General features: G+C 41.5%; 1 protein-coding gene across 1 annotated transcript; it reads left to right on the forward strand.

The window, feature by feature from the left end:
- Window positions 1-464: 464 nt before the first annotated feature.
- Window positions 465-34,608, forward strand: C17H8orf89 (chromosome 17 C8orf89 homolog). The gene is given in 6 exon segments (XM_089899035.1): window positions 465-645; window positions 2,227-2,380; window positions 4,624-4,720; window positions 6,069-6,117; window positions 14,588-14,626; window positions 16,219-34,608. Coding segments are annotated over 6 exon segments (615 nt in total). The 5' UTR covers window positions 465-518; the 3' UTR covers window positions 16,368-34,608.
- Window positions 34,609-72,089: the final 37,481 nt, after the last annotated feature.

Here is a 72,089-nt window from a genome sequence, read left to right on the forward strand (position 1 = left end):
TGTGTTGAATTTTATCAAAAGCTTTTTCTGCATCTATTGAGATGAGCATGTGATTTTTTAATCTTTCATTCTGTAATGTGGTATATCATATTAACTAATTTTTGTATGTTGAACCATCCTTGCATCCCAGCGATAAATCTCACTTGGTCATGGTGCATAATGGTAATATTTTTGAGAGAATCCTAAGCATTACATTGTCATGCACATGATAATTTGCTGTTGAACCTTAGATGTTTTTATATTGCCAAATATCTGTAACCTCAAATTTGAAAGAATTCATTAAAATATAGAATATTTAAAAGAGAAAAGTCTTACAACTTATTTTAGCTATGTTCTTGAAGGCCTCTTGCTTTAAAATCCCAAGAATATGTATTTACATGTTATAAGTAAACTTTTCATTTAAATCTATGTTAGTATTTAATTTGTATGATGGAAAACAATTTGTTTTTCTGTATTTTGTATCCTGAATCTGGTGTAGCATCTTACTTTCATCAGCACTGTTGAAAAAAGAAGAAAAAATGCCAATGCTGCCTCCTGAAATCAAATTTGAACCTTCTAATGTCACCAGAAGTTCCCTTGACAGTTGTTTTCTTTTTGAGAGGAGTTGGAGGAAAGCAGTTTTAGAAACACAAAAGATGAAGAAAGGTAACTTCATTTTATTCTTATTTTACTTACAAAAATATAGAAGTAGTACCTTGAATTTACATGTACTTTTTTAATCAGTCAAGAGACATTAAATAATTTTTTTAACATTTAGGTAAGAAGGATAATACCGTAGGCTTATGGAAAAGAAAAATGGAAGCAGATTAGGAATAATTTACTTAAGGTAATTCTATAACTCGTGATAAAAAACAAATTCTAAAGAACTACTCTTGATATCAGTGTAGTGCTACCTCTGTTGGATCATACTTCTTTTTGTAAGTCATGTTTGTTTTAAAATACCTCAAGTTGGTATTTATATTTTAAGAAACCCAAATCTTTAACAGCACCTTTTTGTATTAATAATTCTAACCCAAACTTTGTTTTTTGAGTGAGCTATGTGGAAAGTATCTTATATCTTATAGTTGCTCAATAAAGACTAATTTCAGAACTTTTGACTTGTATACGAGTGTAATAACTTTCCCCCTTAATTTCAAATTATAATTGTATTTCTTGTTTATACTGAATTTTGCCTTTGGCTTTATTAATGGAGATAGAATTCTTGAAAACAGCAAAATTCAAACTCCCCAGCCATTTAATCACTCCTGGTTTTGAGTGTGTTACTGTATTTTTTCGACATTTTTACTAGATTCCTATTAAAAATACACCAGTTTATCTGTTCTCCTACCTCCAAATCTAATTACTGAAAAGAAACTCTACATGATTTTGATCAAGAGAAACTATTTTTTCCGAAAAAGAATAATCAAAGGTTGAAAAATAGCATTTTGAGCATTTAATATTACTCTAGTCCCATTAAATACTATTTCTATTGCTATGCTAGATTTACTTAGTAGAGAAAGCTTCGAAAACAATTCTCTATGTTTAAAAATCATCCAAACCTTTAATCACTTAATCTTCTTTTTCCATTTACTGTCTTCATTTTGAAGTTTTTTTTTAAAAAAAGAATAATTTGAACATCTTATACCAGTGATACCTGAGGTCAGTAGAAGAAGCCCTCCTGATGCTTCAGATGTTGCTGTTTATAGATTTGATGTGGGATTTTGCAGAGTGAAAGTTAAAATCAATGCCTGAAATGGAATTCTTTTCTCTCTCACTGCTAGCTCCGATAATCATGTATTTTCACCTCTTGATTTCTACACAAAAGCAGGAAGGTGAGAAAGGATTTAAAGTAGCAGATATTACAAGATTCTTGAAAGTGCTTTTAATCTGTCTTTCAATGTGAATGTATCTAATGTTCTGGGAATTCCGATTAAATAAAATAATGAAGAACAGTGATGACGATGGGAGATCTGTGAAGCTGCCCTCCTTCCTTCTTCTAATAGTTCTTAGCCCCTTAATCAGCTCTTGCTGATTAAGTCCCTATCCTCGGAATTGAAAGGTATTCTCTTGGGAAAGATGCGAGCTCAATTACAGTAGCTTAATTTTATTTTCTTAATGACTGATTTGGTATATTTATTATACCAAATTTATTTGGTATATTTATTATACATTTTAGTGTATAGTAAAAAAATTATATACATTTAATTAAGAAGTAATACAGATGGTTATTATACTATCTTTAATTAGAATACACCACAGCATTTGGTCTAGAAGAATTCAAAGAATGTGTCAAAATGCCACATTTACCAGGATTGCAAAATTGCCAAAAAAGTGTAAGTTCCACTCCACTAGAGGTTCATAAAAGACTCCTGCATGCTGATACCGAGATGCCTCCTGTCAGGTAGGTCATTTCTTTTCGATTCTCTTTTGTTGAATATTTATTTATAGTAACACTGCTGAATGTAGAGGTTTTTCTGGCTAGTGAATCTAATTCTTTCTTGCCTACTATTTTTTGCATAAAGGATTTAATTTAAAAATATCTCAATTAGCGATTTTATTCAGTTTGACCAGTAGGTACTTTTTTCTGTTTTCAAGTGACATTGCCAGAAGGAATTTAAGGACTTACCTAAAAAAATCTTTATTGCTTTAGCATAGATTGCTCATGAGAATATTGGAATTTTTAGCAATATAAATAAATGAACTCTTTGCAATATTAACAGGTTTCTGTACCCTGAATAGAGAACCTTGTGTTTCATTTCTAGTTTGACTGAAGTGGTGTGAGGGGAGATCCTGAATGAGATGTCAGCCTAATGAAGACCTTGCATTGCTATCAGATGAAATGAATTTGTCAGCCAGAAAAGTCCCACTGACTTTGAATACTGGCATTTAAACACATTATGATAAAACACCTTTCCTACTATAAATCAGATTGCCTGACATAGCATTAAAAGAAAACTTCTTTCTCCAAAGGGACCTGTATGTTAGTAAGACAGTCTCATATCCTATTTGGTTTCTGCTTTGATTTATTTATTTATTCATCAATTATTTATTGAATGCCTAGTACTAATTCATTTTGCCAGCCTAAAAAAAGATGAAGCATTTACAGCAGTCTGAGTTGTAGCTCTCTTTAGGGGAGGATATATATTTTCATATTATCTCCTGCCATAGTGTGCTTTGAAGTCATCTAGTTATACATAGCACACACATATTGGAATTTCAGAATATATTTCTTGAGTTTTCCACTAGTATTATTGGTCTTGTTAATTACTCTGGAAACAAATTTTGGTAATATAAATAAAGAATTAGAATATACTGAAAATGAAAAGTTGTGGATAGTTTATATCTAAATTATGAAAATAAATAAGAACTTTGTAGAAAATTTGGGGAAAAAATAAAAATAATTATTTGATAATTTATCCATCCTAACATATCCATTTTTATTGTTGGAGGTTCTCTTCTACCCTCCTTCATTTTGGATTTTTATTGGAGTTGTGATTTTAGTGTACTTACAATTTTTTATTCTGCCCTTTTTTACTTAATATTACACGCATGCATTTTTTTCATGTTATGACATAATCTTCAAACAGTCTTTACTGGCCACATTATATTTCATTGTTAGAGCCATAGTTTATTTAATTTCCCTATTGTTGGACTTTCAAGTTGCTTTGACATTTTTTTGATTTTGCAGATAACACCATAATGAACAATAACATACATAAAACTTTTCCCATCTTTTTTTTTTTTTGGCAGTACGGGGGCCTCTCACTGTTGTGGTCTCTCCCGTTGCGGAGCACAGGCTCTGGACGCGCAGGCCCAGCGGCCATGGCTCACAGGCCCAGCCGCTCCGCGGCATGTGTGATCTTCCCGGACCTGGGCACGAACCCGTGTCCCCTGCATCAGCAGGCGGACTCTCAACCACTGCGCCACCAGGGAAGCCCCCCCTCATCATTTTTAATATCATTCGAGGACAGATTGTCAAGCTATAAAAATATAAAAAGCAAAATTACTCTTTCTGAAGTGAGGTTATGGTGAAATAAGGCAGAATCAGAGATGGTAGAAGAGAGATTGTGAGTTGCTAGTGGAGTAGATGGTAGCAGTTAAAGAGGAGGGATGGCAGGGATGTAGAAAGAAGAGACACCATTGGAAACATGAATATGAAACCTACTTAAGGGCAGTGAGTTTCCACTGTTACCAAGACACCTGTATCCCTGACACTCAGCTCACTCTTGACCTCTGGGCAAACGTATGTAGGGCTGCCTATGGCCATGGACTTGTCTCAGTACAGACCAGTCTTTCAATGCATATGATCATCTTAAAGAAACTGGAAACCCAGAAAGCACCAACAATTAACCCATTGGGCTTCTAGATTTTAAGTCTTCAATTTGCTTCCTTTTTCATCCGATTTCAGTTCATTATTTTTTTCGTTTGCAATTTGGCTGTTTGTGAAATGATCCCTTAACATTTTATATTGACTTGAGTGTGAATTTACTTAATTTAATGAAGAATAATGTGACTATATTATATTCGTGTTATGACAAGTGTTCTTCAGACACAAAGTGGGAGAGTGGTGGCTAAGTGTCACACTGCTTATGAACTGCTTGGCGAACGTAAATGTTGGTTCTTTTCCCTGTGTCTTTATTTTAGCCATTCTACTGAGAACATGTCGGGTTGCCTACAAGTATTTTATTCTCTGCATATTGAACAACGCCTTGTGAAAGAACAGTCTTGGCAAAGCAGGGAAGTACTAATTTTTGTCTATCTTGTATATAACCCCATATCCTTTTTTAAAAAAATCTCCATATGTGGATATTTGATTTAAAAACTCTGATAAAAGTTTAATGTGTTTTTAAATTTCTTAAATGATAAAATTTTTCAGTGAATCTCAAGGCATACTTTGGTAATATAACTGAAAATAGTCTTAGAGGTGAAGTGCATTTAAAAATTACAGCTATCCTGCGGTATGACAAACTGCCTCTAGCTGGCAGGCTAGCAGACCTGAAACGATGATTTATGAGTTTAATTCCCTTAAATTAATATTATGAAACTGAAGCAATATGACCTCTCAACTCACCAGTGTTATCTTTAAAAGTTCCATGCAGCCAATACACAAAGATATTTTTTCTGATATTGGACACTGTTTTAAAAAAATGGATGTTCTATGTTTTTTGAAGGACATAAAGCCCTTCACGCTAAGGAGATGAATCATAGAATTTCAGTTATCAGTCAGTAGGTGGAAGAGAATCTGAGGAGTGTCCGTAGGGACCACTAAAACCTTATCACATAACAATCATTAAGGCTGGTCTTGAGTTCCAAACCTCAGTGTGAATACTAGGTGGGCTCATCTTGACTGTACCCATATTTGACAACTAGGAAGTGTGATGTTGCCATGGTAATAAGTTGCTAGGATACCTCCAGGCAGCCATGTAAGCTGACTTCATTAAACTGTATCACATGGATTGAGAACTAATATATGTTTTGATTGAATAGAGAACAAAAAAAAAAAGTTATAGCTGACTTCTAAAGTTTAATGAAGTTATAAGAAATTTGGAATTCTTATGGGTTATCTCGCCCACAGCAGATTCAATCGTGACATATTTCCTCTAATAACCTACTCATTATCTAGATCTATTCCAATAGGAACAAAAGTTAATTATGACAAAACTCAGATTGTGGTAATTAATAGGTAAAAAGAGCACAAATAACTGATAATTGGTATCTGGCATATCTAGATACCCTGTTCATCTAATCTTGAGTCCCTTCCTCTAGCATTTCCTGAATCATGATTAGTGATAAGATAAAGGTGGGAAAAGTCAGACCTAACACTCATCCACTGGTAAAATTTATTAACAAAAATCGAGATACTGAGTTGGTTCATATCTGCTTCTGATTGGATTATTTGTGATAGAAGGAGTTTCCTTGATAGAAGGAGTTTCCTTTCTTTAACGTTTATTTAATTTTCATATGATGTCCTTCAACAAGTGAATTTCACTGAAAGCAAGCTTCTTATCTCTTACTGTATTTTAAAAAATTAATGTACCCTGGATTTATGTAAGAGTGAATTTATGATAATATATAATTTTAGGTTAAAGAAGACTAAGCCAACATGTACTGTGGCACCACTTCAGGAGAAATCAAAAGGTAGGCTGGATCATCTTTTTCTCCTACCACATGTCTTATTAACTCTTCCATACTTATCTTTTTTAAACTTCCTTTCTTTCCATTGACTTAATTGTCTTTGTTTTGTTAATGTTTCTTTTAAGCTTTGTTTATAAACTTAGTGGATGTTGTGTTCAATATATACATACCATTATTATCTCATGTGGGAGGATGGAGGGAACAAAAAGTGCCTACCGAACTGAGAAGGCATCTTGAGACCAAAAACCGAGGCAGGCAGCTCCATACAATCAATGGATCAGCTTATTATATGGTAACTTACTCACAGGATGGGATTGAGCGGACAGCCATCTGGAAACATGTGTAGTCACACTCCACACTGCCGAGGGGCCGTTGGGACAACTTTGTAGTTAACCTAGGGCATGGGGAGTGTGTGCTTGAAAACAGGAAGTGTGTTCCTAAGTCAAGATTTATGAATGGGTAACTACTCTCATGGACGCCAGGAATATGTCAGGGAGGTCTTCAGCATTGTTTGGAGGCTAACAGGGCATAGAGGTCACCTGGTCCTAATGATTATTAAGCAATATCTATTAACTACAAAGCCCTTAACAACAGAGAAGTGATTGCACAGTACAGCCCCGGGTAAGGTCAGTGGGAGGACAGGAGAAACTGTGTGGACCCAAGATGGCATCAGTTATGCTAACAGGCATACCTCTCAGGACCCTGGGATAGGCCCTCATCATCTCTCATGTGGACCGTTGCATAACCTGCAAAATGGTCTTGCTTTAGAGTTTCTGACCTTGGAAGTCCTTTAACACTACAACAAAAGCCTAAAACTTGGCCTCTAATCACATCACTCCCTTCTTCAAAAACAACTTGTTGGGCTTCCCTGGTGGCGCAGTGGTTGAGGGTCCGCCTGCCGATGCAGGGGATACGGGTTCGTGCCCCGGTCCGGGAAGATCCCACATGCCACAGAGCGGCTGGGCCCGTGAGCCATGGCCGCTGAGCCTGTGCGTCTGGAGCCTGTGCTCCGTGACGGGAGAGGCCACAATAGTGAGAGGCCCGCGTACCGCAAAAAACAGAAACAAAAACAAAAAAAACACAACTTGTTACCTACAGACTAAAGTATGAACTCCTTAGCTTGGCCTTGAACTCTTTACTGTCTTCCCCTAACTTTCCTTTCTAGCCTTATCTTCTAATTAATTTTTTCATGAACCTGTGTACCTATAACATCCAACTACAAAAACCTATCTATATGCCAACAGTTTAGGTTACATAAAACTACTCCATGGTGACTAAGAGACTTTACAGCACCAAGGAGCATTTCCACCTATTTGGAGTATGAGTTTGTCCTTTGAAGCTTTAAAATCAGACATTCTCACTTCCACCTTTCTGATACATTTAATCAGAATTGTGTTTTTCAAAAACAGACACTGTTGAGTCAGTTAGTTACACTTTTAATGATGCCTACAAGATTTTGGAGAATTTCCTGGCAGCTCTGGTATCTACACTTACTGCCTCATTCCTTGCTTCACGTGTTACAGATTCATGGGGCAACATACTAAAGGAACCATTTATGGCATATGACACAGTGCATATGTCTAGCATTTATGTTCTCCAATATATTCTTAGCCATTTCCTGAAGTGATTTTACCCAAAGTCAGTGGTGAAGATTCTTGAGCTGTACAGTCAAACATTTTTCATTTTGTCATTATATTTTCTTGCCTTCTGTTGATTATTATCTAAATAGGATTTTTCAACAGTGACAGTATTAACATTTTGGACTGGATAATTCTGCTGTGGGGGTCTGTCCTGTGCATTGTAGGATGTTTAACAGCATCCATGACCTTTACTCACTAGATGCCACTAGGACCTCCCAAGGTGTGGTAACCAAAAATGTCTCCAGGTGTTGCCCAATGTCTTTGGGGTGGCAAAATCACCCTCAACTGAGAACCACTGTTTTAAGCATTACACCTTTAACATTACATGTTACCTGTTACTTGTCCTTCAGACTATCAGGTGTTTCATTCTTCACCTGTGCACAACAGTTATTTCCTTACCAGCATAACATGTTTTAAACCTTACTTATTTTTAATTTTTGTCATAATCATAGTTGTCTTCTTATAGTGCATTCATCACTTCCATGGTTTTGCACTTATGGAGTAATGGAGTTAATAGAGCACCTCCAAACAAACAACAAAAATGAAAATTACTAAGCAAGACTTATATTGAGATTGTCAGTGGCAGTCAGATTGATCTGTTAGCAGCTTTGTAAGTTTAGCCCGTGGAAGTTCATAAACTTCTTGGATATTTCCCTTATCTGAATTTCCATCAGCTATAAACAACTTCTGTAATCAACAGGTAACATGAAATAAAAATATAAATGTTAATTAGAACAAAAGACGTTTGTTTTGCATCTTGGCCCAAATGAATATTTGCCTGCCTATTTTCCAGTAGGCCAACTTTATGGTTCTTCTGGGCTGGGTACTATGTCTTATTCACTTTTGTATCTCTGTGGTGCCTGTACCAATCCTACAACATATGGAGTCTTCAGTAAATATCAATACTTGTTGCTTTTCCTTCAGAGTCATATAAGAAGGCAGTTCATTCATTCATTCACCAAACATGAATTTAGCATCTACTCTGTGCCATTCATTGTTCTAGTTCTTAGGCTTAGAGTACGTCTCTCAACAAAACAAAGATCCCTGCCCTTGTGGAGCTTACATTCTAGTGAGAGAATACAGCCAACAAACATTAAATATAATAAACAAATCCATCACACAGTATATTAAAATACATACTATTTTTTTAAACTTATTTTTAAATTTTTTATTTTATTTTATTTTTATTATTTCTGGTTGTGTTGGGTCTTCGTTCCTGTGCGCAGGCTTTCTCCACTTGCGATGAGTGGGGAGCTACTCTTCGTTGCAGTGCATGGGCTTCTCATTGCAGTGGCTTCTCTTGTTGAGGAGCACGGGCTCTAGGTGCATGGGCTTCAGTAGTTGCAGCATGCAGGCTCAGTAGTTGTGGCTCGCGGGCTCTAGAGCGCAGGCTCAGTAATTGTGGCACATGGGCTTAGTTGCTCCACGGCATGTGGGATCTTCCCGGACCAGGGACCGAACCCATGTCCCCTGCATTGGCAGGCGGATCCTTAAACACTGTGCCACCAGGGAAGGCCCAATACATAGTATTTTAAAAGGTGGAAGTGCAGTAGAAACAACAACAAAAAATAGAACAGGGTAAGGTAGATCAGGAGATCTGGGGAGAGAAGGATGATTTACAATTTTAAATAGGGTGGTTGGCAGTAATATTTGGGCAAAGATTTGAAAGAGGTGAGGGAGTTAAACTCTGGGAAAATGTTATTCTCTTGGGGCCAGCAAAGGTCCCAAGGTGGGATGGTACCTGACCTGTTGGAAAAAAACATCAGGAGTCAAGTATGGCTAATCTCAGAGGGTGGAAGATGAGGTAAGAGAGGTAATGGAGTATCTGACCTTGTGGGGCCCTGAAAGGGACTTTATATTTAACTTTGATTGAAATGAGGAGCCATTACATGATTTTAACAGAAGAATGATTTTAATGTGATCTGATTTAAATTTTGAAAGGATCATGTGGTCACACCTTTCAAAAAAATGGCCCAGAGAACTTCTATCTCTGATTATGATGGAATAACTTATATCAGACCAACTTTACTACCAAGAATTCGCATAAGAGCTAATCATAAAAAATAATTTAGGGCTTCCCTGGTGGTGCAGTGGTTGAGAGTCCGCCTGCCGATGCAGGGGATGCGGGTTCGTGCCCTGGTCCGGGAGGATCCCACATGCCGCGGAGCGGCTGGGCCCACGAGCCATGGCCGCTGAGCCTGTGCGTCCGGAGCCTGTGCTCCGCAGCGGGAGAGGCCACAACAGTGAGAGACCCGCGTACTGCAAAAAATAAATAAATAAATAAAAATAATAATTTAAATATATTTTATGATATATAAAATAAGTATAAAAGTAATATATTACATATATATTAATATACAGTAAAAACATTTTTTAAAAAATATAAAGTAATAAAAGTATTTAAAAAACAATGTTTTAAGTTGTCAAGAGCAATCATTTCCAACTCAAAAGGCTGAGATTCTGAAGGAATAACTGCAGAGAACTGAGCCCGAATATCTGTGAGCAAATTCCCCAACAGGTGTTTGCCTGTTTCTAAGTGACATGTATGCTGGGTAATATTTTAGGACATGAAGCAGAAAATAGCTTCTTGGAGGCTAAAGGACTGAGCAGAGATTTCAGTAACTTAGCATTTGCTGGGGAGACAGAGGTGGGAGTTGAAGGGAGTTTAAGGCTTGCCAAGATGGAAAGCCCTTGGCAAAGACAAGCTTTCAGTTGAAACTGTTGAAGAGCTACACGCTGTAATAACGGCATACAATAGACTAGCTTTTAAAAAAGTCTAAAACCCCATTTTTTTTGACATTTGGCATGCTATTTATTTCATCTTTAGCTCATCCTTTTACACTTTCTATTTATTGTGTTAAAACCCAGTTTTGACTGGATTAAAGTGATATGCCTACCAGAAGAAAATTAAATTTTTTTTGGAAAACTATAAGGTAAACCAGAGCCTTACAGGTTTGTGTACACAGTCTCAAGCATTCAATCGAAACTTACCAGACATTAAAAGAAATATACCTTGGACTTCCCTGGTGGCGTGGGGGTTAAGAATCCATCTGCCAGTGTGGGAGACACGGGTTTGAGCCCTGGTCTGGGAAGATCCCACATGCCGCAAAGCCACTAAGCCCGTGTACCACAAATATTGAGCCTGCATGCCACAATTACTGAAGCCTGCGCACCTAGAGCCTCTGCTCCACAACAGGAGAAGCCACTGAAATGAGAAGGCTACACACCACAACGAAGAGCAGCCACCACTCGCCACAACTAGAGAAAGCCCACATGCAGCAATGAAGACCCAATGCAGCCATAAATAAGTAAATAAATAAATAAATTTTAAAAAGTACAACTTATCAGGCATAAAAGAATGACAAAAACCAAGAGAAGAAACAGACAATATCAGCAGACCTACAAAAGATCCAAATAGACATTATTTGACAGGGATTTAAAAAACTATATTTAATATATTCAAGATAATAGAGAAAATGATGAAAAATTATATCAGAGAATTAGAATCTATAAAAAATAAATAGAAATTATTGAGCTGAAAAATACAATAATAGATTAGATTTAACAGATGATAGGGCATGGGCAACAAAAGCAAAATAAACAAGTTGGGTATATCAAACCTACAGGCTTTTGCACAGCAAAAGGAAACAATTAACAAAATGAAAAGGCAGCATATGGAATGGGAGAAAATATTTGCAAACCATATATTTTATAAGGAGTTAGTATCCAAAATATATAAGGAACTCCTACAACTCAATAGCAGAAAAGCAAATAACCCAATTTAAAAGTGGGCAAAGGACCTAAGTAGACATTTTTCCAAAGAAAACATACAAATGGTAGTAGATACAGGAAAAGATGCATAACATCACTTGTCATCAGGGAAATGCAAATTAAAATGTAGAAAATAAAAGGAAGAAATAATAAAGAGCAGAAATCAATGAAGTAGAAAACAAATATTCAGTAGAGAAAATCAACAGAGCCAAAAGTTAGTTTTTTGAAAATGTGAATAAAATTGATAAATGTGTAGCAAGTCTGACGAGAGAGAGACAGAGAGAAAGAGACAGAGAGAGAGAGAAATTACCAATATTATATAAGAAAAGAGAAAACACAACTTAGAATTGACACAGAATTGACACTGGTGAATTCTTCCAACGTTAAAAAAAAAAAAAACTATGTTACGTAAATTATTCCAGAAAATAGGAAAAGAGGGAACACTTAAAGACCCATTTTATGAGGTCTCTAACCTTGATTCTAAAACCTAGCTTTGACATTATAAGAAAGTAAAATTATAGACCAATTTTTCCTATAAAATAGAAGTAAAAATTCTAAACAAGACACTACCAATTCAAATTCAGAGATATATAAGAAGGATAATGCAACACAATCATATCAGATTTACCTAAGACATGCGAGATTGATTTAACGTTAGAAAAGCAATCGGTGTCATTCATCTTATTAATAGAATAAAGGAGAAATCTCATATGTTCACTTTAATAATTGCAAAAGATATTTTAATGAAATTCTATATTCATGATTAAAAATATTTTTAGCAAACTGAGAAGGGAACTTTCCTAATTTGATACAGATTATCTTTTTTTAAACTCCTACAGTAAACAGTATACTCTTAAACAATTAATGGGTTAAAGAAGAAATCACAAGGGAATTTAGAAAATATCTGGGGACAAATGAAAACAGAAATATAACATACCTATAGATTGCAGCAAAAGCAGTGCTAAGAGGGAAATTTATGGTAAACACATAAAAAAAGGAAAAAGATTTTGAATGAACAACATAAACTTATACCTCAAGGAACTAGAAAAGGAAGAATAAACTAAGCCCAAACTTACAAGAAGGAAGGAAATAATAAGATTAGAGAAGAGATAAATGAAATAGAGAACAGAAAACAAATCAACAGAAAGAAGATTTAGTTTTTAGAAAAGATCAGCAAAGTTGACAAATCCTTGGTTAGACTAAGAAAAAAAGCAGAGAAGACTCAAATAGCTAAAATTGGGAATGAAAGAGGAGACATTATAACTGATCACAGAAATAAAAAGGATTATAAGAGGCTACTGTGAACAATTATATGTCAACAAATTGGGTAACCTAGAAAAAAATGGATAAATGTATAGAAATATACAACCTACCAAGATTAAATCATGAACAAATAAAAAACTGAACAGACCTATAACTAATGAGGAGATTGAAGCAGTTATCAAAAACATCCCAACAAAAACAAAAAAGCCCAGAAATCTAGGGTAAGAGGATTATAATTTAAAGATGACCACAAACTTGCACATTTGCTCATATCTTATTGGTTCATACTTATTAACAAAGCTCTACTTAGCTCTGAAGCAAGCTGAGAAATGTAATCTCTACCTGGATGATCTTGCGCTCAGTAAAATCCTGTTTTGGAAGAAGGAGTAAAAAGTTTTGAAAAGATCATTAGTAGTCTGCCATAATTCTTTTTATTTTTGCGGTACTCAGGTCTCTCACTGTTGTGGCCTCTCCCGTTGCGGAGCACAGGCTCCGGATGCGCAGGCTCAGCGGCCATGGCTCACGAGCCCAGCCGCTCCGCGGCATGTGGGATCCTCCCAGACCAGGGCATGAACCCGTGTCCCCTGCATCGGCAGGCGGACTCTCAACCACTGCGCCACCAGGGAAGCCCCATAATTCTTTTATAATTAAAATTTCTAACATTCTATTACAGATATTTGGAAATATAGTTAATTTTTGCAATTTGATCCACATTGCTAAAGTCCCTTATTATTTCTTGATATATATTATACATTTTATACTGTGTATACATACATATTATATATGATACATATAAATTTTTGAGTTCTCTACATAGATTATCATAATCATATGTGAATAATGTCAGTGTTATTCTTTCTTTCCAAATCCTATGCCTTTATTTTCTGATTTTTCTAAGCTGGCTAGAACCACCAATACAATAGTGAAGAGAAATGAAAAGTCGGCATCTTTGACTTGTTTCTGATTTTAAAGGAAATGCTTTTAATGTCTTCTCATAAAGAATGATGTTTGATGTATGTTTTGGGTAGATATCCTTTATCAAGGTAAAGAAGTTCCCTTTGACTTCAATTTGCTAAGAGTTTTGTTTTTTGTTTGTTTTGTTTTGTTTTTTGTTTTTTGTTTTTTTTAAATATAAATGAAAGTTTAATTTTATCAAACATTTTTCTGAATGTGATTTTCTGTTTAATTTTTTAAAATAAATTTCTCATATTTTAAAAAATATTTATTTGGCTGTGCAGGGTCTTAGTTGCAGCATGCAGGATCTTTTTAGTTGTGGCATGCGAACTCTTAGCTGCAGCATGTGGGCTCTAGTTCCCTGACCAGGGATCGAATCCAGTCCCCCTGCATTGGGAGCGCGGAGTCTTAGCCACTGGACCACCAGGAAAGTCCCCTGTTTAATTTTCTAATGTGGACAATAACATTTGTAGATTTTGTAATGTTAAGCCACTCTTACATTCCTTGGATACCCCCATTGAAGGCATGATGTATTATCTTTTTTTGTGTACTGCCATATTTAATATGCTCATATTGTATTGGGTTTTAAAATCTATGTTGATGAGTGAGCTTACCACTAATTTTCCTTTCTGTCCTCTCCTTATCTGGATTCAGTGTCAAGACTGTAATGGCCTCATGGAATGAACTGGGGAGTATTCTGCTTTTTCTATTCTCTGAAGGATATGACCTAAAATTGGAATGATCTCTCCCTTGAAAGTCTGATAGAGTTCATTTGTAAAATCATTTGGATCACTTGTTTTCTTTGGAGGAATCTTTTAATGTTAATTCAGTTATTTTAATTTTAGGACTCTTAAGGCATTCTAATTCTCCTTCCATCAATTTTGGTAAGTTATATCTTCTAGAATATTTTACATTTTGTCTAAGTTTTCAAATTTATTGGCATAAAGTTTAGTCTTTGCTCTACCTATACTTCTCCTCATATTATTTATTTGGGCCTTTTGTCTTTTTTTAAATTAATCTAACTGGAAGTTTTCCTTTATTAATAGTCTTTTCAGTGAAGAACTCTTATCTTTTAAAAAAATCTTTCTAATTGTAAGTTTGTTTTCTACTTCATTGATTTCTCCTCTTTCCTGTATTGTCTTCCATGTTCTTTGGGTTATTCTTTTCCTAACGTATATCTTATACCTAGCTTACTAATTTTCAGTCTTCTTTTCTAACACAGGAATTTTAGGGTATAAACCCCTCTATGTTCAACTTTTGTTGCATCACACAAGTTTTGTAATATTTTCTTTATCATTTAGTTACAAGTATTTTTAATGTTTATTACAATTTCTTTTTTTGATGGATGAATAATTTAGAATGTGTGTATACATTTCTAAATATTTGAGAATTTTAAGACTTATTATTAACAACTTCCAACTTAATTGTATTGGTCTGTATGATACCAATTCTTTAAAGTTTTTTGAGGTTTGCTTAATGCTTAGAATCTAGTTATTTTGTAGCCAGAAAGTCTAAGTGTCAAGTCCATCTTACTGCTAAGAACTGGAATCCTGATCGATTCTTCCCTTCTACTCTCTGCCTGAAATTCCCACTCTCATTACACACCCAAATAAAACAAAACAAACAAAAATACCAACCACATTGGAGAATTGAGGTCAATTTTTATTTTTGGCACTTGAAACTGAAGTTAAACAATAGTATTTTAAAGCAATATGGATCAGTGTATTATTTTCAAAGCCTTGTATGCTTCTAAATAAAAGTATTTACACATATTACATATTTAGGGCAATATTTGTGATTACATGGGAACTCCGAATTGATGCATCTGGGTTTAAATCCTGCCTCTAACAATGTCTAAACTCTTTTTTAAATCTGTGATCCAAGATAGTACTAGTTACCTACTTCATAGTACTGTTGTGTGGTTGTATAGATGAAAAATACTTGAAATAGAGAGATCATTCAATACTTGTTATCTGTTATTATTGTTATTACTATCCTTCAAAATAGAAGCTTGATTAATGCTGTTTCAGTTAGTGAGTGACTTATTTTGCTTTATAATTTTACTCTTTCACCTCAACGTTTATGAGAAATCGTTTTGTTTGGAGACAGTAACTTGATAAGCATGTAAGGTATGAAATGAGTCATTTATGGAGATCATGCCTTTTATTTTGGAATAAATTCCACAGCCATCCCATGTTTTAAGAAGCACATGACAGACTCAGAGTTAGTTTTATATTATTAAATATAAACATTAAGCATTTTTTAGTTAAATATTTTTTGGGATGACTTGCCATCCCAGTCACTTTAGAAAGTTAAGTAGCTTTCATTTCTACTTCAGAGCATGTGTTATATGAAGAGCTAGTGGTGTTTAATGGTGATTTGAGGAACAGATACTTGGTGTATGCTCTTTTAGAGAATATCATTCATGTGTGCTTAATTTAATTGTAATAACAGTTTTGGGTTTTTTTCTTTACAGGTTCTGGCTTCAGCGATCCTCTCACTGGAGCACCATCTCAGTACTTACAGAGACTTTCTAAAATGGCCATTTTGGAGTATGATACCATTCGTCAAGAAACAACCAGAAAATTTAAAAAGAGCAAGAAACAAGAGCTTTGAGACTGCTGATTATCCTTTCGTGTGATGCTTTCTTCACTGGCTTCTAAGGTTTGTCTTTTTCCTTTCTTTTCCTTTTTTCGATATATGATATGATGTGCAATGATTTACATACAATGGAAATGTAAATAGGAAACAAATATTTTCTGTTATATACGGCATATGTTGTATTTTGTTAATCTTACAGACATTTAAGTTATTATTTATACAGTTTATATATGGGGACATAAGCCTAAGAAAAATTATATTCTATGAATTTTATGCACATTAGTTATATCTTTTGATTCAATTTGATAAATGTTTTTTGAGTATCTGCACAATGACGTTTGCTAGGAGCTGCAGAAGATTCAAGAATGAGTCCTCACTGTTAGGGTTAGAAGGCTCCCCATGAGAACCCCTTCTTTTCCCTGCTCGAGCTTGAAAGCAGTTGTGAGATAAGTATTCAAGCAGATGAAAATGAAAATATTAGTTTTGTTTGCTGATAAAACCTGGAAGGGAAATCCTGGCTTAGATGTGTGGCAACAGTGGGTTTCCTAACACTGAACTTCAGAATTGGGCAAATGTACACACTCAGATATTGCTCACCTCAGGCTCACCTGCTGAATTGGGCCTTTACTACCAAGCAGAACAAGGCATCTCTACTGCGTAGACAGGTGGATCCCTGAGGGGAAAGTGGGTGGGAAGAGAGACTCGCTCAGTCTCTAGGGGAGGAGGAAGAAGGCCTAGGTCAAGAGGAAAAACCCCTCCTCAAGAAAGCCTGAGGTGTTGGTCAATGCAAGTCCCTGAAAAACAGGGAGAAATCAAGGATACCAATGGCCGATCCAGCAGAGAATGAGAAATGGGCCATAAGAGAACAACACAGTGTTAACAGAGGAACGAAAATGAGGCAGTAATGTCCAACAGGGAGGTAGAGAAAGCTTCATGGAGGATGCAGTGTTAGAAATGGGCCTTAAAGACATGAAAGATGGAGGGAGAAGGCATTTCTAGAAAGATGGAATAACATAGCAAGGACATACTATGCATTTGGGGATGATATACTTGGCTGGAGCACTAGGTGGTATAGGGCAAACTTCGTCAATTCATGTGCCTACAGACACCAAGCCAGTAGCACATTGAATGATACCAATCAGATGAAGGCTGTGGTGACCTGGGTCATGTTTCTTCATTCATCAACAGGCACTCACTGCCTAGTTTCAGCCCTCTTGTCGTGTGGGAATGTGGACCCAAAGTTGCCAGATATTCTAACTTTTCATGAGAAGCCAGAATCTGGATTTTTGTGAAATCTTCCAATGTGTAAATATTAGCAACTAATTCAAAATAAGCAACTTATAATTAAAAATTTATAAAGCCATTGTGCAAGCCAAAGAAAATTACATGGGCAAGCCAGATCTGGCTTTGTGGGGCTATTTATTTAAATTTGTTTGTTTATTTATTTATTTATTTTGGGCTGTGCTGGGTCTTCACTGCACGTGGGCTTTCTCTAGTTGCAGCAAGTGGGGGCTACTCTTCGTTGCAGTGCACGGGCTTTTCATTGTGGTGGCTTCTCTTGTTGCAGAGCATGGGCTCTAGGCGCGTGGGCTTCAGTAGTTGCGGCACATGGGCTCAGTAGTTGTGGCACATGGGCTTAGTTGCTCCGCGGCATGTGAAATCTTCCCGGACCAGGGCTTGGACCCGTGTCCCCTGCATTGACAGGCAGATTCTTAACCACTGTGCCACCAGGGAAGTCCCTGTGGGGTCATTTATTTATGCATCCTCAGGATCAAAGGACTAGAGGGCGATAGGGCTCAAAGCATAACTTGATCACATCTGGTAGAGAACCTTCAGATGCCAAGCATGAGTCTATATTTCCTCTGTTTCACAATGGAAGATTTTGACAATGAAAGTAAATTATTGCTTTTGTGATTTAGGAAGATTCACCCAGGTTCAATTTGTAGGCTAGATTGTAGTGGGAGGAGACTGGAGATAGGGAAACCAGTCAGGAGGTTTTTATAAAAATTGAGGTAAGAATCTCTCAGTAGAAAGGTAGAAATAGGAATCGGAAGGACAGATTAAGATAATTAGGACATCAAGGCAAAGGACTTAAGATCCTTTGATATAGGCTATCAGGAGAGGAAGGATCAAAACCAGCTTATTTCTGGTCTTAGACATAAGATTCTCAGGAGATGCTAGTTTGGGGGAAAATGAGGATGAATGCAACTTTGGGTATATTCAGTTTAATGTGCCATCAGGACATCCACAGAGAGATGCCAAGCAGGTAGTTGAAAGCAGATGTGTAGTTCCAGAAAAAGATACTGACTGGAGTTAAAACTTTGAGAAACATTTGCATAACCCAGGCTGTGTTTTCCCCAATAAAAGAAGAGAGAGAGAAAAGAACCCAGATTTATAAGGGATGAGAGGAAATAGGTAGAAGACAAATGAAGAAGGAGAAGGAGAAGGAAGAGAAGAAGAAGAAGGAGAAGAAGAAAAATAAACTATCACAGATGTAGGAGGATGAACATATTCTATGTCCTTGCATGCTCTATATTAATGTATAAAATACACTATTAATGTGTGTTTATATGCATTACATGATGCATTAGTTTCTAGGGAAATAACCAAGTAAACTTAAGTGGATGTGTTTTTGCCTACATCTGAATTTTGACTGAGAATGATTTAGATATTACCTGTACCTTTTCTATGTTCTGACCACCTCCTCCAAGTGTGGCCAATGATTTAAGAAATGAGAAGCAGGAGAAAAGGTTTTCTCAAACAAAAATTTGATGAACTTTTAAAAAAATTTATTTTATTAAAGTATAGTTGATTTACAGTGTTGTGTTAATTTCTACTGTACAGCAAAGTGATTTAGTTATGCATATATATACATTCTAAGAACACAGTACAATTTATGTCAGAGAATATTTTGTGGATAGGCACTTCTAAACACCTTTGATTATCAGATGGATTTCATTTATTGAGCTCCTACATGTACTCTAAACATTTAATATTTTTGTAAACCTTATGAAAACCCTAAAAAGTAGGTAGGTGACATTATTCCTAGTTTATAAAATAAGTAGATCGAGGATTGTTTTATACTTTGTCTCCAGCTAGAAATAGGAGAACTAGAATTCTAACCTACTAGGATTTAAAGCCCATATACATAAAATCAGTAGAATAATAATTGTTTTAAAACGTAAACTTAGTTGATACAGCATGGTTTAATTACTTAAAATTTAGAGCAAGATAGTAAATACTTGCACAGAAAAAAATATCTCCTAGTATTGAGTTGAGTTCCTGACTTATGACACTAACACATCTTGGAGCATTTATACCAGTAGAGTAGAAAGACCCCTCCCCCATCTCCCCTATGAAAGAGTTCAACTGAAGCCAATTCAAGAAAGGAGTGGAATGTTTATTTCTTTTTAATAAGTGAGATATGCTAACGATAATTAATCATCTTGGGATTGAATTTAACATGTTTTTCATTAAATCGTAAAAAAAAAACAACACAGGCTCTACTTCCTTACATTGCATTTACTCTTTTTGTTCCTCATGAACTTTTTAGAAAAACCAACATGTATTTGGTACTCAGAAGGCTCAAATCATCCCCAGTTGAGCACACCCAAGATTTAGACATAAGGATAAGATGCCAACTTCTGATATTGTAGCTACCATGGATGTTAATTTTATGCTTGGGATGAAGACAATGTTGCCAGCATGACCCTTTTGCATTTGTGATTTGGAAATTCCTCCAGTGTAAGCAATATCAGTCACAATTTGGGGAAACTAGACCTTACGATAAATATTTAGGATGGGAGAATAGAGTGCTGATTTTAGGATGAGAAAACAGTTCTTTACAAAAAGTGATTACTTCAGTGAAGGACAAACCATTAGTCAATGATAGTTCCGAAGACATTTCCTGAGAAGACATTGTTCATCAAGCAACATTTTAATATGTAATTTAGACTCCTGAGTACATATGGTCACCATGAATCAGATGCCATGTCTTAGATTAAGGAATGGGTATGTTAATTAATATCTTGTGATTCTGATTCACAGTCTCTGTGAGTTTGGTTGATGTGAATTGGTACACAGATCCTGATCATCCTGGGCAAATTAATGAAATGAGGGTTTGTTTTTTTTTTACTAGAAAAATAAATTTAGTATTTTTGGAAAAATAGTATACATTTTTAGGAATGTCAGCAATGTAGAAAAGTACAAATAAAAAGTTTACAAAACACTTCAAATCTCACCCACTCGTAAATAACATCAGGTAAACATCTTTCTCTGCATATATGCAGATAGATACAGAAATACCTGTATTAAAACGGATCATTCTGTGCCTCCTATGTTTAAATAAAGTTAATTTTACTCTTGTAAAAGAAATAAGTGAAACTGAAGTCCTTGCTAAAATCCAAATGTTATTAATTTTAAAATATTTTATAATATAGGTCTAGATCTTCTTTCCTAAAAGAGATTTTTTTTTTTTCCCTAAAATATTCCTCTTCAAGAAACTTCTGGTTCTGGTCGAAAACATTTGTCAACTTAGAAAAACCTACCTAGTCGTCTAAAGATGAGTTTAAAAAGTTTCCAGATACTGCCTTTGTTGCAAGGGAAACTTAAGCATAAGTACTACACAGAGACCTTGGAACTTGAACTGCATTCTCCACTAGGGTTGGTCTCTGTTTCACTTAGTCACTCACACTTATAAAGGGTCTTCTATGGGACAATAAGTCACCGCACCCAAAGATAATTAACCCCTTTGCAGAACCAGCAAATCTTTATAACATTCATAAAGTGAACAAAATGTTGAGAGAGACAGAGAGAGAGAGATTCTTCTGTAAGGTTTTTCAAAGTTAAGCGTGCATCCAGATCTGGAGAGCTTGTTAAAATACAGATTCTTATAGGTCTGGGGTGGGTCTGAGAATTTGCATTTCTAACAAGCTCCCAGGTGATGCTGATGCTCTGATCCACGGATCACACTTTGAGTAGCCTGCCTGAGAATCACCTGCACTTAGAGTTACCTGGTGCATTTTTGAGACACACCATAGTCCAGGCTCTACTCCCAGGGAATCTGATCTAGCTGGTTTGGGGTGGCCACTGAACATGGGTAAGTTTTAAAATCTCCCCAAGGATCCTAATGTGCAGCTAGGTCTGAGGATTACCGTTGAAATGTTAAGAGATTATGAAAAATATCAAGAAATTAAAATAACCTTTTTCCTTCTATTCAGAGCTTTATGGACACTATTACATTGTCTCCCGGTATTAGTTGTTGCTGTGGAGAAATCTGATTCTTCACCATTTTTCAATCCCTTGTAGATTATTTGCCATTTCTGCCTGGATGTCTAAAGATTTTCTTGATTCTTGAAACTGAATCAGAGTATGACTCACTGTGTGTTGTCCTAGATCAAAATTTCCTGGAACATAGTATGTTCTTTCAAAGCTGCATATTCCATTTTTTCTACATTTTTGGGAAATTTTTTCTTTCATTGTATCTTTGAATACTTACTCCTTCTGTCCCATATTTTTGAATTCTCTACTTCAGGAACACCAAACATGCCTGAGATCATCTTTATCTGTTTTCAGTATCTGGCAGGTTGGAAAATAAGATTTGTCAATATTTTTCTATTTTCTTTCTGATTAATCTGTGGAATTTTTTTTTCTCCCCTAGCTGTGTTGGCTGTTGATGATTTTAGTGTTTCTTCTAGGTCAGCTATTCTCCACTGTGCCCAGCAAGGTGAAGGTATTATTTTCCCATTTTATAGACAAAGAAACTGTGATTTAATAACTTACCCAAGTTTCCACAGCTCACAGATTCCAGAGCCCAGGTTTGAACCTGGGTTTACCTGAATCCCAGGTCCCTGCTTTCTCCATCACAGTACAACCCTCTTTGAAAATGTCATCTTGAATGTCCTTCCAATTCAAAAAGTGCTTGTGGGCAGGTCCCTGCCTGCCCTACTCAGACTCACCCATCGACAACATTTAATGGATGGGCCATTTGTGCTGGGTGCTAGATGAGGGCTGTGGGGACATTGTCGACTGTCGTTAATTCCTCCTTCCTCACACCATGTAGGGCATGAAGCTTCAGAGTGACAGTCTAGCTTTCCCACCTCAGAAAATAAATAGAAATATTATAGAACACTAAGGAATAGTTTAAAATTTAAATAATCACTGGCATCTATATAGTGATTTATGGATTACAAAGCCCTTACACTCACACAATTTCATTAGCACCTTGGAAGATGACGTTACACAGGGATGTTACATATGGATGATTTCTTGGATGAGGATAGCAGAGGGTTCCCTTGGTGCCACACGGTTACTGACAGGCAGCTCCACTGTACCTTGCCATCAGAAACACTTTCTAAATCTCCTTTAGGTCCACTGTAGACTCATATAATCAGCCATATAATTTCAAGTGCTTGACATTTATTTGTTTTTTCCATCTGGATTTTTTTCCTTTGAAAATAAGGGTGGACTGTCAATTGAAATTATGAACTGGCTCCTATCGGAATGGGTTTGGGGTGTTGAATAGATGACTGATGTCAGCAGACACCCCGAGTCAGAAGAAAGGTGAACTAAGACCTGCTTTAGAATAAATATTTGTGATTCCTCGAGCAGTTCTTCCCTCTTAATGTATGGCTTTTTCAGAATGCTTACGGTCTGTGTCCTGACTGATGCCTGTGTTTAAAGAAGTATAGAAATTGCCACCAGTGCCTGGTGATTCCATCAAACTATTCAGCTAAACATAGAAAATGTACGAGTTCACAGTTACAGGCATAATTTACCTTCCTCGGAATACAAGTTGATACCTACATAAAATGGACATGTGAGGAGAAGAATGCTTTTGATTCATGGCGTGTTTCTCTTGTGTTAAATTTTTAATCTGAAACTAAAGAGATATCAGTCTGTAATTTTTCTACAACTCCACAAACCTGAGTATAAGCTGAGATAATGTGCTCATGAAGAGAAACCAAAATCCTATCTTCCAAAAAACTGAATCTGGTCAAATAAGGCCGCCAGGGACCTTATCCTAAAATTGATAACTCTGAGGGATATGACAGACTTAAAGTCCATGCTTATGGAGCAGTGTTTTGGCAACAACAAAAAGATGGAAGAAAAGACATCTCTGGCGCATGTCAGGTCAATTTCATTTAATGCAAATGTATTTTAGCAGATTAAATACGTTCACAAATTGAGTTACACTTTAGAAGATTTGGCACATACACTTGAAACAATTATGGACGGCTATCCATCCCCCCACTACAGGTCTTGTTTGGACAGTCTTTCTCTGTGTGTGGTAAAATACACATAACATAAAGTTTACTATCTTAGCCATTTTTTTTTAGCACACATCCTGTCTCAATTTTATTAAGCTTAATATACATTAAATTTTCAATCCCATTCATTAAAACCATGCAGATTCAATGTATGCATTTCTACAACTAAAATTCCCTTTCTAGTGGATGGCAGAAAGAGGAAACACCAACATATTGATGATTCAGTATTTTGGAAGTTTTTTTTCTTTTTTAATATCTTTTTTTTATTAGAGTATAGTTGATTTACAATGTTGCATTAGTTTCTGCTATACAGCGAAGTGTATCAGTTATACATATACATATTTTAAGTGTTCAATTCAGTGGCATTAATACCCTGCCATCGACAATCTTGCATTCTCTTGGTTTTTTGTTTAGGACTGACTTCCTTTCTCCTCTCTTACTTCAATTCTCTCTTCTTGGCTTGACTCTGGCCATCCTAACCCATAGGCAAAAAATTCTGACACTTTGTACAAAAGCAAAAAAAGAATGATCCACATGGCACCCCTGGTAGGATATCTAATCAAAACCCGACCTCAACAATGATGGAAATTGGTCTTAGAGAAAGAGTTGCAGGCTCTCAGGGAAATGCAGGCACTCTGATATGTGTACATAGACTGAACAGGGCTGAAAGCAGAGTCCTGGTCATGCACTGCGGTGGGAACTCAATGCACAGTGGCAAGATGTAGCCTCCGCTTTGGGAATGGAGCCTTCCAAGAGAGGAAGACAGGACACTCCTGTTACAATGTAGTTCAATCCCCTGAATTCCTGTAAAACCTGTTCAAGGAATCTTTTTTTATAATTTGGTAAAATTAGAAGTCTACTCCTATACAACTTGAGCATAAGTTGTAGATGGCCTTGGGTGAGCATTTCCATCTAAGCATAGGGTTTCCGCTTATTAGAGATTATTTAGATCAACTCGACAACCGCGAAGCTGACCACGTGCAAAGCACAGCAGAGGACATTTAAAGGGAAGTAGGATACAGCTCTTGCCTTCAAGGATTTTACACGCTAATGCAGATGGGTGAGCGTGGATAGCTGTGTGATGGGATGGCATAAATGTTGTAAACTTAGGTAAATACACAGCACTGACTTTCTTTGAGACTTCACTTCTGGTATGGAGGGTATATGAAACTAATAAGTGAAATACAGTTATGAGGAAGTCTTCAATAAAAATGACTAATTAATCAATTTACTTCAATATGTATTGATTTCGCATGTATCAGGCCCTAAGTTAGTGACTGGAAATCCAAAGAAAAATGAGCACAGTCCCTGTCCTTGAGAGTCTGACACACAGGAAGGGGAAACTGACAGCCACTGACAACACAGTGTAAGGAGAAGCGTCTGGTCCCCCTGGGTGTCTGCATCCCTTTCTTGGGTGGAACTTCTCAGGATCATTTGGACCCTGGAGCATTCTGATCACTGAAGTTGTTGAAGGAGTAATGGGCCTAATCCTGCAGTGCTTGGGTAGACAGGGGACAGAGGGGAAGGGAGCGGAAGGGGGAAAAAGGCAGTGCCAGAAAGGGCAGAGGAAGGAAGATCATCTGCCAAGAGTCCAGATGTATCGCCACCTGCTGTCTCAGTGATGGCTCTGCTGTGGCTGAAACTGATAGCTGCCTCTTTAAGATGGAATAGTTAAAGCTTCAGTTGCCTGAGAACATTTGTCAACTCTGCAGGTGAACTCACCTACCCCTTTCTACTTCTTGGCAAGCCAAACCGTAGGGTGTGGCTATGGCCTGAAATAACTTCTAGTCCCTCCTGAGATCCCGCCCAAGGTCAGGGAGAGGGCCTCGGGGTCCAGACTGAAGCCCCACATGGCCGGCTGGTTGCTGGGTGCCACATGTGTTGCTGTCAGAACAGCTGGGGAATGTGCAGTATCCTGGACCTTAGACCTCCCAGCAACATGGTGAGTATCTTTGCCCAGCTGGATGGAGTTCTGAGAGTCACGTTAGAATACGGGTTAAGCACGTGGCGTCTGATGTCAGGCTGCCTGGGGTCAAATCCCCACTCTGAAACTTGCTAACTGTTTAGCTGTGGTCAGGTATCTTTGCCTCCCCAAGTGTCACCTGGAAAAGGGAGAAGTAAAAAAAAAAAAAAAAAATCCAGAATAATAACAATACCTACTTCTTGGGGCTATTGGGAGAGTTAAATAATGTATATAAATCTCCGAACCCCATGTCTGCCACTTGGTGTTTAATTATGTTATTTTAATCCTTGGGGATGGTTCCCACCTTGGAGTGTCAGGGGTGGTGTGGAAACAGGCGCCCTGCGTGAATAGCACTGTAACCCGAGAAGGGCTGATCAGACGCTCTCCCCAATTTGGAAGGGGTTGAGTGGGATACAATTACCAATTCCTGATTTTCTTTTCAATCTTGGCAGAAAGGGTATAATTTTTTTTGCGGTACGCGGGCCTCTCACTGTTGTGGCCTCTCCCATTGAGGAGCACAGGCTCCGGACGCGCAGGCTCAGCGGCCATGGCTCACGGGCCCAGCCACTCCGCGGCACGTGGGATCCTCCCGGACCGGGGCACGAACCCGTGTCCCCTGCATCGGCAGGTGGACCCTCAACCACTGCGCCACCAGGGAAGCCCAGAAAGGGTATAATTTTAATAAGATGAAAGGAGGCTTGCAGGTTCCTGACAACAAAGAAAATCACAGGCTACCACTGTGTGTTCACACCTTCTCTGGATCATCTTAAGGAAGCGGATTAAGGAATCCACAGGGAAGGGAGACTCTGGTGCTCCCCACTGAGACGTGGCTTGCCCTCTGGGGCACAGGCAGGGGAGAGGAACCCAACTCGAGTCCTCTTTTGATAACTGCTGATGGTAAGATGGGAGTGGTTGGTGGTACAGGTGTGTTGGGGGAGACTTTTCTGAGCATTCCTGAGCTCTCCCGCCAGGCCTGTGGCTCTGATTTCTTAAATGACCTGTTCACAGTTGTGAACTCAGGGGGAAGTGAGTATGTCCCTAGCTCCGTGTTTGAAAGATAATAAATAAATGCTCATATCAGAGTTTAAATGTTGATACATATTCTCTTAAATGAACTTTTACATTGGCCCCTTCTTCTCGCCTTCACTTGCCAAGTAAAGAACAGCAATATCCAACTCTTGTTACTATTTTGGTTCAAGAAAACAGCAGAGAATCTAGGATTCCTTCCCACACACCCCTTCTGGCAGCCCTCTAGTGGCTTTCTCCTCCTTTCAGTGTTTTCATTTGTTTGTTTTTTCCCTTTATTCACAGCCCTATTGGCCAGTGCTTAGCCCTGATACAAGGAAGACACATATGACCAGTGCACTTGAAATTGCCAGTCACTGAGTGACTTACTATATTCTGCCTCTGTCTTGAGAACAACAACTTTTGCTGTCTCCTCCCTCACCCCCACTCCCCTAGTTGCCAAGGAAGTATTACTAGAAGTCTGAGAACAGCAAACCATAAGAGTTGTTAGATTGCTAAGAAGAAGTGTGACATCTCCTTGGAGACCTGTGAGCTGAGGATGGGTCCAAAGCAGGTGACGTTTAGAAGATGCGCAGATCAGTAACTACTACTGTTGTCTGCCCTGTCGATGTCAGATGCTAAGTATTTAACCAACATTGTTTCATTTATTCCTCACAGCGGCCCAGTGAGCCAGGTATGATTGTTATTATTATTATCCCCATTTTTCAATGAGGCTCAGAGAGATTAGGTAACTTTCTTGAGGTCTCATAGCTGGTTAATGCTAGAACTAGTATTTGAACCCATGTCTGTCTTACACCAAAGCCCATGCTCTTAACCACTCCAGGATGCAGGACCCTTTGTGGGGTTACACTCTACTCAAGCAGCTTATGGTCTAGAATGATCTGGAATGCACGTCATTGTGTCTTAACACATCATCACTATTTGTTTACCAAACAGAACATACGTAGCATCTGATTTTGTCACATGAGGGAAGAGTCGCACTGGTAGACTCAGGTCCCAATGTGATTGAGGCTCACTTTCCCCAAAGGCAGTTGCACGGAGACGTGAACATTTACCCCGTAAGCACAAATGACAGACTCAGCACGGTCCTACCAGATGAGGAAACAGCCTGGGGACAGGGATGGACTGGCCATGCACTTTTACTGCAGAGGGCCTGTGTTCTATCCCTGGCTGGGGAAATAAGATCCCGTAAGCCATGCAGTGCAGCCACAAAAAAAAAAAGATGTGATTTGTGAGCTGTTGCAGACAAATCCCAATATTTTTATCGAATGAAGAGTACTGTTTTCTCCAGGCGTGGCCAAGTTGCAGGCCCATAGCGTGATGGAAGGGTGGGTTCCCCTAATTATTGCAGAGTTACTTCCACAATTCAGCACTAGCTGTGTTATGGGTGGTAACAGGATAGGCACTGTGACAGGAGTTAGGAACGCAGAGATGATTTGTCCCTTTGGCCCTTCGTGGAGGGAAAGCCAGACCCACAAGCAAACAGTTCTAATCCTGAAGTCCAAGTGCAGAAGTAGGAGTGTGCGTAAGGTTCTGTGTGAGCACGGAAGTTAGAAGGGCTAATTTTCTTGGAAGACTTCGAGGAGAGTCTCAACTCTTGGAGGAGGCTTTGCGCATAGAGAAGAGAAGAAGAGGTCGTGTCAAGGGAACAGTATATTCAACGGCTTGGAGGTCTGACCGTGTGGGTCATTACTGCGGAATAGTGAGTAATTTGTGACCAAGGCATGGGATGTGTATGGGGAGGTGAGGAAGTTGGGGACCCCCCCTTAAAAAGGGTTTATGACAAAGATATGCAGCAAATCTCTTCATGTTATAGTTTAAACACAACTTCATATCAGTAAAAGTAGGAAAAAAAGCAAGCAGTATAATGTTCATGACCACTCTTTTTAGAAAAAGGTTTATCTTTCCAAATATTCAAGAGCATAATAATTCCTTTGGGTCATGGTCAATTTCTGGACACTGAGCTCCCCATTCAAGCAGAACTCTAGAAAGTAGAGGGATCTTTTTACAATTACATAGAGGCAAGACTGGTGATCATTTATAAGAAGGCTCTCTGGCAAATGGAGGTGGGACTCTTGAATATTTTCTTGATCTTGGGAGGAAAGAAATTTAAAAAAACACTTCAAGATAAAATAGATAGGACAAAGAGTAAATCCACAGAAGTTTTTGTCTCTTTACTCTTATCATTCAAATAACTTCCATGAATTAGTATGTGCATGCAAAGAATCCACTGGAAAATTATTTCTAGCTATTTACAAGGTTGCTCTATTTCATAATTGTAAGCTTTCAAATGGACATTAATAATGAACTCCAAATGCCAAATGAAAAACTTAATGCATGTCATAAGTCATAGGGCTTCCAGTCCATTCCAGTCTTTATATCTGCTACTCAATTAATGATGACACTTAAGCAAATTAGAAACTAGGGCAAAAAAAAGGAAACTTAATTTGAGAATGCGCTTTGGGATAACGCTAGAGTGGTTGAAAAAACGATGGAGGTTCTGGAACCCCTAGGACATCTCCTGAGTGCTTTGGTGCGTCAATTTCAAGTTTGGTTCTCTGAGCCTCTCCCAGAGAATGAGTTCTGTCCAATTCTGGCTCCTGACCCACTCAGAAAGGTCCTCAAAGAAAGAACAAGTTTCTGGAGTAAAAGAAAGACTGTTGGCAATTCAACCTTTCCTCTTTGGCAATCACAGTGAGAGGTAGAACACATACTCATAACAGAATGGCTTAATTTAAATGACAAGAGGAGATAATGAAACATAAATACAAAAACATAATTCCAATTCCAAGGAGAGATGAAAATTAGCATCAATTCCCCAGTTGGGCCCCTTCTGTGTTAACAGAGTCTGTACTGCCCAAGGAATCACAGGGCTGGCCATTATCTTGGAAAAGGAATTTATTATGAGTGTAATGATGTGTGTTCTCAACCATTTTGTGGATTTTAGTTTTCAATGCCCCTCTTTCACGTTTCTTGAGTTTTTCTGGGACAAGATCTCTCCCTCCCACAGGACTACACATGGCCAAATTCATTTTACATTGGATGACAAATTGCATTTGAATTTGTAGGGTTGAAAGGTCAAGGCTGTTCTCTGTTAGTCAGCCAGGCTCCCTCCTGGTGTTTCAGTCATGAGACTGTGTTTGAAGGTCCTCTGAGTTGCTGCCTCCTCCAATCCTCATGAATACCTAATTCTGCCCTGACTTGTATTCCTAATTACTGACTCTACCCGCAGGAGGGGATCATGCCAGGGGACTGACAAAATAAACTGCAGCGGGCCCAGCTCCATGTTATTCATCCTGGGGCAGTCAATAGTCAACCATAACCCAGAATTTTGAAAAAGGTCCATTTTCTGAGTCCGTGTCTTGCCCCAAGCTGTCAACCAGAGAACGCTCCGTGAGAATCAGCCTCTTTGCCAGAGCTCTATACGTCCAAAACATTAATTAGCAGGGAATTCCCTGATGGTCCAGTGGTTAGGACTCTGCGCTTTCACCGTTCAGTCCCTGGTCGGGGAACTAAGATGGTGCAACTGTAAAATGCATGAAGGGTGTCTCTCATCTGAGTAGCCGGTGGGCCCACCAGCCTTTAGCACATAACCTTTACCTAGTGGAGAAGGTTTTGTTGTGTTAAGTTGACATTAATTGGATTAAAAGTGACTGACCCCAAGGTGCGTCAATCTCCTATGAGGACTCTGTCATGTCTCCGCGTGTGCTACGTATGAACATCACGCTGCATACATACAAATGCACATGAAGAGAAAACACACATCACTCAGACCGTGCTCATTTGAAATGTGCCATTCACACAGATACTAGTTAGAATTTAATTTTGTACTCTCTGCAATAAAATGAGTTTTCATAGACCCTTAGTAGTATAACAGAGATTATAAGTAAAATACTCAGGAAAAATTTTTTTCCAAGTACTTATAAGCTCTAGCAGAAAGACAGACAACTGAAATGCTAATTCAAGTCATTTTTACATGGTCATTTAAGGAGATCCTTTCAAGATGTTTACTAGGTTATATTAAGAGTTGTTTCGGGACTTCCCGGGTGGTCTGGTGGTTAAGACTCTGCGCTTCCACTGCAAGGGGCACAGGTTTGATCCCTGGTTGGGGAACTAAGAGCCTGCGTGCAGTGCAGTGCCTGCCCCCGCGATAAAAAGAGTAAATAAAGTGTCAAGAGGAAAAAACACGAACCTAGAATTCTATACCCCATGAAATTATTCTTCAAAAGTGGAGGGGAGATAAAGACCTTCTTAGACAAACAAAAAATGAGGGAAATTGTTGCCAGTAGATTTGCCTTGTGAGAAATATTAAAAGAAGTTCTTGAGAGAGAAGGAAAACAATATAGATCAGGTACTTGGATCTACGTAAAGAAAGGAAGAACATCAGAGAAAATATGTGAAAGTAAAATTAAAAAGAAAAAACAAACCCTGTTTCTTCAACTAGTTATTCACCCCTTCTTTAGCCTATGGCACAGAGTACCCTAAATTAAACAGGTTTTCAGAAATGTCTGTTGATAATTCTAACATTATGATAGTCATCATGTGTAGTTTAGTTAATAAATGTATATTAAAGTAATAAATATATAATAAAAAATTCCACAAACTTTTCCCTTCAATAAGTACTTAATAATAGCTATCATTTATTAAGCCCATATTTTATTAGGATGCTAAATGCTTTATATCCATCATCTTTTAAAATTTTTCACCAGCCCTGTGATGTAAGTATAAATATGATATTGCAGATGAAATTCAGAGAAATTAAGTAACTTGCCTCAGCTCACACAGCAAGTGAGTGGCAGAGCTGGGATTCAAACATGAGTCTTCCTGATTCCAAACCCAGGACTTTTAATCACTATGATGTACCACATTCAGGGCATGGTTAAACTTGTCCCCCATGTGTCTGAATGGGTAGAATTTTTACTGACGGTATCTATGCCCCACAAGGCCTGGCCTCCGTTCAGTCTTTTAGCAAACACTTGCCCTGCCCTTGTGGACACTTTAGAATGAATGAAGAGCCAAGGTTAAAGTCAAAGCAAAAGGTAATATCTATCATAGGAAAGACTTGGTAGCAAATTTATGAATCAGATTTTGATAATCAAGTGTGAAACAAACCCCCAGATCCTGCTTGCTTTTGTTGGAATATGAAAATATTGACTAAAAGACTTAGCAGTTATTGTTCATACTTTTGTAGAAGGCAGAAGACTTTAATTAAAGTGATAATTAATGTGGAAAGTAGAAGTGCTAACATCTTATTCATTTTTTAAAACGCACACTTTAGTTTTGTTAGAGTGAAAGAACCTAAACCTTTCCTTAAAAGGTTTCAGATTACAGATCCTAATAAATTCTTTTTAATTGATCTGAATCTGTTCTTTAGTCTTTAGATACATTCCATATATAAAAATGTGAGAAATTCACTTCAATTCTTCACGTATTTCTCGACCATCTACCTATACCTTTCTCTGAGATGGATGTTGGAGACACTTTTCTTTAGGGACCCACGGGTAGCAAGTCAGGCAAATGTACATGCAATGAGTCTGGAATTGAAGTTTTTTAAAAAATATATAAATTAATTTTTTTATTTTTGGCTTCACTGGGTCTTCGTTGCTGCGTGCTGGGTTTCTCTAGTTGCAGCAAGCAGGGGCTACTCTTCGTTGCGGTGCACGGGCTTCTCATTGCAGTGGCTTTCTCTTTGTTGCGGAGCACGGGCTCTAGGCGCACAGGCTTCAGTAGTTGTGGCTCATGGGTTCTAGAGCGCAGGCTCAGCAGTTGTGGTGTACGGACTTAGTTGCTCTGTGGCATGTGGAATCTTCCCGGACCAGGGCTCGAGCCCATGTCCCCTGCATTGGCAGGCAGATTCTTAACCACTGTGCCACCAGGGAAGTCCCTGGAATTGAAGTTTTAAATGATGTTTGTGAACATTATGACTCGCGTAAAAACATTGGCCTGAGCACCGTCACACCAATATTTGGCTTCAGCAGTAAGAGAATAATAATGAAATCATGAAGCACTTTCCTTCCTTCTGTTTGCTTGAGTTTGATTTACTTTTCTTTCTCTAGTTTCTTATGTAGTTGAAACTTACATTATTGACTTGAGATCTTTTTATTTTCTAATATAAGCATTTCGTGTTATAAATTTCCCTCTAAGAACTGCTTTAGTTGCGTCCCTCTAATTTTGGTATGTTATGGTTTCTTTTTCACCTTATTAAAAATATTTTCTAATATCTCTTGTGAATTCTTCTTTTAACCAAGGATTATTTAGAAGGATGTTGTTTAATAGGAAGTATTGAGTGATTTTTCTAGCTGTGCTTGTGTTATTGATTTCTAGTTTTAACCTGCTGTGGTCAGAGAACAGACTTTTTGTGTGATTTTAATTTTTAAAAATTATGGAGGATTTTTTTTCCATCTTTTTTTTTTTTTTTTTTTTGCCGTACGCGGGCCTCTCACTGTCATGGCCTCTCCCGTTGCGGAGCACAGGCTCCGGACGCGCAGGCTCAGCGGCCATGGCTCACGGGCCCAGCCGCTGCGCGGCATGTGGGATCTTCCCGGACCGGGGCACGAACCCGTGTCCCCTGCATCGGCAGGCGGACTCTCAACCACTGCGCCACCAGGGAAGCCCATGGAGGCTTTTTGTGTGACTCAGAATGTGGCGAATGTTTCATAGGCATGTCAAGTGAATGTGTACTCAACAGCTGTTGGTTAAAGTGTTCCCTAAATGTCAGTTAGGTCAGTTTGTTTAATAGCGTTGGTTACTATAGCTTATTGCTTTCCTGTCTACTTGTCTATCAGTTGTTGAGAGAGAAGTACCAACATTTCCAATTATAATCGTATATTTATGTATATTTTTTTGTTCAATCAGTTTATGCTTTCCCATATTTCGAAGCTCTGTTAGGTGCATGCACATGGAGGATCATTACATCTTCTGGATGAATTGACAGCTTCATCATTATGCAATGTCTCCCTTTATCATTGGTAATATTCCTTTTTTTCTGAAATCCACGTTGTCTGATATTAATGTACCCATTTATGCTTTATTTTGAGTAGTAATTTCATGGCATATCTTTTCTCTATCTTTTCACTTCGAACCAGTTTTGTGTTTCCCTATTTTTAAAGTGGGGTTCTGATGGACAACATTATACTTGGGTCTTGTTTTGGTTTTTTTTAAATTTATTTATTAGTTATTTATTTATTTTGGGCTGCGTTGGGTCTTCATTGCTGCCCGTGGGCTTTCTCTAGTTGCGACAAGCGGGGGCTACTCTTTGTTGCAGTGTGCAGGCTTCTCATCTCAGTGGCTTCTCTTGTGGAGCATAGGCTCTAGGCGCACGAGCTTCAGAAGTTGTGGCTCGCAGGCTCAGTAGTTGTGGCTCGTGGGCTCTAGAGTGCAGGCTCAATAGTTGTGGCCCACAGGTTTCGTTGCTCTGCGACATGTGACATCTTCCTGGACCAGGGCTCGAACCCGTGTCCCCTGCCTTGGCAGGTGGATTGTTAACCACTGTGCCACCAGGGAAGTCCACTGGGTCTTATTTTTTAATCCAGTCTGAGAATCTTAGCCTTTTACTTGGGCTTTAGCTACGCCTGTACCACTAAGAGGGTCTCTCTCTGGTCTCTTGCTCTTTCTCCAGTCTTTCACATCAGCACTGGCTACAGGCCAGTGGTAAAGAGCTTGCAAGTGCAGAGTTCTCTTGCGTCTGGTGATCCTACCTATTCCAAACTGATCAGCTAGCCCACACTGGCTTTTAAGAATATGTCAAAATGTTAGATAATTTCTTTCTACCCACTTGTATGACAACCACCTCTTCCTTCCTTGCCCAAAACAATATTTGTATCCTTACAGTCGCCTCGTGACCTCAACTCCTTGATGTGTTCAAGAAAATTATGATTTTGTAGATTATCTGCCATTTTCTCATTGCTGGGGAAGCTATGTTCTCTTGCACCCTGAGCAGAAGCAGAAGCTTCCTGGAGGGTTTTAAGCAGCCAAGTGATATTATCTGATTTACATTTTTTTTTTTTTTTTGCAGTACGCGGGCCTCTCACTGTTGTGGCCTCTCCCGTTGCAGAGCACAGGCTCCGGACGTGCAGGCTCAGCGGCCATGGCTCACGGGCCTAGCCGCTCCGCGGCATGTGGGATTTTCCTGGACCGGGGCACGAACCCGTGTCCCCTGCATCGGCAGGCGGACTCTCAACCACTGCGCCACCAGGGAAGCCCGGATTTACATTTTTAAAAGCTCTCTCTGGCTGCTTTGTGGAGAATGCATTTTAGGGTGGGTTGGAGTGGAAGTGGGGAGACCATTGAGGAGCTAAAAAAGCAGTTTAATCACGAGAGAATGGTGGCCTGGGCGAGGCTGGTGCTGGAGGGGAAAGAGGGGTTTGGGACATATTTTAGAAGTAAACTAAGAGGATTTGATGATGGACTGAATGAGGAGGAGGAAGACTCAAGGATGACTCTTAGGCTTAGTTTGAGCAAAGGAATGAATGTTGGGGCCACTTACTGGTAGGAAAACAGATCTGGGGGCAAATCGAGTTCTGTGTTGGAGATGTGAAGTCCTCGATCAAGTAGAGGTATCAAGTCAGAAGTTGGATCCTCAAGTCCAGAGCTCAGAGGAGAGTTCTGGGCTGACAATTTACCTGTGAGAGTTAACAGTGTGGAAATGATATTTAAAGTCCTGGGACTGGACGAGGTTACCCAGGGAAAGGAGATGATAGAAAAGGTCACCCATTTGACATAGGATGGAGGAGGGAGCATAAAGGAGACAGAGAAGCAGTGGCCAAGGACACAGAGGAGAGACTTTAATAATCCCTTGAAGGAAGATTTTAATCTAGACTTGGTAGGAATCCATAAGCCACAAAAACTCTGTATTTCATTCAAGAGAAACTTGAGATAGTACAACTCTATTAACTCTTTTGATTATTAGGTAAATAAAACTGCCAGTTGCTTCTGGAATCTTGGGCCTAAGATCTTTCATTGATCCCAGGCAGGAGTCTGCCACTGCTGGGAGGTATGGGGGCGCTCAATAACAAGGTTTATTGTAGTTCCATGCATGGGTAGCTTACTGAAACTTTATTAAGCTTGGCAGATATGTGCACATATCAGAGGCTTGATCGTCCTCTTTAAATTTTTCCCCCTCCTTTCTCTCCCTCTGAGGCAGATGCTCCTGGCCTGTTGGGTCCTGGCTGCATCACACAGATTCCTTTCTTGGTCTTTGCATGTGTTATTGTGAAATTTAATGCTTCTTCAGAGGAGACATGCTCTATTAAGTAAGAGAAATGTGGCTAAAGGAACATAATAATGAGGCTGATTAGATGTTTTTATTGGTGGTGACCTTTCTACTTAACTCCGAGAATGTGTTGTTTTGGGTTTTAAAATACATCATAGGGACTTCCACTCGAACGAGACGTGTGGGTGAGTTGCAGGCTGAATGTGTTTGATTGGCGTGGAGATAGACTTCAGGACAGCACAACTTCACATTTAATATTAGACATCCTGTTTGAATTAGTCAGGATTCTCCAGAAAAACAGAACCAATAGAATGTGTGTGTGCGTGGGTGTATGTGTGTGTGTGGAGAGAGAGATAGAGATTGATCTATAATCTATAATCTATAATCTGTAATCTGTCTATCTAGAGATTGATTTTAAGGAATTGACTCGTGATTATGGAGACTGGTAAGTCCTAAGTCTGCAGTCTGAGTCTGATGGCTGACAGACTGGAGACCAAAGAAAGAGCAATTCAAGTCCAAAGGCTACCTGCTGGCAGAATTTCCTCTTGTTGGGGTGTGTCGGGGGAGGACATGTCAGTCTTTTGTTCTAGTCAGATCTTCAACTGATTAAATGAGACCCACCCACATTATGGTGGGCAATCTGCCTTCCTTAAAGTCCACTGATTTAAATGTTAATCTATCCAAAACACCATCACAGAGACATCCAGAATAATGTTTGACTACATATTTGGGAACCTCATGGCTCAGCCAAGTTGACACACAAAATTAACGGCCACCCTAGTTTTCAAAACTCTTTTTCTACTGCAAAAAGCTGCTTAATAACCCAGCCTCTCTGCCCGCCCCAAATGCCTGCTAATTTACAGCCCCGTGAAGTTTGGCCACTTCTCTTACTTGGTTGAATCTTCAGTGTCTCATTTTCCATGCCCCAATGGCTTATCAATGTGTTTAGAGTACTGGGGCCAGATGTTAAGATGACCATTTCCCCCACTCTGTTACATCTATAAAACTGCTGTTGATGTAATGGCAATTTAAAAATCTTTCAGGGTGTCCTGTTTTAAAGAAACTGAACAATCACTTGCATTTTTAAAACCTATAATAACTTATAGTATAAAAGGACTTATTGTAAAGAGTATTAAAAAGGAGAATTCCCTTATGCATTTAAAACATGATTGTGTATAAAGTTTGGTTTCACTGCAATCTCTCAGGACACACTGATAACGAAAAACCAGGCACAACTGGGACTTCCCTGGTGGCGCAGGGGTTGAGAGTCCGCCTACCAATGCAGGGGACACAGGTTCGAGCCCTGGTCTGGGAAGATCCCACATGCCGCGGAGCAACTAAGCCCGTGTGCAACAACTACTGAGCCTGCTCTCTAGAGCCTGTGAGCCACAACTACTGAAGCCCGCGCGCCTAGAGTCCATGCTTTGCAACAGGAGAAGCCACTGCAACGAGAAGCCTGTGCACCACAACGAAGAGTAGCCCCTGCTGGCTGCAACTAGAGAAAGCCCGCGTGCAGCAACGAAGACCGAACGCAGCCAAGATAAATAAATTTATTTAAAAACCCCACAAAAAGCAGGCACAACTAAAGTTTGCCTTTTATCAAGCAAGAGTTCATGGTGTGTGTCCAGGAAGCTGGAGTCTCCTCTTGTACTTTGCGTTTGCACTGGGTCAGTTCTGTCTCATGCCCACAGCTAAAAATACCTCACTCCTGGCCAACCCTAGAGTGGCTGGGGGCACTAGCTACTTAGAGGCAGAGATGCTTTTACCTATGATTTTATTTTTAATCATTAGTACTCACATGTACTTATTAAAATGATAACAGCTAATATTTTTGGATACCTGCAGTGGGCCAGGGCCATGCATTAAGCACAGTATATGCTTTGTCTCACTCAATTTTTACAAGTCACTCTTTTAAAAAAATTTTACTTTATTGAAGTATGGTTTATTTACAATGTTGTGTTCATTGCTACTGTACAACAAAGTGACTCGGCAAAGTGTGTATATATATATTATAATAATTATTATTATTACTATTATTTTTTTGCGGTACGTGGGCCTCTCACTGTTGTGGCCTCTTCCATTGCGGAGCACAGGCTCCAGACGCGCAGGCTCAGCGGCCATGGCTCACGGGCCCAGCTGCTCCGCGGCATGTGGGATCTTCCCGGACTGGGGCACAAACCCGTGTCCCCTGCATCGGCAGGCAGACTGTCAACCACTGCACCACCAGGGAAGCCCTATATATTCTTTTTCATATTCTTTTCCATTATGGTTTAGTACAGGATATTGAATATATAGTCCCCTGTGCTATACAGTAGGACCTGTTGTTTATCCATCCTGTATATAATAGTTTGCATCTGCTAATCCCAAACTCCCAATCCTTCCCTCCCTCCCCTCCCCTCCCCCTTGGCAACCACAGGCCTGTTCTCTATGTCTGTGCATCTGTTTCTGTTTCATAGATAAATTCATTTGTGTCATATTTTAGCTTCCACATATGAGTGATATCATGTAATATTTGTCTTTGGCTTACTTCAGTTAGTATGATAATCTCTAGGTCCATTCATGTTGCTGCAAATGGCATTATTTCATTCTTTTTTATGAGTAATGTTCCACTGTACATGTGTACTATATGTTCTTCATCCATTCGTCTGCCAGTGGACATTTAGTTTGTTTCCATGTCTTGGCTATTGTGAATAGAGCTACTCTGAACATTGGGGTGCATGTATCTTTTTGAATTAAAGTTTTGTCTGGATATATGCCCAGGAGTGGGATTGCTGGATCGTATGGCAACTCTATTTTTAGTTTTCTGAAGAACCTCCATACTGTTCTCCATAGTGGCTGTACCAGTTTACATTCCCACCAGCAGTCTAAGAGGGTTCCCTTTTCTCCACACCCTCTCCAGCATTTGTTATTTGGATTTTTACAAATCACTCCTATTAGGTACTTTTATCAGCTTCATTTTACAGATGAGGAAATGGAGATTTGACTACTGTTCCCAAGGTCACACGGCTGTTTGATCCTGAAGCTGGGACGTACATCCAAAAGGATCTGACTCCAAACTTAGCCAACATGCCAGGCCCTCCCTTAGCCAATATGGCAACACTCCCCAAGCTCTCTCTGACCATGTACTGAGTATTCTGCTAGATGTCTCCTCGTTTTGCAGAACTTTAGGGATTCAATCAGATTACCTACTAAACCGCTTCGTAGTATTTTACAATAAAATTAAGAACTCCCTTTTTTCTCCATGCCTTTCCACAAATCAATTTTTAGTGTGTGGGAGGGAGCCCCTGGGTGGGGGGGTAGATTCTTAAGGCTCCAGCCTGCAGAGTCTGTGGAACAAAATTCTGCCTCGTTCATCAACCACATAGCTTGGGGCCAGTGTTGGCGTCAGCCTGGCGCTGTTAATGGCAAAGGCTGAGGAATCATCCTGCAAGGCTGCCACCTGCTCTGATGTCTCAGTGGCTGTTATCTGTCTTGTTCTGAGTGACTTTTAGAAAAGAAGCTTCTTGGACAGTTTCCTGAGAAGTTATCCCAGAACCTTAGAACTATCTAAGTCAGGAAGAAAAGAAAAATGTAAGACAGAACGACAATAAGCACATCTGGAATTTCACACTGGGCAGGACTGGTGATGATATCCATGATATCTATGGAGAGGAGGAAAATGAGAACTGTCACTTGGTGTTTCTCTTGTCACCCCTGCAGTAAGGGGCACACAGCGAGTCAGCCACAATGCCACCAAGCTCCTCCTGAGCTCTTGGGAGACTGAGAGGAGGTGTCTGTTTAATGCGTTGCACAGAAAGTAACTAGGCTGGAAGTGGATGCTCCCAGTGGGAGGGGCTGAGAGCAGCCTTCCACTGCCCTGGCGAGAGAACACTGGCCACCATGGGGGTGGGGACCTGGACACACTGAACTGAGCAATTCAGCAGCAGTAGCAACAGCATCACCATACTCTTTCCTACCAAGGAGCACAGGCAGCCAGAGACGTTCAGGACATGTTGAAGGGCAAGACAGCCTTCCACTCAACACTTAGGAGACTCTGACCAAGTGCAAGTAGAGCCTGAGAACGCTGTAGCAGACCACCCAGCCTAAGGGTGGAGGGAGGCCCAGCTGGACCATGCTACTCCCTTCTCCATGCAGATGTTGGTTAGGGAGGGTACTGGCTGGGTGGGTGCAATTTACATTGTTAAAATTGCTCTTAATCATTTCTCTTCCTTGTTATCCAAGTAAAACACAGTGATTGCAAAGGAAAGAGAGAAGGAGGGAAGGAGAGAAGGAAGGAAGGAAGGAAGGAGGGGTGGGAGAAAGAGAAGGAAAGAAAAAAAAGGTGAGCAAAAAAACGGGTTTGCCATTTGGGGGAGCTGGGTGAAGGGCACATGTGCCATGTCTGTACCATTTTTTGCAACTTCCTCTGAATCTATAGTCATTTCCAAATAAAAATAAAGGAAGCAGGAAATCCCATAATTCACTCCACGGAAATCACCACCATTACTATTGCAGCATATGTCTTTGGTTAGTGTTTCTGTATAATTTGTTGTAATTAACAAAGGCCTTCATACTTTTTTCGGGGGAGGGTCTCCCTTTGATTGTTCACAACAATCCCACAAGGTGTAGCAGCAACTTAATATTTATTGAGGATGGTAGCAAGCAACACAGACATTGTTACTCTCAGATACCAGATAAGTTAGTGGTATAAGTAGAAGTAGGATGAGACTTCCAATTCCCTGTTACCATCCTGTTACAAGGGATGCACATGGTGTAAAATCCCTCTTAGACAGTGCTGACTGCGACTTCCCTCAGCCAGCAGGCAGAGGTGTCACTGGGAGAAGAGGCAGGCTGGTACTCAGGCAGGGTCTCACGGACAGGTGGTGCCTTGGGGTCACATGGGCCAAGAGATCCAGATATGCAATTTCAGAAACTGTTCAGGCCAAGAGGCGTAACTTCTCCTCACCGAACCTGCAAAGACTGACATGTCAACCAGTTCTCCAACTTGTTAGTCCACGAGGAGATCCATGACTGCCAACTGTCATGGATGTGTGTGTCAACTGTTCAGTTTTAAGATGCACCTTTCCCCCTCACGTTTTAACATCCCTGACACAGGGATTCATTCTACAACCACTGCCAGCCAGACAGCAGCTCCGACACAGTTGCTGTTGCCTGCATATAGAAGAATTTGGGTGTTATTTCCTGTGACGTGCCTGGAAAACTACAGTCATTCATGCTTCAGTCAGCAAACAAGTGAGGACCACTTAGGGGGAGAATAAGAGGTATGATTCTTTTGTTGTTGTTGTTTTGTTTTTTCCTCCTTCCTTTTTTAAAATTTTTAATATTTTATTTTATTTTATTTTGAGTCATGATTCTTGTCTGAAAACTTCTACTGACATCCATCTGGTAAGATCAAAAAAGCACTGGAACCAGAACCCTCCAAATTGGTATTGGCAGCTTGAGAAAACTTGGAAGAAAATCTGAGTGGATTTCTTTCTTTCTTTCTTTCTTTTTTTAAATAATGTTTTAAATTTTTAAAAATTATTTTATTTTATTATTATTTTTAATTTTATTTATTTTGGTCTGTGTTGGGTCTTCGTTGCTGCGCACGGGCTGTCTCCAGTTGCGGCGAGTGGGGATTAATCTTTGTTGTGGTGCGTGGGCTTCTCATCGCGGTGGCTCTTGTTGTGGAGCGCAGGCTCTAGGCATGCGGGCTTCAGCAGTTGTGGCACACGGCCTTCAGTAGTTGTGGCTCGCGGGCTCTAGAGCGCAGGCTCAGTAGTTGTGCAGCACGGGCTCAGCTGCTCTGCGGCATGTGGGATCTTCGCCGTCCAGGGCTCGAACCCATGTCCCCTGCATTGGCAGGCGGATTCTTTTTTTTTTTTTTTTTTTTTGCGGTACGCGGGCCACTCACTGTTGTGGCCTCTCCCGACGCGGAGCACAGGCTCCGGACGCGCAGGCTCAGCGGCCATGGCTCACGGGCCCAGCCACTCCGCGGCATGTGGGATCCTCCCGGACCGCGCCACGAACCCGTGTCCCCTGCATCGGCAGGCGGACTCTCAACCACTGCGCCACCAGGGAAGCCCCCTTTTGAAGATTTTTAAACTTACAGAAAAGCTTAAAAAGTTATTTGACAAATACCTAGATATCCTTCACCTAGATTTTCTTAATGATATCATTTAGAGACATTTGCGTCTCCTCTCTCTGTTTTTTGGGGTGGTTTTGTTTATTTGTTTGCCAGATCATTTTGAAAATGATGTGCAAATATCATGACACTTCACTCCTAAATACTTCAGCACGTATCTTTTAGGAACAAGGACATTCTTTTCGATAACCGCAGATTATTATCACGCTCAGGAAATCTAACATTGATATCTTAATATTATCTGATATGCAGCCCATATTCAAATTTCTAGTGGAAAGAATACGTGTATCAGTTTTATTCTCTTTTAAGAAGTGCTGCGTCACCAACATTGTTGAAAGTAGAGGATGACTGTGTAGGAAAAAACAGAAACATCAAAGGCTCTGAATCTAAAAGTGATTCAGAGAATTAGACACTAGACATGAAAAAGCTTTAGGAAGCCATTTTAGCCATTTTATTTCCCTTCCATTTTTCCTTTTATGGATGCACAAGGCTTGACGTATTAATAAAATCTGTATCTCAGTAAGTCACAAATCCTCTAAGTGATTAAATGCCAAAGTGATAGGAAAGCATTGTATTGTAGTGTAATTGGCATAATTGTTTTTATTTTGTGGTATGTAAAATGATGGTGCATCTAACATACAATGAAAAACTTTGGGCAGCTGGAGGTTCAGAGCCAAGAAGAAAACATGGCGGTACATGATCTTCGTTGATCGTCCCGAGTGTGACTGTTTGCACACCTGATCCCCAGCAGTCTGCTTTCAGTCCACATGGACCAGCTCTTTCCAGCTCACCTCTGTCTGAGCTACTCTCCTGGCGCATCCTTTAACTTGCTCAGCTGGCTGATCGCACTCATTTGGAATTTATTCTTCCCTGTTCTGCTCTCTCAGAGCGGTTGGATTTCTGCTTTCTGGGCTCACCTTCCCCGCAACCTTCTGTGTTCTGGCTCCCAGTGCCCTGGATTCTATTCTGTGTGCCATGAGTATGGTTGAAGTTAGCAGGTCCCGCTCCAGCTTTTCCCAACACAGAGGTGCAGGGAAGCCCTGAACCAGTGACATTTGACCTTCTCTTCAGGGAAAATTTCAAAACAGTGAATTTGCCTTTGGCACCTTCTCACCTGCCACCCACAAGTGACTCCTTCCTCCCTTCTCCAGAAACCCCCAAAGTGCCTTTCATTCCCTTCCTTCCTGTCTCCTGCCAAACTTCATACCCCAGCAAAAGTTTTCTGATAAATTAACCCGTGCACAGGTGTGAATAACTCCCTTCTGTTGATGGTTTGGGAGCAGATTCTGTAGAGAAAGGATAGGAAGAAAGTTTTTGTTTTCTGGAAATACTCAAGCCCTAGCAACGCAGGCCAGAGGGGTGGGAACATCTCCTTGCTTGATAGATCCAGGGGATTGTTTAGTGGGACCTACGGAACTGCTTGACCAAATTCCACCATTTGAGTGCAGAAATGCTTGCTTTCACCTGGCAAAATAGTATTTAGTAAAGTCATTTAACTACAATGAATTTTAATAAATTGTAGTGGGTTGTCTTAGCTATGGTTTTTGGTTTTCTAGCAAACTTTCTTCCATCTCCCTCCTGTTGGTAGCAGACACCCTCCCCACTGCCCCCTACCCCACCCCGCCCCAGCCATAAACGTGTGGGTACATAGCCTGGGCTGAGCCAGTTGGAGAATTCAAGGCTTCTGGATCCTGACCCAACTGGGGCTATTCAAAATCCTCCTGCAAGAGTCGGTCATGTTCTCAAAGTGGTGGAAGAGAGAAGCTCTCCTTTCAAAGGGGTTGCTATACTTGGAGTATGTAAACCTAGAGATGCCAGCATCATTTTCCTTTCCCCAGAGACAGAGATAGAGATCTTTCTTCAAAATAAAGGCAAGACTAAAGAGACAGAAGGAAACAGGCAGTGATGAGAAACAGAAAAAGAGAAGTCTGGTGGTACTAGGTCCTCTGTCCCTGAAGGTCCTCTGTCCCTGAAGACTGGTTTCTACACAAATTCTTCCTTTGATGCTATGAGGTAGATCCCATCCCTCTTTTTAAAATCTAGTTTTAGTTGGGTGTCTGCCACTTGCATCCAAAAGCATCCCAACTAATGCAGCCATTGTATCCATTCATGGCCCCCAAGCACTGTGTCAGGGACACTTGGCTGTACCTTTTATTTGATTACAACACCGTACTTTCCCTCTGTTTCCAACAGTGTTTGCCCACTAAATATGTTTGCTTTTAAACGACTGAAAAGACAAAGGGGGACTCTGCTGCTATCCAGTATTCTTTCTATTTTACCACTGCTATGATTGGTGCCTTCATTTACACACACACAAGCCACACATACACACTCACAACCCATATCAGGTCTAGATCACAGATTACAAGCTCATTTAATTACAGAGGTGAAGCAGGTAATGTGAAATGAATGAGGAGAGGCAGATAGATATTCTGGTAATACAAGGGGTAGTAGAAAGGCTGCAGCAAACTGAAAGGAGGATGCTCTGCCTGAAGGCTGCCAAATTCAATTGAAAACAACAGCCGCAGCACCGTGTGGGCCACAGTAAACACGTCTGTGATTCGCCCTGCAGGCCGCCGTTTTGCAACTCCCAGCCTAGACTGTATCTACTTGCCTCCCTCTCTTAGTCAAGAGGAGATTCTGGTTGTGAAGAACAGAGCTCCACTCGAGATACCTCGTGTAAAGGACCATTGCTTAGAAGAGTATAACAGATAATTTCTTGGATATAAGATCCAAAGTATCATCCAGCCTCATGGGAACAGGGATGTGGGCACTGTTCAGAGCCAGGTGTATTCTCTGCTCTGAGTTCTGTCTCTCTATTGTACTTCAGAATGTCGAGGGAGTGTTGACTAGCTGCTGGCCGGTGGACCAGACATCCGTTCCTTGTCTGACAGGCATATGCTGGAGACGGGGTCATGGACAACCGTGCCCAACTAAGTTTCTGTCTCCAGCAGAAGCTCTGGATTGGGGATAGGGTTAGGGCTGGGCTGGGTCAGACAGTTAAAGTTGCTTCATACTGTGGCTTTGCCACTCCGAACATCATCAACGCCACAGTTAGTTTGGATTCGGCGCATTTGTTAACTTTGCATATTTCCTTTTAAATTTTTTCCCAATCTGAAAGAGGATGTGGGGCTTTGAATAGGAAGTATGTGTATATGTATGTGTACCTACCATTAGTCATCAGTGAACATTCTTCTGAGCTTAAACTGGGTCAGCTCTTACAGCATCTTTTCTCTGTCCCCTTGGTGATCATATGTCTCTCTTTCCAAACCTTCTCTTCCTCTTATTCCCACAACAGTCCTGTCTCATATTCTGCACAGATTAGTATAAAATGTCTAGTTTCTTCTACCTTGGGATAACCCTGAATATCATCTCTTAATTAATCTTTTCAAAGTGCCATTGCAAATATATTACTCTTCTTCTGGGAACGTACTATGGTTCTCCACAGGTTTTTGGTCCTAGAAAAGTTAACTAACATCTCTGGATCTTGTACTTTATTATAAAATGGTACAATATTACCAGTCTCGTAGAGCTGTGATCAGGGCTAGAGATAATGTCCCGAATGCCTGGGACAGTGCCTGGCCGAGTATAGGTGCTCAATCGATGTTCATTTGTACATCACATTTTCACACCATTTCCTGAGTCTACATCATTTCCACAAAGAGACCTCAAGCTCCTTTAGAACATTCTCTTGCTTTCTTCCCCTTTATTATCTGCAGCCTTGGAACTTCTAGGTAGTTGGAACAGCCTGGCACCCCATACACATTCAGTGAGGCGTGGGCAGTGAAGCTAAAAATGGTGAGAGCATCTGTAGGAGACGTGGGAGGGGGTGGGGCCCCTGTGGCCAGGAAACAGGTCACTGCCATTGTGCTCATTCATCCCAACCCCAGGGGAGGCCCGAGGGTGGAGCCCATTGTTTCCCAGCACCTACAGGTTGCTTCCTAGGCGGCTAATGGGTTCCAAGCTTTCCTGACCCTGCTCAGCGTGCTTCTGTGACACCTTCCATAGCCCTGTCACCCCACGATGAGGACTGTGGACACTTACACTTCTCTTCCCAAGACAGGACTAGGAAACCGCACGATAGGAGGTTAAATAACAGTCAGCACGCTGCTGACAAATCTGAGTTTGCATCAACAAATCTCCACCGGGGTTTGGCTCCCTGGATACCTGTGTGTGTTCCTCGTCCTTCCTGGGTTACCAGGAACACAAGCGCACTCACTTGACTTCAAGGGCATTGTTGTCAGGACACCATAGAAATAAGGCCAGAGGAACCTCTGCCACAGGGCCCAGCCTCCTGGGCACCATGAAGAGCTGGGGCTCACCCAGGATGGATGTGGTTTGGGAACGGAAAGGTCTGTGTTTTTCTGGTGCCCCATCAGCGGCATGCGTACCCCTTACCATGTCCAGACCATCCTATCTTCGTTTTTTCCAATAGTTTTTTCAAGTTCTGCTCCTTCCACTACTGTTCAAGCCTCTTTTTCGTCTCCTGTTCCAACTCCTCAGATAATAGGATTCGAGTAATGTACAAGGTCATTGTCATGCCTGATGGGCAGTTTTGCCCCAAGCCATACCCTAGGTCCTGAGTGGGTTGCCTCAGGTCTGGTGCCCACCCTAGTCCAACAAACTGTGGCCAGGGTGGAGGGGTCCCAGGCAGCAGGAAGGCACCCACAGGAACCACGGAGGGGGTGTGGGTCTCAAGAGGGTTTGTGGCTCAGGACTCCTTACTTTTACCCTTGTCCCATAAAAGATGTCAAATAATAGTCAGTATTTATGGAGCATATATTGTTTAGGGAAACAAACTATTTCTTTTTTGAAACCGTCTTGAACTTTACTGCTTTCCCCTTTCAATTCAAGCTCCACACTACTGCTAAAGTTCTCTTTGTAAATGTGTATTAAATCACATCAAGAAAAAAAAATCTTGCATTGGTTTTCCATTACCTTCAAGCTGAAATTTTAACTCCTTGGCATGATGTTCAAGACCCTTATGATCTGGTTGCAACCTGTTTCACTGGTCTCATCTACTCTTCCACTGCACACACCTCTCTCCCTCCACAGTACACACACACGTGCGCGCACACACATACACACACTGTGCATATAGGCACCCTTTGCTCTAACCGTGTCCAAATTTTGCAGTCCCCTGAATTTATCATATTCTCCCATGTCTGGAAGCCTTTCTAGAATATCTTTCCCTCTCTCTCCTGTTTAGCTTCTATTCACACTTTGGGATTCCAGTTTCTTAACACGGTCTTCCCTTATTGTCCAGAGCTGACTTGGATGCCTTCTGTCATGTATGCGTAGCATACGACCCCACCTGGAGCAACTCACCACACTTCTTTGTAACTGTTGATGTACTTGTTTATTTTCTCTGCTGAATGACAGACCTACTGGGGGGCAGGAGCTATATTTTATTCACCATGATATCCTCCCATTTTATGGGAGCTCAAAAATTTTTTGAATGAATGAATGAATGAATTTCCTCCAAAACAGGTTCCTATTGCAAAAGCAATGAAATGAAGTTAAGAACATGTGCTTTGGAACCTTGAATCCCAACTCTGCCACTCACTAGCTGAGGGACCTTGACCTCTCTAGGACGTGCATTGTTTGTTGGGTAGATTGAAGGCTTGGGGGTTGGGGTTTGTGGACTGAGGTCCTACTCTCTGGGTTCTAGACGCTCAAGGACAAGTGTCCACATAGGGCCACCCAGCAGAGCCTAAACGGACCTTGCCTGCTCAGGACAGCTAGTCATCAGGCATGGGACAAGACTTTGCTCCCTCCTCTCAACTTCTGCAGCATGAACGACATCGTCCAGTAGCTGCTTCTCTTTGGCATTTTTAAGAAATGGTGCCTTGACTCAGTTTATTTTCTCTAACTGGCCTTTAAGAAGAACAAGCTTTAGGATTTCCCTGGTGGCACAGTGGTTAAGAGTCCGCCTGCCAATGCAGGGGACACGGGTTCGTGCCCTGGTCTGGGAAGATCCCACATGCTGCGGAGCAGCTAAGCCCGTGCACCACAACTACTGAGCCTGCACTCTAGAGCCCGCGAGCCACAACTACTGAGCCTGCGTGCCACAACTACTGAAGCCCGCGTGCCTAGAGCCCGTGCTCTGCAACGAGAAGCCACCGCGATGAGAAGCCCGTGAACCGCAACAAAGAGTAGCCCCAGCTTCGCAAGTAGAGAAAACCCGCGCACAGCAACAAAGACCCAGTGCAGCCAAAAATAAATAAATAAATAAAAATTTTAAAAAAAGAACAATGTTTAAACCTGGGGACTAGCCAAAAAGGGGGAAAACGGGACTCTGCCTACAAGTCCAGACTTTTCCTTGTGCTATATGTCTCACTACATACTCCCTTTTCTTTGAAACTTTTCTTTTGAAATATTTTTAGATTTTTCCTATTTAAATCCTCTCCTTTTTTCTGGGATAAATAGTGTCCCAGAGACTTTCTTCTTTCTCACAATAGTATTAAAATTTTGAAGGACCATGAAATGCACGGAACGCCCAGAGTACCTGCATTCTGGACAAGGCACAGCCACACCCACCCGTTGCCATGTCTGTGGCCAGAATGTGTTGAACTGAGGCCCAAGCAAGTGATTTCAGTTAGTTGCTGATATCAAACCCATTGCCTTTCAAGTTTAATATCGGTCCGCCGGGTCATGGTGGCCAAGAACTCTGAATAGAACATAAAGACGAGGTGGATTATGGGCCTCCAAGTGCCCCTCAAAGGCAAACCTTGCCTTTAATTGGGTTTTTATGTGGCTATTCTCTCCCATTATGGTGTTCAATACCCCTTGCCCTGCACGCCAGAGCTGAGTTATTGGTGGGGGAGTGTTTACTGGCCTTCTGGGGATAAGCTTTTAATCACCTGCAGAGAGCAGTTGGCCGCCTCTAAAAACACTTCAATAAATTGAGATTCAGGCCTTAGTTGGCTCAGCCCTTGTCAGCCCCAGGCTGCCTTGTGCCAAGATGCACTGAAGCCAGAAATGAAGGTCAAAAAGTTACTAAGCATTGGCATGTCTTGCTTTCTGGCTTGTTTGGTAGATCCTTATTAAAACATAGGTGAATGTTGGCTGGCTTCTTTCTCGCAGTTATAAATACTGTACTGTCCGTTTTCATTCCTTTCTTCTCTGCCCACTTCTGCAAAGATGGTTGTGACGGGGGATGGACAAGCTGAATGCATTGGTAGAGCTGTCACCTTAGAAGAGGGATTCCGGACGTCCCACATGATTAGCACTGATGGTGCACATCAAGGGAGTGGTGTTATGAGATCACCTGGAAGCTGGCCAGACGGACCAGAGCAGTTATGGCTAAACCCTTCCCTGGAATCCAGCTCTTCTGGGAGGGCTTCAAAACAGCGGCTAAACTCTGAGTCCACTAGATGGCACAGTGACACTGGCACACACATCGTGGTGAGCCTCTGGGTGTCCTGCACTCACTGTTCTGGGCTTGATCCCTCTTGAACAAAAGTTGGAGGCTGGTTATTAAGAAAGGGAGCTGGGGATAAACTCCTTGAAGTTCTATATCTTGGCTCTATTTCTCTAAATCTTCATATAGCCGTTGTGAAAATTGTGTGGATTTTGTAAAACTGTGGACAATAATTAATGATGAAGAATGATAAAAATACCTAAAATCCTTGATTATGTAGCAGAAATGCCATAGAAAGAGGATCTAACCATCTCTGATACTTTGAAAATGCATCCTAACATTTTGGGGAAAATATATGTCTTAACTAGCTCTTGTGTTATCCCAAGTAGTAAGTACTTTATCTGCATTAATTCCATTAATCCTTATAGTAACTTATGAGGTAGGTGCTATTTTTTTTTCTTTTTTACACATTTATTTATTTATTTATGACTGCGTTGGGTCTTTGTTGCTGCTCTAGTTGCGGCGAGCAGGGGGCTACTCTCTGTGCGGTGCGCGGTGCCAGGGCTTCTCTTTGTTGCGGAGCACAGGCCCTAGGCACGCGGGCTTCAGTAGTTGTGGCACGTGGGCTCAGTAGTTGTGGCTCGTGGGCTCTAGAGCGCAGGCTCAGTAGTTGTGGCGCACGGGGTTAGTTGCTCCGCAGCATGTGGGATCTTCCCCACCAGGGCTCGAACCCGTGTCCCCTGCATCGGCAGGCAGATTCTTAACCACCGCGCCACCAGGGAAGTCCCGAGGTAGGTGCTATTAACATACTAATTTTACAGACAGGAAAATCGAGGCACGGAGAGTTTAAGTTACTCACCTAAAGTCACAGAGCTAATAAGTGCTGGAGCTGAGACTCAAAGCTTGAGAGTTTGGGCTCCAAAGTTCATGCTCTTAGGAACGATACTCCTCACAAAAGAGAAGTCTGGGGAGCCCTGCCAAATAAGCTTTTATGCTTTCTCATGACAAAGGAACAAGCTTAGGTTCTAAACCTCTTGCTCCCTATTATGTCCCCTTTAACATTACTGCCCTGGGACATCAATGCTATGTGTCAGCGTATCTGTATTCTCAGTGTATTTGTTACGTTCTGATCCTACAACAAATGCCATCGTCCTTCTAGAAATCATGCTGCAATAGCATAATGTTTTGTCCTTCTATTCGGAACATTGCTTCAAAAAAGCAAAAGCCCTGACTTGTTGATTCTCATTCTGACTTTCAGTTTCAGATAGGAAAATTAATATGCTAAGTCATTTATCCGCATAAGGACACTTAGGCTATGACTAGAGAATTTACTCCTACATTCATTCCTCCATTTATTCTGTGATGGTGACAGAATGTATGCAGCGTGCCTGGCCCTGAGTTTAGAGCGATAACTCAGGCGAGTGTGCCACCTTCACATCACTCACAGCTTGATACGAGAGGCAGACGTGTGAACACAACACGAGAAGCAATCCAGTTGTGACTGTAGCAGAGCTTCAGACAGTTGGGGGAGAAGGGGCGCCGCCCAAGCCTTTGAGGGGTGGGAGCAGTAGGACAACCTTTGCAGAGGACAGGATTCGTGGGCGGAGGCATAAACGATAAGCAGGGGTCCTCTGGGTAAACACAGCGTCCCCAGGAAGAAAGAACACAGCGTGTCCCCAATGCTCAGAGCTTGGACACTGTAAGAAATGAGCCTGGAAAATACCCGGAGGCCGGTCACAAAGTTCTCCATGGGCCAGTCAAACGTGGAGCTTTATTCTCTAGCCGATGGAAAGCCACAGTGAGCTTTCCAGGAAGGGAATGATACCATTAGATTTGTGTTTTAGGAAGGGGCCTCTGGTCTGAAGGATAGACTGCAGGTCAGGGGGGCAGCAGCCAGCCAGATTGGAGGTAGAGACCAGTTAGGAGATCTTTGCAGGAGTTGAGATGAACTGAGACAATTAGGGTGAGGGACCATGAGTGATATGGGGTTCAGAACGAGCCTCCCCCAAATGTATCACTCTTGCATGAGGATTATTTTGAACTAAAGGCAATCGAGACCCTGTGGGTTCAAGAGAAACTACTGCCCCTCCCCTAACTACCTACAAGAATTTAAATTGGGGATTTTTCCCAGCCAAGAGTTATTACCGGAGACAAATTTTATCCGAGTGGTCCCATCTGTATGGCAGGGCAAATATCTAGATGGCAAGCATCTGCTCTTCCTCTTATCGTCCTGTGAGGGACCTTCTTTCCTTGGAAGCCCCAGGCTCCTATACCATTTCTCACTTGGGATGGCATATAGACCTCATTTTACCTTTCTGTCTCTCACCCTCTCATGTGTGTGGGGTTTCTGCATGTGCAAAATTAAATCTAATTTTCTCCCGTTACTCTGTCTCATGTCGATTTAAGTCTTATACCAACCAGAAGAACCTAGAAGGGTAGAGGAAAGTTTTCTTCCTCCTTAACAGTAGGATAGGGGAAAGGAGTTTTAGGGACATTTCAGAGATAATGTAAGTAGGGCCTTTATTTATATATGGAGGTATGAATTATTTATAGCCAGCTTTCTCCCACGAAAGATTTGGGGTAGAACCCTAGGACTTGATAATGAGATGAATTCAGGGGCTGAGGGAGAGAAAAGGATCCAACAAGATCCCCAGTTTCTGGCTTGGACAAGGAGGTGGATGGGATACCATCAGTCAACATGGAAACTGAAGAGAAAGAAGCCCATACTCAAGGGGATGCCCAAGGTTTCATTTCAAACATATTGCATTTGAAGTATTGTGGACAGCCAAGTGGCTCTAAGGATCTGCACCCTGTGGGAAAAGTCGAGGTTGGAAAGGTAGAGTTTGAAATTATCAGCACATTGGTGGAGGCTGAGACCAGGAAGGTGGATGTCATTACAGGGTCTGATAAATATACGAACCATTTTGTTTAGTTTCCAGATGTTTAGCTATTTAGTTTCTTATAGCTCTGTCTGCATTGTTTTCACCTCTCTTCAAGATAGGTAGCTCCAGGGAGTAATAAGAGAACTGAGAAGAGTACGGTGTCTCCAGGATTTCTTTGGGTCTGCCTTTCCTTCCGTGCAAAGTCTGTGTACATTTTATATTCCAAGTTCTTCCCAAGATAACTCGAAGACTGGTGCAGAGGGAGAAGACCCTGAGCTTTCAATCCCATCACTTGCAGACAACGCTCCACCTCCAGCCCCTGAGTACCACTCTGGCTTTTTGAAGAACTGGAAGAGAACATGCTTCACTGGCAGGTGAAGACAGGGAGGGGGCTGGAGCCGGCTTCAGTCTTGTATTTATTTTAAAACTGTGTAAATGTTTAAAATATGATATGTAAACTTGCTTTCAGGCCACTTTTCATGGTAGGCGGCCTTGACAGTTAACCATTAGGTTTCTCTGGGACGGTGGAAACTTGTGTGCTTTTGGAGAGGACAGCAGAAAGCCTGCTCGCTTGATGGTATGGGGGGCAAGGCAGGTGGGTTTGCCATCTGCTCTCAGCTTTGGCAAGATGGAGGAATTGAAGGCAGCTGTGACAGCACTCGGGAGAAATTAAACAGGAGATACTTTATTCCCCCAACCTCAGGGCTTTTGTCATGGCAGCAACTCCCAGACTCGGTGGCTTACAAACATTGACTTCTCCATCGTGCTGTGGAATGGCCACAGCTCTGCACTAGGCTGTGGGCTGACTATAGGATGGCTTCTAGCATCTTCCTGTTCTGGGACTCGGGCTGCAGGAGCAACCCCTACCTGCAACCCGCAGCCCTGTGACAGAGAACAGAAGCACAAGAGGCTGAGCTAAGCCGTGCACTCTCCCTTCAGTCCGCTCCTCGGAAATGGCGTGCATCACGCCCACTTGAATTTTGTTGGACAAAGCAAGTCACATGGCCAATCCCAAAGGGTTGTGCTCTCAGGAAGGAGGAATTGAATACTTGAGCATAATAATGTCATCTGCCAGAGTTAGTCATTCTTTCGCTAAATACCTACTGAGTACAAGCACTGTGCTGGAACTTGATCTATGGAAATAGATCTGTTCCCTCCCCTCACGGAGCTTACAATCCCACTTGGGACACAAATGATGAGACCAGAAATTACATAAAGGCTGAGCCCAGTCCCAGATTTCAGGGCCCTCACAAGGATAGTGGAGGCTGCAGAGAGCATAGGATGACTGCCATAGGATGAATTACTCCAGGATGTTACCATAGCAAGACCTACACAATATTTTTCCCTGGATGGGGTGGGGAGTGGTGGAGAGATTCTGTTCTTCAAAACTCTTCTCAGGTCACCAGCCTTCTGAGGCTCTCTATGGCCTTCTTTGCCGAGATAGTGTCAGGCCTGGTAGGTTACCTGCCTTGACACCCTTTGTCCCACCTGCCACCTGTAAACCCAGCCCCACCTCGCTTCCCAGTCCGGTCAGGTCCTGAATCAGCAAGGACTTAAACAGATCCAGCTCCGTATTCGGGTGCTGAGGATCAAGTTACCCTTGGCTGTTTTTCTCTCCATGACCAGCTGTCCCAATTTTAAAAACTGGATTCCTGCCACATTCCTAAGCTTTTTCTATAACCTTCCAAACCCTTCCATACCATCACACCCATCCATACTGCTCTGACCTAACATCCCAAGATTCCAACCCAGTGATTCCCTTCATACCTGTTAGACCCCCAGGTCCCAGGGTTCATAAACACCCCCATTCCCTCAACATCTTCACAGTGGCTGTCTCTCAGAAGATTCTTTCCTGTGGGTGCCACTTCTGCAGCCCTCTTGAACTCAGGACCGGGAGACCAGGGAATGTTCTCCTTACTCCCCACTGTGGCTTCCTATACCCTGGTGTGACACCGTGTGCTGCACCGGGTCTTCTTTGTGGCACACGGGATCTTCGCTGCGGCATGCTGGACCTTTAGTTGTGGCATGTGAAATTTTTAGTTACTGCATGTGAGCTCTTAGTTGCGGCATACAGGATCTAGTTCCCTGACCAAGGATTGAACCCAGGCCCCCTGCATTGGGAGCGCGGAGTCTTAACCACTGGACCACCAGGGAAGCCCGGAAAGGAGAGATTTGTGATTACGTATATGTAGATGGCTCCATCGGGGTCCAGGGAAGACCCTGGCGGAGGCTGACGGCTGCTGTTCATATTCACTGCTTGGTGCAGCCAGAACATTGTGCAGGTATCAAGAGGTGGGTCCAGGCACACGGTACGCAGATGACGCCCCAGGTAGGGGATGGCTTTGAAGTCTGGCAAACCAAGAGTTTCCATCAATGACTGGTTCAAATTTACCTTTCATATGAGCTCTTGGCACCAAGAACAATACCCTAGATGTTGGGGTCCAACGTCACAGGTGAATATAAGTATATCCAGAGGTCCTATAGAAGTTTACACAGGGCTAGTTAAGCTGAAAGTAAGCCAGCCAAGTGGGGAAATAGCTCAAGAACCCTGTCTGCAGAGCTTTACTAAGATTTATTTGGAAAGTTATGGTCTCTCCCAAAACGAATCCACAGATTGCTTTGCTCTGATTACAAGAAGAACGTTGAGGTCTTTATTAACAGTCATCATTGGATTCCTTCCCTCCTTAAGGAGATTAATTAGGTAAATTTCATTACAGTAACATCAACTTTCTTGGAAAGAAACCATCCAACTTCAGAATGACTGTGAGTTTATATCTGGAAACTAAGCAATGTTAATGTTTACAGTTGAGAATGTGAAACATTAGGTTTTAATAGATGTTGATGTCATTCTTGGCATCCTGCAATGATATAAACTACTCTGTGGAGAGGTAACACGGTGTTAAATGGAACCAAAATGCAAAGAAAGAAGTTGGAATGTACACACACAGGGTTCATCCCTACCTCCCACTTACCCATCCTGCCTCTGCCGTCTGAGCTGAACCAGAAAATTGTGGTTGGCATGCCCCATCTATCGCAAGTGTCCGGGTAGAGAGACGAAGGAATTTCTCCCATTCTATTTAGTGCTTTGCTGCTCTAGTATTTTCAAAGAGGGCCAAAATGGCCAAGGAGAGAGAGGTCAATTTTAGTCCTGGTTCTGCCACTAATTGTTGCACGTTCCTGGACCAGTCACTCCCTCTGGGTTGTTTCCCCATGCAAAAAGTGAGAAGTCTAGACTCACTGGCCTCCAATGACAAGCATAAAACTCTGTTTAAAAGATATTTTTCCTGCCTTTTGGGTAGACTGTCTAATATGCAGCCATTTGACAACCCCCCTTCAACCCTGAGGGAGTCTGGGAACTTTGGGGCTGAATCTTTTTTTTTTAAACCCCTCTCTTTTTCCCTGTTATTTATTTTTAAATTAACTCTGAGTTTATTTTATTTATTTTTAAATATGTATTTAATATTTATTTATTTATTTGGCTGTGTCGGGTCTTAGTTGCAGCACACGGGATCTTCATTGCAGCATGTGGGATTTTTGTTGCAGTGCACAGGCTCTAGTTGCAGCGCACAGGCTTAGTTGCCCTGAAGCATGTGGGATCTTAGTTCCCTGACCAGGGATCAAACTCATGTCCCCTGCATTGGAAGGCATATTCCTAACCACTGGACCGCAGGGAAGTCCTGGGGCTGAATCTTTAACCCTGCTAGGTGGGTGCTTGGGTCCCTGAACTTGCCTCATGACAGCCAGGGGCTGGGACAGTTCTGAGATGGCCTCAGACACAGATTGTGTAAAAATTCGCTCTACCCCCACCTCCCTCTCTCCTCTCTCTGCTTTTACAGTTTTTAAAGGATATCGCCATATATTAGTGCATTCCTGCAAGGTGGACAGGGAAAGATTCTTACATGGAATTGCTAAAAGAAGCTAGGGGCAGGACAGGAATAAAGACACAGACATAGAGAATGGACTTGAGGACACAGGGAGAGGGAAGGGTAAGCTGGGACGAAGTGAGAGAGTGGCATGGACATATATACACTACCAAATGTAAAATAGATAGCTAGTGGGAAGCAGCCGCATAGCACAGGGAGATCAGCTCGGTGCTTTGTGACCACCGAGAGGGGTGGGATTTGGAGGGTGGGAGGGAGACGCAAGAGGGAGGAGATATGGGGATATATGTATACGTATAGCTGGTTCACTTTGTTATACAGCAGAAACTAACACACCATTGTAAAGCAATTATACTCCAATAAAGATGTTAAAAAAAAAAAAAGAAGCTCATACGTGTTCAGTAATTGTAGAATTTCTCCCCTAGTGCTGGGGAGAGAGGCATCTTTGTGATTTTTTTAATGTCCCTAATATCATTTTGCGTAATAGCCTCCCATAAATAGGCTACTTTGGTAGGAGTTTGTCAAGTTCCAGAATGACCTGAATGCTTGATTTTACTTTAATTTGATTCCCTAGGGAAGCATTAGGACTTGTCAACTTTTTAGTAGGGACCTGGTACTAAACTGGACTCCCCACTTATGGAGTTATAGGCTGTATCTCTGAGGACCCTCCTACACTACCTCTTACTTAAAATGCTGCGTGGATGGAACTTGAACAACCAAAGCCCCCAGAACAGATTTGCTCAGGCCTGGAGAGTCCAGAGGGACCTGCAGACTAGAGGAGGGTCAGTCCTCCCAAGGAAGCAGGAATGTTGAGCATTTTTGCACTGACTGCACATACCCTCAAGATACCGTATTCTGGATTCCACAGCTTTAGAGTGACAGGAAAAAAACAACACAAAAGCTCGGAGGGTGATGAATAGATTGGAAAGTGTTATTTTATGCATGGAATGGAAAAAGTGGGTACATTCACTTTGAGGAGAGATACTTGAGGAGGTTAGTGATCACCTTCAAACACATGAAGATTATTTTACAAAGACTGGAGGACATTTGCTGTCAATGGAGGAAGGAACAGAAGAGGCACACACACACTCGTGCCCAGGTGGATTCAGGTGGCGTGAGGGAGGCTAGTCAGAGCGGTCAAGCCTGGGATGAGACCAAGGAAGCTGTCCCACGCCTTCCTCTGGGACCCCTGTAAGCAGAGGGAATTCTCCTCTTGCTCCTGAGGTTGAATTCCATGATGACAGCAGCAGAGGGACTAGATCATACATACACATTGACTCAACCCCAGTAGCTCTGCTTTTTCACCAAAGGGCAACTAAAACCCACCTACAGATTTATGGAAAATAGCATTGTGTGAGAGTAAAAACATGAGAAAAAAAAGGAAGTATTTTAACTGTCAGCTCCAGGAATTTTGAGTGTGAGAGCTGGGGACAGGGCTGGGGCCTCAGGACATGGGAACACCCAGCTTTGCTTCCCTCAACTATTTCTTTCTTTTCCTTTTTAAAATTTATTTATTTATTTATTTATTTTTGGCTGCGTTGGGTCTTTGTTGCTGCGCGCGGGCTTTCTCTAGTTGTGGCGAGCGGGGACTACGCTTCATTGTGGTGTGCGGGCTTCTCACTGCGGTGGCTTCTCTTGTTGCGGAGCACAGCCTCTAGGTGCACGGGCTTCAGTAGTTGTGGCTCAGGGGCTCAGTAGTTGCAGCACGCGGGCTCTAGAGTGCAGGCTCAGTAGTTGTGGCACTCGGGCTTAGTTTTTCTGCGGCATGTGGGATCTTCCTGGACCAAGGCTTGAACCTGTGTCCCCTGCATTGGCAGGCGGATTCTTAACCACTGCGCCACCAGGGAAGCCCAAGATAGGACGTTTAATCACAAATTACCTGACATTTAGTACGCACTAATGTTTCTATTCTTGGTCTATTCTGGGTCTATTGTAATGGCTTCATCTTACAGGAAGGGAAACTGGAACTATGAACGTTGGGTGGCTGCTCTACAATGACACAGTCCCTAGTGATGATGGTGGGGCAGGTACGCAGACGAGGGAGCCCTCCTGGCCATTGCCCATTCCACCACCCATTGCAGTGTGACTCATGACACAGGAGTGCCAAGACCAGCTCTACAATAAGAAACACAGCTCAGCAAAAAAAATGCAGGTAGCATTTGGAGGGTAAAGATAGGACTTTTTTTTTTTTTTTTTTTGCGGTACGTGGGCCTCTCACTGTTGTGGCCTCTCCCGTTGAGGAGCACAGGCTCCGGACGCGCAGGCTCAGCGGCCGTGGCTCACGGGCCCAGCCGCTCCGCAGCATGCGGGATCTTTGCGGACCAGGGCACGAACCCGTGTCCCCTGCATCGGCAGGCGGACTCTCAACCACTGCGCCACCAGGGAAGCCCTACCTGCACTTTTATATTAATATTTAGTAACTTTACATTAAAATTAAACACAAATATTTCTATATATTAACTCATTTCTAATTATATAAATCTATTTAAAAGGTAATTGTATATCTTACCACGCAAGGACAGCTACCCCACTTCCCACAAATAGAAAGTAAATACAATGAAAACAAAACTGAGGTATTAAATTCTAGCTGGTAACTGTTGCTTGCCAAAGACTGAGCCAGAGGCCTGTGCTCTCTTTATTAAAAAGGGAGATTAGCAAGTGTTAGAAAAGTCTTAAAGATATATTAATCCCAAACTGATACTTTCTCTTTGACATAATCATGAGGGTTGAAAGAAAATTGAAAGACTGGCTTACTCTTTTGTAAGAAAACTTTCTATTTGGAAATAATTTCAAACTTATAAAAAAAAAAGGTGTAAGAATTGTACAAAAGAACTCCAGTAGAGCTTTTATCCACATTTACCAGTTTTGAATATTGGCCACATTTACCCTCTCTATATATGCTTATAATATATATATATTTTTTTAGCCACTGAGTTGGTTGCATCAACCATGCCCTTTCTACTTCAGTATGTATTTCCTAAGAAGAAGGATATTCTCTGTTATAATCACAGTAAAATAATCACATGCAGAAAACTTAACATGGCTGCAATTTTTCTATCAAACTGCAGGCTATAATTTGATTTTGTCAATTGACCCAGTAATGACATTTATAGCATTTTTTCCCCAGTGTAGGCACCGGTTCAGATCACATATTGCGTTTAGTGGTCATTTCTCTTTACTCTTCTTTAATCTGGAGCAATTCCTCAGCCTTTCTTTGCATTTCATGACACTGACATTCTTGAAGAATGCAGGCTAGTTACTTTATAGACTGACCCTTAATTCCTGGTTGTCTGATGCTTCCTCTTCTTAGATTTGGGAAAGATGGGCATAATTCTGATTCCGTGCTATTTAATTCCATGTCCATGTTCCTATGAAACTGTCTCTTGTATCCCAGTGAGAGCCACACACGCTGACACTGACTGAGACTGAAGGAGATCACTTCTGTGGTTCCTTTTAGTACCTTTTAGTTTATATTTCTGAAGAAAGCCAGACCCTTGTTTTGACCAAGTCACATGATCTATAATGAATCACATCACCTGCAGTATTTCATGTTGTTTCTGGTGCTACCAGAGGTTGAATAGACAGTCAAAAGTCTAAAGAGAAGTTCTTCATACCTTTCTCTGTCTCTGACAAGGGCTGGTAATGCCTTTTATTTGAGAGTCAGGCATGGCTGGGGAGAGAGGGTAAAGAGAAGAAAGGATACATGAATTAAATGTAGAGTGGATGGTTGTAGCAGTAATTTCTGCTCAATATGACCTCCACTGTGAACAGAAATGGAAAATAAACAATGGGGGAGAAATGGCCCCTGGTGAGGAGCTTTTTGGGTCAGGGTGTAAGTCTTCGCAAGCACTTATGGAAGCAGCCAGCAGGTGGTAGCCAAGAGTATGATTCAAGCCTGCTGCCCCTTCTGCTGTACGAAGTATCTAATGTATAGAGACAAGAAAACCAATTCAAAGTAGCATAGGTAAAAATAATTTATCATCTCACTTTTTTTTTTTTTTTTTGCGGTACGCGGGCCTCTCACTGCTGTGGCCTCTCCCGTTGCGAAGCACAGGCTCCGGACGCGCAGGCTCAGCAGCCATGGCTCACGGGCCCAGCCGCTCCGCGGCATGTGGGATCTTCCCGGACCGGGGCACGAACCTGTGTCCCCTGCATCGGAAGGCGGACTCTCAACCACTGCGCCGCCAGGGAAGCCCTATGACCTCACTTATTAAGCCTTAGGAATGGCTAGATCCAGGGGCTCAAATGATATCATCAGGATTGTCTTTCAGCTCTTTTTTCTGTTACTTTCTTACTCCATTTGGATAGAAAGATGACCCCAACTAATTTGCATATTATCCTCCAAAGTGGACTCTGAATGACCTTGATTGAGTCAAAAATCCACCACTGGACCCATTATTGTGTTTAGGAAGATGGGATATTCTGATTGGCCCAGGCTATATCACATACCTCCCATTCACTGAGGGAGGAGTCAAGGCATGTTATTGACAGTACCTTCAAGGGCAGAAGAGGCAGTTCCCCCAAGGAAAAGATGTTGTTCAGGGGGCCTCCCTGGTGGCGCAGTGGTTAAGAATCTGCCTGTCAATGCAGGGAACACGGGTTTGAGCCCTGATCGGGGAAGATCCCACATGCCGCGGAGCAACTAAGCCCATGCACCACAACTACTGAGCCTGTGCTCTAGGTCACGGGAGCCACAACTACTGAGCTCACGTGCCACAACTACTGAAGCCCACATGCCTAGAGCCCGTGCTCCGCAACAACAGAAGCCACTGCAATGAGAAGCCCGCGCACCGCATCGAAGAGTAGCCCCGCCCACGACAACTAGAGAAAGCCCGCGCGCTGCAACAAAGACCCAACACAGCCAAAAATAAATAAATAAATTTATTTTTTTAAAAAAAGATGTTATTCAAGGAAAAACTTAACGAATATTCGGTACAAAGTTATGGTGCAGTATAGAGGATGATTTCGTGAGCTCTCTGATGTTGTATGAAGAACTGATGCAGTGCAGTAGCTAAGATCCCAGGCTTTGGGTCTGAATCCTTACTGTACCATTCACTAGTTCAATGGGCCATAGACAAATTCTCTCTGAACCCTAGTTTCTTCATTTGCAAAATGGAGAAAACATTTATCAGAATATCAGTGTTCTTAGTTGCAAACAAGAATTCTCTCAACCTAGTTTAAGCAGAAAGAGATTTATTAAGAGATAGCAGATGGCCCATAGGACCCCAGAGGATCTAGAGAAATGGGCTCCAGGGTACATTTCCAGGAGTCCCTCCCAGAATAATGCTCCCTCATGGACTTGATGGAGGCATTGCTACCTCTACCCTACCATTCTAGTTGCAGTGGTGTAGAAATACTGTCTACCCCAGAAACATACTGCTTCCATGGGCAACTGTGTTGGCAAAGCAGAAGGCTCCCTGCCACACCTGTTTCTCTGCTCAGCTCACTCCTGAATCGAACTCTCTCAGGGGTGTGTCAGATCCCTGGGACCGTGTTTACATGCACGGTGGCTCTATGGTGCGTGACCTGGGCAAGTTCTTGCACAGGGCTCCCCTCTCAGAAGCGGCCCATGCTTGGTTTAATGGTCTGCTGCTGCTGCTGTCTTGAAATTCTGAATAGTCTCATCTTTGAACTTAGTTTTGTATGTGAAGTCTGCTGGGGCGTTGGAGCATGTGTGAGTGCAGAGGAGACGCACTGGGTGGCAGCATATGCACACATGGGCTCAGGCATGAGGGAAGTGTGTACCCTGAGCAGTTGGCTTGGATGCCCAGTGCCCGTGGCCTCACCTGGGGACAGTCCTGGGTACTGTGAAATTCCCAGGTGGGAGCCGGGCAGGGACCTGGGCCCAGATTGGTGGTGGTGATGGCAACAACGACAGTAAAAGAAGCAGCAGCTGTGGTGGCAGTGGCCGCTCCCTGGGAGAAGGAGAGGGCTGCATATGGAGTAGGGCAGGGATTATGGTGGGATACCAGGCGGTCTGTGCATTCTTGCAGCATCTATACAAATATTTATACAGTGAATCGAATTGAATCTAGATTCTCCAGCCTGAGAGCCAGGATGGGAACTGCTAGTGCTTATTAAGTTTTTTCAAAATAAAAGCTATGTACACATAGACATTGCAATAAAGCATATTAGGAAATAACTGGAATTCTTCAAAGAATTTAGAATCCGGTTTTTAAAACTGCTGCAACATTGCAAAGCAAATTGCCACTGGGTTAGAGAGGAAAGTTAAAAATTTTTAAGATTGCCATATTTGATGGAAAAGAAAATTCTTTTCATATGAAGCTTTGGATGAACCAATTATTAACAAGGAAGATAATTTTATGATTAATTTTTCTTTGTATTTGAAGATACCGTGACAGAATGTATGAACAGGTGTGTTTTGAATTATGCACAAATCATAGGACCACTTTCGGTTTCCTGTATGACCTCAACAAATTATAGGAATTGTCAGAGGAAACATCAAAATGTCATTGTATAAATTTACATTTAAAATTAATTTCAGACTTACACAAAACTGATTTGTATGAGGAGTTAAATCTTTTTAGAAAATTCGTTCTGCAAGAATCGTCAGCTCTAGATGTACTAAAATTTGTATTTCAAAATAATTTATCAAAAATTTATCCCAGTGTTGTCGGAGACTGCAAAGTACTCTTAACAACGCCAATAGCAGTGGCATCAGAAAAGTCCTTCTCAAAATCACAAATTGTGAAAAGTTATTTGTGATCTTACATTTGCTAAGAGCAACTGACTTCATTTTGATTATATTGATTGAAATCATGTTGTTAAAAGCATAAATTCTGAGAATGTAATAAGTGAAGTTTTAGAAAAACAAGTTAGAAAAATCTTAAGATCAGTCAAGATATTACATTAATAAAGTATTTTCCTTAGAATATTATTTAAAATTATGGTGCAACTTTTTTTGCAATTTATAAATTTATGTAGGTATTAATGTATCACTATTACCCCACAGTACATTTTATGAGCAATAAAATATTTTTAAAGAAAAATGAATTCTATTTTAGTGCCTTTAACTGTAACTTTCACTCCTACATTTTAATAAAGGACCACACATTTTCCGTTTTCACTGTACCCCACAAATTACGTAGCTGGCTCTGGTTACATGTCTATACTATAGGTATGAGTGAAGCTGGAAAGTATAGTTTTGGGGGGTTCCTAGCTTGAGAAGGAGAGCTTCATAACGCAAGAAACCAGCTAGTCAGGAATGACACAGTATCAGCCCCCCACCCACCTTATTGGCTGCCAAGCCACTAACCATACTTATTTTCTCTCTTGGTTTGGTTGGCCCCAGCAAAGTCTGAAAGAGGATGAGATCACAGCATTAACCCTGCCGTTCTAAGGAAGGTTCAGCAAATCCCAAAGGCCAGGGTGGTGCATCAAACCGAAACTGGCTATCTTCTAGCTCTGTGAGGGGTGGTTTCCCTAACTATACATGGCTCCCTGGCTCCAACTCAATGCCTCTGGGCACCTGCCTGCCTCCCAGAAGTCATTTTTGTTCTTTAGTGCTTTCCTAATGCTGTCTAATGCACAGAATGGATAAACAGCAAGTATTTACCTTTCTCAAAGATAGGTCTCAGGAAACTCTTATTGATCTAAAAAGGTTAGTCATTTAGTCTCACACCATTTTTATGTTTACTGAATGACTAGGCGATCCTAGAATTCGCCTCCACAAATATCCTGAAAGGAGAGGAAGAGGAACAAGTTGTTCTGGATTGAGGAATGAACTTGAACCTGTAAATCAGAAAGCTCCCCTCCAGGACTTGGCAAAGATGCATTCGCCGTCAGTGTTTGGGTCTTGCTTTTTTATGCCCCAAAGGACACCATGAATACTTGTTGTGTGTGGATGGCCAGTTTCCCAAAATTAACCTCTTTGTGTTTCATTCCTGCCCAAAGATAGACCCATCAAGCTCCCTGGGAAAGCCTGGTGGCTACAAAAGGAGGACTGACCAGTCTTACACACCCGGAAAGAGACCATCGAGGCACCATTTGTTAGAGTTTTAGAGACGGCTGAGACGAGTTTCTTCAGTTTAGAGAGAAGAATCCTTGTTGGTTGTTTGGAGGCAGAGTTGAGGTCTCCAGAGCCCGGGGCTCACCTGCTTCTCCTCCACACTGCTCCCCTAAACAGCACCAGAGAAACACGTGTCCAAGGGCAGCCATCTAACGGGCTTAGAGCGCCCATTCATCCTAATACGTGGTGACCTCCTAGCCCAGAGCTTTCACAGCAGGAAACGTAAAGGAGGAAAGCTCAAGACCTGAACACAGCTGCTTAGATTTGCAGCTGGAATTTTGGGCTGAGGTGGAACAGGGGTAGGGGTCAGAAACTTGCTTCAGGCTAGGATTGGGAAGGGAGGAAAGTGAGTAATGTGCATGTCATCTTTCTGCACGAGGGAAAAAGAAAAGGCATCTGACTTTAGCATCCCAAGAAATCTGTGTATGTGTATGTATGTGAGTGTGTGTGTATGTGTAGCATACAGTCTAAGAGTGACGGTTGTGGGATCGCACTGCTGGAAGAACTCCCAGCTCCATCAGTTACTGGTTGAGTCCTCTGGGCAAATCAAATCATGCCATCTCTCTAGGCTCCAGATTCCTTAGTTATAAAGTGGGAGAATTTTAGTAGCTATGGCATAGGGACATTGTGAGGTTTAAAGGAGATTATCTATGCAAAGCACTTGGAACTGTGCCTGGCTGTAGGTAAATGCCCCATCAAGGTGTTATCACATCTGTTATCACATCAGACAGCGGCTGTGACCCATACTTTCCAAGCTGTTGGTTTTCTGGGATACCTGCCCGCCAAGCATGCTCTCCTGCTGTACACGGAGCTAACACCCTCCTATCCAGATTGTATGCTAGCACTTTTGTGCTTAGAAAGGGAGCAGCCCACCTAATAGATCCCTTCCTTCATGGGGTGATGCCTGCTCCCCTCACCCCCACCTCAAACGTGCCACTGACTGGGGCACTGACATGGTCAGATGTCTACCAACCACAACCTCTATCCCCATCCCTAAACGAAAGTATATTCTCCTTCCCTCCATAAGGACTCTTTTTTAAAAAAAAAAATTTATGTTATTGAAGTATAGTTGATTAATAAGGACTCTTATGTCTGAATTTTCCTATGAAATAAGTGAGATCTTAGAACTTGTTCCTTGTAGTAGATTTTTCAAAATAAAAAAATACCTTTTGTACAACTAGAACAAGGTCACTTCATTAAATAGAAGATTTTTACCCATCCATTGTATACGGAAACCAACCTTGCTCTTTGATTCTTCTTTCAAATAACTTTATCAGCCTCCTGAATTTCCTGGCCTTAGTGCTCTGGTAACTATAGCTATTGAAACTTTACCAATCCAGATTGTTCTGAACTGACTGGGCACCCAGAGTCCAGCCCTTCTGAGGCTCCAGATGGAGGTGGAACAGCAGAGGGTCAGAAGCTCTGGGGCTCTATGGCTGCAGGGAAGATTCTCGCCCAACACAAGAGTTGACCTAATCAGTAAAACAAGAAGCCCTGAAGGGACAAAGCCCATATTGAAAGATGGGTGAGAACTTTCTGGTGTCTGGAGAAGCTATATACTCTCATCAGGGGCTGAGGCAGCAGGAAACTCTGTCCGGCTGTAGCGCACAATGAAGAGCTTCTCTTCACTGCCTGGACTGAGGCGATGGAGGCCAACCAGGGGGGACCCTGTATTCAGGCAGCCCCCAGAGGGTCCACATCTCTGGTCCCGAAGAACACTTGCCTTCACCTGACCATTGCTTTTGGCAGGACAACACCACTGGGGAGGCTGCGTGTCCTCAGTAGTCTCTGGGCTCAGGGCGAGTTTTTCGTAGGTCTACAAACGAGGGTAGAGTAGGGTTTGGGGTCATCATGGTGGCTGGAGCCTGCCCTTATAGTGTGATGTGGCTTCCTCTGGCATGGCTGGCCTGGTCCCAGTTTAAGCGACCCTGACTGTAGATTTGGGACATTCTGAGCAGATAATTTTATAATATTCTTGGCTAACTTCTTAGCAGATCAGTCCCTCACTCACCCACACACTAATCCCAACACCTGCTCAACCATGAGCCAGACCTGTACCAAACAACAGGAAGACAGAGAGGAGACAGGGCCTGTCTTCACACAGTTGAGTCAACTGGTGAGAAATCTTAAGTGGTTGGGGAAATGTGATGGTTACTTTTATGTGTCAACTTAGCTAGGCTACAGTGTTCAGGTATTTGGTCAAATATTATTCTACAATAGATATTTCCGTGAAGGTATTTTTTAGATGAAATTAACATTTAGACCAGTAGACTTTGAGTAAAGCAGATTACCCTCCATCAGGTGGGTGGGCCTCATCCAATCAGTTGATGGCCTTAATAGAAAAAGACTGACCTGATTAAGATGGAATTCTGCCAGCAGATAGCCTTGGATTGAACTGTAGCGTCAACTCTTTCCTGGGTTTCCTGCAAATTTTGGACTCGCCAGCCTTCACAATCACATGAGCCAGTTCCTTAAAATCAATCTTTCTCTCTCTCTCTCTCTCTCTATGTATATATATGTATATAAATGTATATGTATAATTCTATTTTTTCTATTTCTCTGGAGAACCATGAATAATACAGAAATCTGGTCTCTGTTTTATTGCCCTCTTGATGAATTTTGCATTTTATTAAACAATTTTTATTGTTTTTTTAATGATAAAATGCACACTGTATTGAAAATACAAATAGTTCCAAGATGGCCACTGTAAACATCTTGCTGAGAGCCCCTCTCTTTTTTTCTGTGCATGTGTTGGCAGGTATACCCAACAAAACTGGGAACAGGAGTCTTCATCCTATCTTCTTTTTTTAAAAATAGCATTAATTGTAAGCACTTTAAAAATGTCATAAAATATATGGAAAGCTGTTTAGGGGCTGCCCACTAGTGTTTTTTTTGTTGGAAATTTCAGTTGTTTCCTATTTTCTGTCATTATAAATAGCTCTGCAAGGAAAGTTTTTGTTCATAAATCTATGTCTGTCTCTCTGACTGTTTCCTTAGGGAAGATTCCTAGAAGGGGAATCACTCAGAACTCTGGCCTCATAAATAAGAGAATTATGAAAAATGGAAGGGGAAAAGCAATAAATTAAATGAATTGGGTTGCTTGACTCATTCTAACTGAGAAAATAAGAAACACCTGACCTCCTCCAGGGCTGAACTCATGGTCATGGACGTTACTTAGGGAAGCTGTGAGGCATGGTAGAAACAGGACTGGATTAGGAGCCAGTTCTGTGCCCACTTTGTTTCTCTCCATAGCCAGGAGCTCCTGGGCAAACCTCTGACATGTTCTGCTCCCAGTTTTTCATGTAAAGTGGGGATATAGTAACTGCCTGCCTACTTCCCAAGAGTTTGTGAAGGGCCACTGATGGAATGTGTGTGAATGGCTCCCACCCACCTTTTTTCGAGAGCACTGCTTCTTCTGTGAAGTTGGCTTCAACTTTCCCAGGATAAGTCAGTAGCCTCTAGTCTAATGCTTTCTCTAAGCTCTTTACTAGCATATGTAATCTTGAATAACTATGATTTGTTTGCACTTCTGTCCCGCCAGCTGAGTCCGAGTCTTACCTTTTCTCCCCATTGGTGCTCAATAGAGTACAAAGCATTCAGGAGATGCCCAATTCATGTCTACTAAAAGAAATTGTAAACTGCTAAATGAACGTGATATCAACCATCAGCATTTATTAAGCACCAATGATATGTCTGAACTCAAGGCACTCACACTGCAGTAGAACAAATATTTTTAAATTTCAGGTGGCATTTGCTAAGTGACCAATTGGCTGTGCAGACGCAAAAATACATAAAGCATAAATGTAACTTATTTTAAAATAGAGCTGTTGAGTGCTTCTACATCATTTCACTTGACCTTCTCAATAGCTCTGTGGGGAAGGAAGGGGAGCCATCTGTATTGTTACCTACATTTGTTAAGTGAGGAAATAAGGAGCTTCCCTGGTGGCGCAGTGGTTAAGAATCCGCCTGCCAATGCAGGGGACACACTGAATCCAGGGTTCAAGTCCTGGTCTGGGAAGATCTCACATGCTGCGGAGCAAATGAGCCTGTGTGCCACAACTACTGAGCCCGTGTACCACAACTACTGAGCCTGTGCGCCTAGGGCTGGTGCTCTGCAACAAGAGAAGCCACCACAATGAGAAGCCCTCACACTGCAACAAAGAGTAGCCCCCGCTCGCCACAACTAGAAAAAGCCCGAGCGCGGCAACGAAGACCCAATGGAGCCAAAAATAAATAATAATAAATAAAATAAATATATTTTTCAAAATATTATATTAAAAAAAAGTGAGGAAATAGGACAGATGATTTTCCCAAGTTCAAAGCCAGTGGTGGATCCAGAACTTGAACCCATGTTCTGCCCCCAGAGCCCGTGGTGCTCTGATTTGCATTTAGCATTTATCTGATTTAGCATTTATCCAATGCTGCCTCTCTTAGAGATTATAGAAATCTGGTGAAATTTGGCAGAGACAGAAAGAGGTTGAGTGTAAAGTTCTGAAAAATTATTAGTAAGTAAAAATGAATAGAAAGGAGTAGTAGCTGCTGTAGGTGTTTAAACATAAGAGATCCTGAGAGCTATGGAGTAAATGGGGCATGAATTACCCCTCGAGATAAACAGTGTCTAGTGGGAGGGACGTGCAAAACCACTCTCATAGAATTAACATTTTACTATAAATGAAATAAAGGGGGGGGGAATAAAGGACACATCTTTGGCAACCCTTCCTCCTTGTCACTATTTTTGGTTCCCCGTCTGAAGAAAGTTTTCAAGATTTCCTTGTAAGGACAAAAGAAAAAAATCATGCTGTGACCTCAGGACCTGAGTAGAAACAACCATGAGTGAATATTCCTCTTCTCCAGCAATTGGAAAGAATTGGTTGCAGATTGTAAAATCTTCCCAGCCACCCACAAAGGGCATAAACTGATGAAATCATTTCAACAATCTCAAAAAGTGGTCTCTTGGAATCATCAATCTCTCCATTTCAGATATGAAAAGCCCCCCGGGGTTTGCGTAAAGGGCACTCCCTATGAAGGAGTCAGACTTTCTTCCTTAAGTAGGCATTGGATCTGAGCCCTTAGGAGAGATGTTTGGTTATATGCATTTGGTTCTCATAAACTCTTTCATTTATGGAATTTCTTCTAGTTGGTGGAAAGAAAGAATAATGAGAATATCTCCCTCCCATGTATTCGGAGATGGGTTCTATTGTGTGAACAAGTTGCTGAGCAATAGGAATAAAGAGTAATTCTTCTCCCACAAAGGAATGTTGAGCTAACCCAGCTCATTTATTTATTAAACACACACTTAAACAATGTTTATTGTGTGCCAGGTAGGCACTTGACAAATACTAACTCATTTCAAACTCCTAACAATCCTCTGAGGGAAGTATTGTTTTACTCGGGAGGAAACTGAGGCACACAGAGTTTAAACAACTGGCCCAAGGTCAAAGAGCTTGTCAGTGGACCCAGGGCCATGCCCTGGACTACCATGAACGCTCGCATCTTCCGGGAAGAAGGTCTATTTGAAGATAGAAGAACTTGGGAGCACAGGTAAGCACAGGTAAGATATTTATTAGATTTTTATAATAATAATAAAGATATTTTATAATAATAAAAATAATACTAAAATAATAATAAAGATATTTATTAGATTCAGTGCCCTGTATAGTTCTCCACTTAAAAGAAAACTCCATTTCCCTCCCTCCTGCTACTACTTCTGATGCCAAACGTGGGTTTGAAAATTCCAGCCCACTAATGAGGTTGCCCTGGAAACCCACCTCCCCCCTCCTTTGGGGCTTTCCGAAAGTCACCTCATTAACATAAACTCGGGTGTGGTGGAAAGGGGCTAATGAATAACAAAAGATGCTCCTTTCACCTTTATTAGTCTGGAGCTGTTTCTGGAGCCACGGATGAAGAACAAAATATATACTTCTTATTATATCACAATAGCAGATTATTCAATTAATGGTTTTCTGAAGGAAGGAAGGAAAGAAGGAAGGAAAGGAGGGTGGGAGGGAGGGAGGAAAAAAGGAAGGAATGAAGGAAGAAAAAGAAAGTAGAAAGGGAGGGAGGGCAGGCAGGTGGCAGGATCATTATATACCAGGAAGAGAATGCTGGTTTGGGCATTTTCTCAAAAAAAAAAAAAAAAAATGGTGCTACTGAAGATGAAGCTATTATCTGATGCTCAGTTTCCTCATTTCTTTCATGAGGATTATCACAGCTAACTGCATTTGTTTGTTTGTTTATAAATATCCATCAAATCCGATAATGCCTGTGGAAGTACTTTAAAAAACAGACTGATATGTACATGAAGTACTTTTTTTTTTGCGGTACGCGGGCCTCTCACTGTTGTGGCCTCTCCTGCTGCGGAGCACAGCCTCCGGACGCACAGGCTCAGCGGCCATGGCTCACAGGCCCAGCCGCTCCGCGGCATGTGGGATCCTCCAGGACCGGGGCGCGAACCCGTGTCCCCTGCATCGACAGGCGGACTCTCAACCACTGCGCCACCAGGGAAGCCCATGAAGTACTTTTTTAATTATTATGATCAAACCAGCTCACTTGTTTCTGTTTTCAATTTTTCCTTACGCCACCCTTCATTTGACTTTGGGGTGAAAAAAAAAAAAAGACTCAAGAAACGAAAATCCTCATGTTCTCCAGAGGTGGTTAAATAGCCACTAACCTTTTCCCCTTTGGCTGAACATTCCAAATATGACACCGCTTCCCCAAATGCAAAACATTCATTACTGTAATGATACCTTTATAAAGGAAACACTCTCTGAATGGAATTAGTCCAACCTCTTAAAGTACTTGAAAATCTTCAAGGCTTGAAAGTGTCTTACTGGCTTGCAAACGCTCAGACCTTCTGTTATCTACAGCAGCAGAGTTTTACCTACACGAAGCTTCATTCTTCTACGCCCCTTCCATACTAGTCAGTTCTCACTTAATCCTGGACTCATCCCCTTTGAGGTGTTGACCGCCTCTTTCCTCTTCCTGGGAGGGTTTCAACTGCAGACATTAAGGCCACAACACAGGAGGGCTAGGACTGGAGGAGGGATTGCCTGGGTCTCTGAAAGAATATAAGCTCTCTATGGAGTCTGTGTTCAAAGTCAAGTGTAACTTTTGAGCTTACCTCTTTTTCTGTGTTTCACCCACATTTCTGTTCTGTTCCCTCGGTGTGGATAATTGAGATTGAGCCACATTTTAAATTCCTCTTCCCCCATTTATTCCAACCAGAAGTCCACCCCTACAACTTCATTGAAACTGCTCTCAGTTGCCCAAGTCACTGGACATATCTTAGATCCTGGGAATACAGAGACAACCAGGCCCTGCCCTTGAAGATCTTGTTGACCCTGAATTAGAGACACAGGTAAACAAACAGTGTTAAGACATAATAAAGTCTTGGGCAGGTGTTTGGGAGCACAGAGCGCATCTACTGACCTATCTGGAGTGTTAGAGATGGGTGGGCAAGTTCTCTTGACATTTTCTCTTCTTTTGGTTTTTAGAATAATGCCCCTTGGTTTTCCCTCTCTCTGGTCATTCCTGGTCCAGCTCTTTTCATAGTTTCACTTCCTCTATTCATTCTGTACACGTTGGTAGCATTCAGGTGTCCAGACCAAGGCTCCCATTATTATTCCCCAGGCTGTCTTAGGACAATCTTATCCATAGTTCTGACCTCATGTGTCCCAATAAGTTGGTGACATCCACATTTCTATTTTTCAATGTGTACCTCTCTCCTTAGCTCCAGATTTAATTGTCTATGTGTTCACCTGAATATCAACAGGCATCTCAAACCCAACACATCCCAATCTGAACCCCGCATCACGAACCTTCTACTCTTCCTCTGTTTCCAGTTTCCACTGCCTCACCCCTTCCAGTTAGAAACCTGGGAATCATCCTTGGCTCACGCAATCACCAAGTCCCACAGGTTCTGCCTCCTTACTGCCACCACCATGGCTCACCTTCACTTTATCTTCCAGGCTCGGTGGCAGGCATTTAGGAGAGCCTTCAG

Source organism: Delphinapterus leucas, chromosome 17 (genome assembly GCF_059928025.1).
Source record: "Delphinapterus leucas isolate spDelLeu-1000000601 "Yukka" chromosome 17, BTC_Dleu_Yukka2, whole genome shotgun sequence".
Taxonomy (NCBI): Eukaryota; Metazoa; Chordata; class Mammalia; order Artiodactyla; family Monodontidae; genus Delphinapterus; species Delphinapterus leucas.